Genomic DNA, 71,695 nt, shown 5'->3' with positions numbered 1-71,695 from the left:
CCTGGGTCCTCAGCGTCCCAGGTCGATGCTCTCTCCACTGTGTCACCACTTGGTCAGGCTGTTTTCTGAACTATTTTAAATATTTAAAAGGAAATTATATGTATACATCTCATGACATTTTGTCATTTTAATATGCATCTTTACAAAATAAGAACCTTTTTACATAACCCTGATACCATTAACTTACCTAATGATTAATAATAATTTTCTACTATGTATTATTTGATATCAATTCACATTCAAATATTCTAATTTGCCTCTAAATATCTCTTAAAGTTCATCTGCTCAAACCAGGATCCAATCAAGACCGTGTAGTACACTTAGACTTCTGCTCTTAAGGCAAAAAGCACTTGGGTTATTACTTTCTCTGTGGGACTCTGAAAGTAAGGACTTTATCTTTGTCACTCTGCACCCTTTTGGAGTTAGCAGGCGCCTAGTTAATATTTCTTGAATTGATGGTCTTTGCCCCTACTTCCAGCCCCTGACCATTGGAGGCCAGTGTTGTGTGTGTCTTCCAGAACATGCTAGAAAAAGCATCTTGAAAGAATTGTTGGGAGACAGGCTGCAGTACAGGACAAAGGCTGATAAGCCTTCAACCTGTTCTCCCTCTCTTTTTATTCCCTACTGATCTCATTCCTAAAGTTCTCTGGGCAGAAGGAACAAATGTGAATAAGCACACTGGGGCTAACTGGAAGATCTGACAAAAGGAAGGCTTTAATTTGGGCCCACCATTAATTGGAGTCTCCCATGATGAACAAGTAGGCAGTGCTGGTGAGAAAAAGTTGTAGTATCTCCCAACATGCCTCCTTTCTTTCCTTTTACCTATTTATTTATTTTTTATTATTTATTTATTTATTTGTATTTTTCTGAAGTTGAAAAAAGGGAGGCAGTCAGACAGACTCCCGCATGCGCCCGACCAGGATCCACCCGGCATGCCCACCAGGGGGCGATGCTCTGCCCATCTGAGGTGTTGCTCTGTTGCAACCAGAGCCATTCTAGTGCCTGAGGCAGAGGCCATGGAGCCATTCTCAGCGCCCGGGCCAACTTTGCTCCAATGGAGCCTTGGCTGTGGGAGGGGAAGAGAGAGACAGAGAGGAAGGAGTGAGAGAGGGGTGGAGAAGCAGATGGGCGCCTCTCCTGTGTGCCCTGGCCGGAAATCGAACCCGGGACTCCTGCACACCAGGCCGACACTCTACCACTGAGCCAACTGGCCAGGGCCTTTATTTATTATTTTTGTTTTACTTACTCATTTTTTGTTTTACTTATTCATTTTTAGAAAGAGAGGAGAGAGAGAGAGAGAAGGGGAGAGAAACAGGCAGCATCAACTCCTGACCAGGATGTGAGGTGATATCTCACTGTAGTTTTGAACTTGCTACATCAGTATCCCAGATAGACTCTTTATCCACTGGGCCACTACAGGTCAGGCTTTTCTTTTATTTAGAAAATTCAATTTAACAGGGTGACATTGAACAATAAGAGTACATAGGTTTCATGTAACCATTTTTGTAGCATTTGAACTGTTGATTTTGTTGTATACCCATCATCCAAAGTCAAATCACTCACTGTCACAGCATTCTTGTCCCTCTTTACTCCTCTCCCTTACTTCCCTCCTCCACAATACCCTTATCCTGGTAACCACCTCACTCTTATCTACAGCCATGAGTCTCAGTATTATATCTCACCTATGTGTGAAATTAAATAGTTCTCAGCTTTTTCTGATTTACTTATTTCACTCAATATAATGTTCTCAAGGTCCATCCATGTTATTGTAAATGGTCATGTGTCATCATTTCTCATGGCTGCATGGTATTTCATTGCATATATGTACCACATCTTCTTTATCCAATCCTCTATAAGGGACACTTGGGTTGTTTTTATGTCTTGGCCACCCACTGTAAATAATGCTGCGACGAACATGGGGGTGCATGAGTCTTTGCATATCAATGTTTTTGAGTTTTTGGAGTAGACACCCAGTAGAGGGATTGCTGGGTCATATGGTAGTTCTATTCTTAATATTTTGAGGAACAACCACAATTTCATCCATAATGGCTGCATCAGTTTACATTCCCACCAGCAGTGAATGAGGGTTCCTTTTTCTCCACAGCCTCTCCAACACTTGTTATTACCTGTCTTGTTGATAATAGCCAACCTAACAGGTGTGAGGTGGTATCTAATTGTAGTTTTGATTTGCATTTCCCTAATAGCTAATGAAGATGAGCATCTTTTCATATATCTGACAGCCATTTGTACGTCTTCTTCAGAGAAGTGTCTGTTCAGATCTTCTCCCATTTTGTAATTGAATTATTTGTTTCTTTGTTGCTGAGCTTAGTGAGTTCTTTATATATTTTGGATATTAACAAATCTTAATTGCAACCTTATCAGAGCTGGTTGCAAATATCATCTCCCATTAGGTTGGCTGCCTTTTTTGTTTTGTTATTGGTTTCTTTTGGTGTGCATAAGCTTTTTAGTTTGATATAGTCCCTTTCATTTATTGTTGCCTTTACTTCCCTGGCCTTTAGGGTCAAATTCATAAAATATTCTCTATGGCCAAGGTTCATGAGTTTAGTACCTATGTTTTCTTCTATGTAATTTATTGTTTCAGATCTTATATTTAGGTCTTTGATCTATTTTGAATTAATTTTTGTGTAAGGGAACAAACTGTATTCTAGTTTCATTTTTTTTGCATGTGGTTTTCTAATTTTCCCAGCATCATTTACTGAAGAGACAGTCTTTCCTCCACTGTATGTTTTTGTCTCCTTTCTTGAAGATGATTTGCCCATATATATGTGGTTTGATTTTTGGACTCTTGATTCTGTTCCATTGGTGTGGAAGTCTGTTTTTCTACCAGTACCATGCTGTTTTGATTGTTGTGGCTCTGTAGTATAATTTGAAGTCAGATAGTGTGATTTTTTTGGCTGTAATCTTTTTTCTCAGGATTGCTCTGGCTATTTGGGGTTTTTTATGGTTTCATACAAACTTGGTGATTTTTCTTTTTGTTCCATTTCTCTAAAAAATGACATTGAGATTTTAATGGAAATTATGTAAAATTGGTATTTTACTTTGAGTAATATGGCCATTTTAACTATGTTGACTCTTTTGATCTATGAATGTGGAATATTTTTGCATTTCATTGTGTCTTTTTCAATTTCTTTCAATAATGCTTTGTAGTTTTCAGTATATAGGTCTTTCACATAGTTCAGTTTACCCTTAGGTATTTTATATTTTGTTGCAATTGTAAAAGAAATTTTATTTATTTATTTACTTATTAGTTCATTTTCTGAAGTCTCATTGTTGGCTTATAGGAAAGGAATAGACTTTTGTTTTTTTTGTTTTGTTTTTTTTGTTTTGTTTTCATTTTTCTGAAGCTGGAAACAGGGAGAGACAGTCAGACAGACTCCCGCATGCGCCCGACCGGGATCCACCCGGCACGCCCACCAGGGGCGGTGCTCTGCCCCCCAGGGGGCGATGCTCTGCCCATCCTGGGCGTCGCCATATTGCGACCAGAGCCACTCTAGCGCCTGAGGCAGAGGCCACAGAGCCATCCCCAGCGCCGGGGCCATCTTTGCTCCAATGGAGCCTCAGCTGCGGGAGGGGAAGAGAGAGACAGAGAGGAAAGCGCGGCAGAGGGGTGGAGAAGCAAATGGGCACTTCTCCTATGTGCCCTAGCCGGGAATCGAACCTGGATCCTCCGCACGCTAGGCCGACGCTAGGAATAGACTTTTGTATATTGATTTTGTATCCTGAGACTTTCCTGAATTGATATATTGTTTCTAACAGCTTTTCAGTGGAGTGTTTGGCATTTTCTATATATATTCAGAATCATGTCATCTGCAGAAAGTGATACCTTTACTTCTTTCCCAGTATGGATGTCTTATATTTCTTTCTCTTGCCTGATTGCTCTGGCTAAAACTTCCAGAACTATGTTGAATAAGAGTGGACTGAGTGGGCAACCCTGTCTTGTTCCTGATTTTAGAGAAAAAGCCTTCACTTTTTCACCATTTAGTATGCTATTAGCTGATGGTTTGTCATATATGGCATTTATTATGTTTAGGTACTTTCTTTCTATTCCCATTTTGTTGAGTGTTTTTTAACATAAGGGGATGTTGTATCATATTGATTTCCTTTCCTTAATCTATTGATAATATCATATAATTGTTGTTCTTTGTTTTGTTGATGTGGTATATTACATTAAATGATTTCTGTATGTTGAACCATCCTTGTGCTCTTGGAATGAATCCCATTTGATCATGATGTATTTTTTTTAATGTGTTGCTGTATTTGATTTGTTTATGCTTTGTTTAGGATTTGTGTATCTCTATTCATTAGAGATACTGGTCTGCCGTTTTCTTTTTTTGTGTTGTCCTTGTCAGGTTTCAGCATCAGGTTTATGTTGGCCTCATAAATGCATTAGGGAGTATTTCTTTGTCTATTTTTTGGAGGACTTTGAGAATGATAGGTGCCAAATTCTCTTTGAATATTTGGTAATATTCACTAATGTAGCCATCTGTTCCTGGACTTTTATTTTTGGGGAAGTTTTTGATAGCTGCTTCTATTTCCTCTCTGCTTGTGGGTCTATTAGGTTTTCCACTTCTTCATGACTCAGTCTAGGAAGATTGTAGAGTTCTACGAATTTACCCATTTCTCTTAGATTGTGAAATTTGGTGGCGTATAATCTTTCACAGTATTCTACTATGATCCTTTGTATATCTATGATATCTGTGGTAATTTCTCCTCTTTCATTTTGGATTTTGCTTAAATGAACCTTTCTCTTTTTTTGTTTCAGAGTCTAGCCAGAGGTTTGTCAATTTTATTGACCTTTGCAAAGAACTAGCTCTTTGTTGTATTATTTTTTCTAAAGATTTTTTGTTCTCTATTTCATTTAGTTTTACTGTAATTTTAACTATCTCTTTTCTTTTGCTGAGCTTGTGTTACCTTTGTTCTTTTCTTTTTCAAGTTCTTTAAAATGTGATGTTAGGTTGTTTACTTGAAATCTCTCTTGTTTCTTGATATAAGACTGTATCATTACAGTCTTATATCAAGAAACTTTCCTCTTATTACTGCTTTCTCTGCATCCCAGAAAATTTTATGTTGTGCTGTCATTCTCATTTGTCTCTCTGTGTGTGTATATTATTGATTTAAATTTATTGTCTTTACATAGATTCAACTGTCCCACAGAATACATCCTCCCTCCCCTGTGCTCCCATCAACATCCCCCTTGCCTCCCTCCTCACAACGTCCTCCTCACTTCCCTCCAGGGTTTGTATTTCTGCTCTCTATAATGCTGTGTTATGTATATATAATTTCACCAATCTATTTCCCTTCTCTGACACAGCTTTTCATCCCCTTTCCCTCTGGCCCCTTTGAACCCTTTTCTGTCCCTATTCTATTCCTCAGTTCACATTGTTCATTGGATTCCTCAAATGAGTGAGGCCACATGATATTTTTCTTTCTCTGCCTGGCTTATTTCCCATAACATAATAGTTTCCAGGTCCATCCATGTCACAAAAGGTAAGATTTCCTTGTTTTTCATGGCCCCATAGTCTTCCATTGTGTATATGTAATACTGCTTTTTAATCCACTTGTCCACTGATGGACACTTGGGCTGTTTCCAGATCTTTGCTATTGTAAACAATTCTGCCATGAACATGGGGGTCCATTTCTTATTTTGAATGAGTGATTTGATGTTCTTGGGATATATTCCTAAAAGTGCGATGTCTGGGTCAAAAGGCAGTTCAGTTTTTAATTTTTTGAGGGATCTCCATACTGTTTTCCAGAGTGGCTGCACCAGTCCACATTCCCACCAGCAGTGCAGGAGGGTTCCCTTTTCTCCACATCCTTGCCAGCACTTATTATGTGTTGTTTTGTTAATGAGTGCCATTCTGACTGGTGTGCAGTGATATCTCATTGTGGTTTTAATTTGCATTTCTCAAATGATTAGTGATGTTGAACTTTTTTTCATCTGCCTATTGACCATCTGTATGTCCTCTTTGGAGAAGTGTCTATTCATTTCTTTTGCCCATTTTTTGATTGGATTGTTTATCTTCCTGGTGTTGAGATTTACAAGTTTTTTATAAATTTTGGTTCTTAACCCCTTATCAGACCTATTGTTAAATATGTTCTCCCATTGTGTGGTTTGTCTTTTTATATTGTTCATATTGTCTTTAGCTGAGCAAAAGCTTTTTAGTTTGATATAATCCCATTTGTTTGTCCTGTCCTTTATTTCACTTGCCCATGGAGATAAGTCAGCAAATATATTGCTGCAAGAGATGTCAGAGAGCTTTCTGCCTATGTTTTCTTCTATGATGGTTATGGTTTCATGACTTACATTTAAAATTTTTATCCATTTTGAGTTTATTTTTGTGAATGATGTAAGTTGGTGGTCTAGTTTCATTTTTTTTTTTTTTTGCAAGTAGCTGTTTAATTTTTTCTACACCATTTGTTAAAGAGACTGTCTTTACTCCATTGTATGCTCTTACCTCCTTTGTCAAATGTCAATTGTTCATAAAGGTGTGGGTTTCTTTCTGGGTTCTCTTTTTTTCCCCATTGGTCTGTATGCCTGTTCTTATGCCAGTACCAAGCTGTTTTGAGTACAATGGCCTTGTGGTATAACTTGATATCAGGAAGTGTGATACCTCCCACTTTATTCTTCTTTTTCAAGATTGCTGAGGCTATTTGTGTTCTGTTTTGGTTCCATATAAATTTTTGGAATATGTCTTCTATATCTTTGAAGTATGTCATTGGTATTTTAATGGGAACTGCATTGAATTTATAAATTGCTTTGGGTAATATAGACATTTTAATGATGTTTATTCTTTCTATCCATGAACACAGTATATGCTTCCCCTTGTTTGTATCTTCCTTGATTTCCTTTATCAATGTTTTAAAATTTTCTGAGTACCAGTCTTTAACCTCCTTGTTTAAATTTACTTCTAGTTACTTTAGTTTTTTTGTTGAAATAGTGAAAGGGATTGTTTTCTTAATTTCTCTTTCAGACAGTTCATTGTTGGTGTATAAAAATGCCTCTGATTTCTGAATATTAATTTTATATCCTGCTACCTTGCTGAATTCATTCATCAGGTCCAGTAGTTTTTTGACTGAGACTTTAGGGTTTTCTATGTACAGTATCATATCATCAGCAAAAAAACTGTTAGTTTTACTTCTTTTTCTCTAATTTGGATGCCTTTTATTGCATTTTCTTGTCTGATTGCTGTGGCTAGGACTTCCAGAACTATGTTGAATAAGAGTGGTGAAAGGGGACACCCCTGTCTTGTTCCTGATCTTAAGGAGATTGTTTTTCATTTTTGCCCATTGAGTATGATGTTGGCAGTGGGTTTGTCATAGATGGCCTTTATCATGTTGAGGTATGTTCCCTGTATTCCCACTTTGCTGAGTGTTTTGATCATAAATGGATGCTGAATTTTATTAAATGCTTTTTCTGCATCTATTGATATAATCATGTGATTTTTCTCCTTCCTTTTGTTTATGTGATGAATCACACTGATTGATTTGCGAATATTGTGCCAACCTTGCCTCCCCAGAATAAATCCCACTTGATCATGATGTATGAATTTTTTCATGTATTGCTGGATCCGGTTTGCTAATTTTTTTTTTTTTAATGGCAGAGACAGAGAGAGTCAGAGAGAGGGACAGATAAGGACAGACAGGAAGGAAGAAAGGTGAGAAACATTAGTTCTTCATTGCGGCTCCTTAGTTGTTCATTGGTTAATTTCTCATATGTGCCTTTACCCGGGGGCTACAGCAGATGGAGTGACCTCTTGCTCAAGCCAGCGAGCTTGGGCTCAAGCTGGTGAGCCTTGCTCAAACCAGATGAGCCCTTCCTCAAGCTAGCAACCTTGGGGTCTTGAAACTGCGTACTCCACATCCCATTTCGATGCTCTATGCACTGCGCCACTGCCTGGTCTGGCCAGTTTGCTAATATTTTGTGGAGAATTTTAGCATCTAAGTTCATCAGAGATATTGTCCTATAGTTTCTTTTCTTTGTATTGTCCTTGCTTGGTTTTGGAATCAGAATTATGTTCATCTCATAAAAGGAGTTTGGAAAGTCTTCTGTCTTCTTGAATTTTTGAAATAGCTTGAGAAGGATAGGAGTTAGTTCTCTTTGGATCTTTGGTAGAATTCACCTGTGAAGCCATCTGGCCCAGGGCTTTTGTTTGTTGGGATTTTTTGATAACTGTTTCAATCTCATTTGTTGTAATCTGTCTGTTTAGGTTTTCTGATTCTTCCAGATTGATATTTTTAAAAATTATATGTTTCAAGGAATTTGCTCATTTCACCTAGGTTGTCTATTTTTTTTTTTTTTTTGTATTTTTATGAAGCTGGAAACAGGGAGAGACAGTCAGACAGACTCCCGCATGCTCCCGACCAGGATCCACCCGGCATGCCCACCAGGGGCGACGCTCTGCCCACCAGGGGGCGATGCTCTGCCCCTCCGGGGCGTTGCTCTGCTGCGACCAGAGCCACTCTAGCGCCTGGGGCAGAGGCCAAGGAGGCATCCCCAGTGCCCGGGCCATCTTTGCTCCAATGGAGCCTTGGCTGCGGGAGGGGAAGAGAGAGACAGAGAGGAAGGAGGGGGGGTGGAGAAGCAAATGGGCGCTTCTCCTGTGTGCCCTGGCTGGGAATTGAACCCAGGTCCCCCACACGCCAGGCTGACACTCTACCACTGAGCCAACCAGCCAAGGCCGGTTGTCTAATTTTTTGGCGTACATTTCTTCATAGTATTTTCTTACAATCCTTTATATTTCTGCTGTGTCAGTTGTTAATTCTCCACTCTCATTTCTAATTTTATTTATTTGAGTCCTCTGTTGTTGTTTTTTTTCCTTGGTGAGTCTGGTTAAAGGTTCATCAATCTTGTTTACCTTTTTCAAAGAACCAGCTCTTGGTTTCATTGATCTTCTGTATTCTTTTTTTAGCCTCTATGTCATTTACTTCCACTCTGTTCTTTATTATTTCCTTCCTTCTACTTTCTCTGGGTTTTCCTAGCTGTTCTTTTTCTAGTTATTTTAGATGAAGGGTTAGGTTGTTTATTTGAGCTTTTTCTAGCTTCTTAAGGTATGTGTGTAAAGCTATGAACTTCCTTCTCAGGACTGCTTTTGCTGTGTCCCATAAATTTTGAGTTGTATGTTCATTTTCATTTGTTTCAAGGAAATTTTTTATTTCTTCCTTGATCATATTGTTAACTCATTCATTATTTAATAACATACTATTTAGTTTCCAAGTGTGAGTGTTTTTCAATTTTTCTTTTTTTAAATTTTTTTTTTATTTATTCATTTTAGAGAGGAGGGGGAGAGATAGAGAGAGGGGGGGAGGAGCAGGAAGCATCAACTCCCATATGTGCCTTGACCAGGCAAGCCAGGGTTCTGAACCGGCAACCTCAGTGTTTCCAGGTTGATGCTTTATCCACTGCGCCACCACAGGTCAGGCCATCAATTTTTCTATTGTAGTTGATTTCTAGTTTCATGCCATTGGGATCCGAGAAGATGCTTGATATGATTTCAGTCTTCTTAAATTTATTCGGACTCGTTTTGTGTCCTACCATGTGGTCTATCCTAGAGAATGTATCATAAGCACTTGAAAATAATGTATATTCTGCTACTTTAGGGTGAAAGGTTCTGAAGTTTTCTATTAAATCCAGTTGATCTAATGTGTCCTTGAAGTCTGCTGTTTCTTGTTAACTTTCTTCTTTCTTTCTTTCTTTCTTTCTTTCTTTCTTTCTTTCTTTCTTTCTTTCTTTCCAGAGACAGAGAGACTCAGAGAAAGGTATAGATAGGGATAGACAGACAGGAACGGAGAGAGATGAGAAGCATCAATCATCAGTTTTTTGTTGCAATACCCTAGTTGCTCATTGATTGCTTTCTCACATGTGCCCCAACTGTGGGCCTCCAGCAGGCCGAGTAACCTCTTACTCGAGCCAGCGACCTTGGGTCCAAGCTGGTGAGCTTTGCTCAAACCAAATGAGCCCGTGTTTAAGCTGGCAACCTCGGGGTATTGAACCTGGGTCTTCCGCATCCCAGTCCAATGCTCTATCCACTGTGCCACCACTTGATCAGGCTAATTCTTTTTCTTGAGGATCTATCCAGTGATGTTAGTGGGGTATTGAAATTCTCTGCTATTATAGTATTGCTATTGATCTCGCCGTTTATGTCCATCAAAATCTGCTTTATATATTTAGGTGTTCCTTTATATATTAGGTGCATAGATATTTATAATGATTATATCTTCCTGTTGGATTACTCCTTTTATTATTATGTAGTGACCTTCTTTATCACTTACTATATAGCCTTTGTTTTGAAATCTATTTTGTCAGATATAAGTATTGCTACCCTAGCTTTTTTTTTTCATTTCTATTTGCATGAAATATTTTTTTCCATCCTTTTACTTTCATTCTATGTGTATCTTTTGTTTTGAGGTGGGTCTCTTGTAGAGAGCATATGTATGGGTCTTGTTTTCTTATCCATGCAGCTACCCTATGTCTTTTTATTGAAACATTTAATTCATTTACATTTAAGGTTATTATTTATATGTAGTTGTCTATTGCCATTTTATTCTTTTAAATCTTCATTCCTCTTTTACTAGATCTCCCCCCCCCTTGTTCTCTTTACAACAGACTCCTTAACTTTTCTTGCAGCATTGGTTTGGTTGTAATGAATTCCTTGAGGTTTTTTGGTCTAGGAAGCTTTTTATTTCTCCTTCAATTTTAAACGATAGCCTTACTGGTTAAAGAAATCTTGGTTGTAGGCTCTTGTTCTGCATTACTTCGAATATTTCTTGCCATTCCCTTCTGGCCTCAAGTGTTTCTGTTGAGAAGTCAGTTGTCATCCTTATGGGGGCTCTTTTGTAGCTGATTGGCTACTTTTGTCTTGCACCTTTTAGTATTCTTTATCTCTTAGCTTTGGTATTTTAATTATGATGTGTCTTGGTGTAGGTCTCTTTGAGTTTCTCTTTAATGGGATTCTCTGAGCTTCTTAAACTTGTGTGACTTTTTGCTGCATCAATTTAGGGAAGTTTTCATCTGATTTCTTCAATCGAGTTCTCTATTCCTTGTTCTTTCTCTTCTCCTTCAAGAACCCCTATTATGAGGATGTTGTTTCTCTTTATGTTGTCACAGAGTTTTCTTAGAGTTTCTTGTAAGAGAGTTTCCTCTTAGACTTTATCTTCTTTTCTTTTTGCTGTTCTGCTTTTGTACTTTCGCTTATTTTGTCCTTTAAATTGCTGCTTCGATCCTCTGCTACATCCCACCTACTTTTAATTCTTTCTAGTGTAGTCTTCATTTCTGATATTGTGTTTGTCATTTCTGTCTGATTCTTTTTATGATTTCAATGTCCTTTTTGATGCCAGCTATCTCTGTTTAGGTACTCATTTCATCCATCTATTGTTACTCTAAGATCCTTGAGCATCCTAACAATCATTATTCTAAACTCTGCATCTGGTATCTTGGTTATTTCCATTTCATTTAGTTCTTTTTCTGGGGATATCTCTTGTTAATTCATTTGAATTGCACTTCTCTGTCTTCCCATTTTTGTCTCTGTATAGAGTGCTCCATTGGATGTGTTATTTGTGTAGCTAGCTGAGTATAGGGTTGGTGTTGTCTGCCTCTAGGTTTCAGTTGTTTTGTTTCTAAATCTTCTTGAGATGGCTTCAGCCGTTTGTAATCTGCTGTGGGCTATTTGTTCGCTGCTACTGCTCTTTTTGCTGTTTGAGACAGCATTTTCTATGTCTGTTGGGTCAGGTGTGAGAAGCCTTTCCTTAAGATACCACTTTAACTATGGTTGTTAGGTCCTGAGCTGATGCTCTCTGATCTGGCTGCTGGATGGACCTCCCTGCTTGGAACCTGGTACAGACAAATGGGCATCATTGCTTTTGAATGACCCTTAGCAACCTTCTTGGAGCTACAGGTGATCCAGAATTTGTGTCTGTCTCTGCTGGGCCCTGATGCCGTTGTAACTATCAGCTGCATGCCTAGCCTGGCTTCCATGCACTCTTGGCCAGTGTGTGTGACCTTTTTATTTCTGAAGTGAGGTTTTTTCCACTGGCTTCCCTCCGCCTCCTCCTCCTCAGGCACTCGGGCACCAGCACGAGCTCACAGAATGCAGCTTGGGCTCTTCAGTGGGCATGCAGGACTCTCCTCTTCCAGACTCTCCTCCTCGCTGGGTCCCACCCCTATGGGTGCGTGGGCTGCCTCTCCAATCTCTGCCCCACAGTCATGAGGGATACCTCTTTGGGCTCTACGTCTCTTCTTCACAGCATGGGCCACCCATCTCTGCCCTTCACAGGTGCGTGGGCTGCCTCTCTAGGTTCTTCCCCTTGCTGTTGCAGTGCGGGTGGCTTGGTCCTGCCCTCCGTGGGCAAACGGCAGCCCTTGCTGGGCTCTTGCCTCTGTGGGCGTGCAGGTCTGTCCTCACCCCTCAGGATTCTCCCCCCATGGGCATGCTTGAGGCCTCTCCAGGCTCTGCTCCCCACCACTGCTGTGTGGGCTGCATCGCTGGGCTCTGCTCCCATCTGCCATGCTGCAGCCAGGCCCTCCTGCCCTTCAGAGGTTACTCAGCCAGTTGGGGGGGCATGTAGCCCAGACCTCAGCACTCAAATCTGTGTCCCTGATGCACCTCTTGCTTCTAAGAGCCTCTGGTGGGTGGGTTAATTGCTTCCCTTTATTGCCTTGGTTCTCCCAGGAAGAATGGGCACTTTAGGTTTGGGGAGTGACCCAGTACAGTGGTCAGGGTGACTGTCCCCCACAGTCTTTCCCTGTACCCCCGAGATTACACTCTCCTCTTGCAACTCCAGTCGTCTTGGTGCTTCCTGCTCCCTGAACCCCGGGTAAGTGGCTGTAAATGAGATTTTCTGTGCAGTCCCTTTAAGATAGAGCCTAGGTCTGAGAGTTCTCTTTACCTCTTGCAAACAGTAACCTGGCTCTTCTTTCAGCTAACTACTGTCTGTATACCTCCTCTAGTCTCTGGGGCTCCAGGTGGGGGTTCTGGTCCTGGGGCTGAGGACCCACAACTCTCTGGGAAACTCACCCCACTGTGAGAGACCCTCTGAGCCACCTCTTGCTTCTGGGAGTGGGGCAGCCCTTTCCATGTCTTCACCTTTCCTACCAGCTCAGTGTGGTTCCTTCAGTGATGCTTGGTTATAGATTCCTCTTAGTTTGGCCCAAAGTTGGTTTTTCAAAATGATTGTTCCTAAGTTAAGTTGTAATCCACTTTGATTTTGGGAGGTAGGAGTTGTAACGTCAGCCTACTCCGTTGCCATTTTCCTTCTCTCTAATTTGGTATCTCTCTGGTTCCCCAGCTTCTCCTTCAGCACTCTGCCTTCTCTGTCTGCTCTCACTCTTCAAAAATGCTGTATATATATTTTTTATTTCTGCTTTTATTTCTTATTTGACCCAGTTACTTTTTAAAAGTATGTTATTTAGTTTCCACATTTTTGGTTTTTTTTTTTTTTTTTTTTTTTTTTTTTTTTTTTTTTTTTTTTTTTTTTTACTCTTTGCAGTTCAATTGTAATTTCAAAGTCTTATGTTCAGAAAAATATTTTTGGGCCTGACCTGTGGTGGCTCAGTGGATAAATCGTCGACCTGGAAATGCTGAGGTCGCCGGTTCGAAATCCTGGGCTTGCCTGGTCAAGGCACATATGGGAGTTGATGCTTCCAGCTCCTCCCCCTTCTCTCTCTCTGTCTCTCTCTCCCTCTCTGTCTCTCTCTCCCTCTCTCTCTCCTCTCTAAAAATGAATAAATAAAATAAAAATTTAAAAGAAAAAAAATATTTTTGGTATAATTTCAATCTTCCTGAATTTTTTGATGTTTGTTTTGTGGCCCAAAATATGGTCCATCCTTGAGAATGTTCCATGAACATTGGGAAAGAATGTATAACTTGATGTTCTGGGGAAAAAAATGTCTTGTAAATGTGTAGTATGTCCATTTGGGCTAGTGTATTGTTTAAGGCTGTTATTTCTTTATTGATTTTCTGTCTGGATGATCTATCTAAAGCTGTCAATGATGCATTGTGATCTCCAAGTATGACTGTGTTTTTGTCTGTTTCTAACTTTAGATCATTAGTAGCTGTCTTCTATATTTTGATGCATATATATTAAGAAGTGTTACCTAACCAGGAAGTGGCACAGTGGATAGAATGTCAAGCTGGGATGCTGAAGACCCAGGTTTGAAGCCACAAGGTTGTTGGTTTAAGCATGGGCTCATTCAGGTTGAGCGCGGGTCCATCAGCTTGAGCGCAGAATCACAGGTTTGAGCATGGGATCATAGACATGACTCCATATTCACTGGCTTGAGCCCAAGGGTTGTTGGTTTGAAGCCCAAGGTCGTTGGCTTGAGCCCAAGGTCTTGGGCTTGAGCAAGAGGTCACTGGCTTGGCTGGATCCCCTTAGTCAAAGCAATCAGTGAAAAATAAAGTACCTCAACTGTAAGTTGGTGCTTCTCATCTCTCTTATTTCCTGTCTGTCTATCCCTGTCTGTCTGTCTCACTAAATAATAATATCATAAAAAATGTTATATCTTTTTGTTATAATGTTCCCTTTATCATTATGAAATGTCCATTTTTGTCTCCTGTTACCTTTGTTGTTTTCAAGTCAGAATTTTCAGATATTAGTATGGCTATACCTGCTTTTCTTTGGGTATTATTTGCTTGGAGAATCCTTTTCCAATCCTTCACTTTGAGTCTACTTTTGTCCTAACAGCTTAGTTGTGTCTCCTGAAGGCAGCATACAGTTCTGTTTTGCTTTTTTATCCAGTCTGCTACTCTGTGTCTCTTTATTTATGAGTCCAGTCTATTTACATTTAGGGTAATTATTGATTCTTGAGGATTTCCTGCAGCCATTTTATGTTTTGTTTTCTGGTAGCTCTGTGTCTCATTTGGTTCTTCTCTTTTGTGTTTCTGTCAGTTGTTTTTGTTTGGTGGTATTCCATACTTCTTTCCCCCGTTTCTTCTTTTTTTAAACTGTGTGTTTCAGTAGTGGCATTTTCATGAGTGGTTACCATTAGGTTATTAAGAGAAAAATTGTCATATGTACAAGAGTCCTTTGTCTTATGAGTGCTCCTGCACTCCATCCTCCTTTGGTATTTCAGATCTTATCCTCTCCCTTTTTATGTTATTGTCATCACAGATTATCCTTGTTCTTACTGTGACCTGGTTGGGGCTTTTACTTGTAGTTTTTACTTTTGTGTGTGTGTGTCTGGTTGAATAATCCCTTTGAGTATTTCCTGCAGTGGGGATTTTCTGGTGATAAATTCCCTCAGCTTCTGTATGTCCAGAAAAGTTTTTATTTCTCCTACATATCTGAAGAATTACTTTGATGGCTCTAGTATTCTTGGCTAATAATTCTTCTCTTTCAGTACTTTGAATGTTTGGGTCCACTCTCCTATGGCTTGTAGAGTTTCTGCTGGGAAGTCTGATGATAACCTAATGGGCATTTATATGTAATTTTTTTTCCCTAGCTGCCTTGAGGATTCTCTTTGTTATTGATTTTTGACAATTTTATTATGATGTGCTTTGAAGGTCTGTTTGAGTTGAGGTAACTCCAGTGTTTAGTTTGCTTTATGGATTCAAGACGAACTCTTTCCATAGGCTTGAGAAATTCTTATCAATTATTTGTTTGAGTAGGCTCTCCATTCCCTGCTACCTCTTCTTCTTCTGATATACCTATTATTCTTATATTTCTCTTTCTGATGGAGACGGCTTTGAATATGACTTCAGTGACAGAGAAATGAATCAAAAGCCACTGGTCCTTGAGAAGTGTAGTAGCTAATAGGAGATCTGGGCAGCTAAGCCAATGATTAACTCATAAACGAGGAAGTGCCCAGGCTTTGTAGGAAGCCAGAAGAGTGAGACATTTTTGAGAGAAAACTGGGAGGAGGAAATGCTATTGAAGGTAAGATTTGAATGAAGAGGAGGCTATGGGTCTAGCAGATCCATAGGAAGAGGTTATAAACTAGCTTGCTGGGATTAGATAGAGAGAAGAAATGGCAAGGGAAGTCTCATCAAAAATGTATCTCTGCCCTGGGGAATTGCCACATGTAGAGGTCATGTAGGGGAGCAGTCAGACGCAGAGGCTAAAAGGGTGAGGTGGAAGGATAGGGGGAGCAGTCAGACGCAGGGGCTAAAAGGGCGAGGTGGAAGGATAGTAAGGAGTCTGTGATGCCACGGCATTCATGGTAAGAGTGTGTCTGGAAGCTAAGGGAGGGCAGCTGACTGGTGTTGCAAGTCTAGTAAATTGAGAACTCTGAAATTTTCCTTTGGATTTGCTAGCATGGCGGCATTGGACCCCCAGCATGAAAAGTTTATGTGGAAGGGTGGTGGCAGAGGCCACACTAAAGTGAGGCAAAGATGGATTTTTTTCTCCTTGCAGTATATTTATTGCTTTAGCTATATGTTCAAAACATCAATCCTTTATGAACACTTAATTATGCAATTAAATGGAAGTTTAATTCTACAGCACAATGTAAAAGGGACTAATTTGGTATCCTAGTTTCTTAGTTGTTTTAGTCAAATAAATTGTGTTTAGAAAATGCTTTGTGAAATTATTTTTAAGTCCGTGTATTTTCTCAGTAAGATTTTAAAAGATCATTTTACATCCTATTCCTGCCCCCATGCAGAAATAAACTGCATGATGCTTGATTCATAGTGCTTTAAAGGGCAAAGTCCTGAGTGAACTTTCTTGGGCAATTTAGAATGCTTCTACCTGGTATTGAGTCAAAGTATCCCCCTGGGCTAAAAGACCAGCATCTGTTCTTACACTTATTACAGAAGTCTAGATAATGGAAAGAAACCAGGGCAGTTCGTGCTCCTGTCACATCATTTCAGAATTCTGAACACACTATTTTATTGACCTAAATACATAGGTTGAAAAAAATGAAAAATTATTATGCCCTGGTCTTTCGTGTAGGAAGTGTTTGGTGAGTATGATGTGCTCTATTGCTTTGGTCAGTAATACTGAAAAGCACGAAGTAGCAGTGTGACTCCACTCTCCGGGAGAGTCATGGTCACACCTGGCCTTGGATCTGTGGGCTCCACAGTCGGGGGATGAAAGCAGTGATTTGTATATTACCTTGAGCCTAGGAAGTAGTGGATGCCCCAGGGATATTAAATATTGAATAACATTACACTGCTTTTGCTTTCTTTCTGAATCTCAGGCTCTTAAGAGAAATGATCTGTATTAAATTTCCTATTATTCAACTTAGAAATTTCTGCTGAGAATTGCAAGGTCAAATCTATAGTTTATTTTATACACACACACACACACACACACACACACACACACACACACACACACACTCTGGTGTCAGGGGAGTGTTAGCATCCTGCTTAATGGGAAGGTGGCACACATAAGGCTTTTAGTATTCTGTGGTTAATAGTTTTAGGAAAAAATTTGATTTTACAGCAGTCATATTTATAAAGTATTATGTATTATATATTAAAAATATATTACATTATAAAAAAAAGGCATTTCAGTTCTACAGAAGGGACAACTTTCTAACAGCAAGGGCTGTCTCACATACCAAGGAGAGAGGAAGACTAGAGCTACTTGTCAGTGGATAAAAATGCTCACTGGAGGTCCTCAACCATTTCCATTCTGTCAAGCCAGCCTTCATCTTGTTTGCAGTCCTTCTCTGTTTTAGAGTCACAGACTCCACAGATGGAACAGCTGGCCACAGGCACCCTTTGGTCCAGAAAAGCATGCAGATGGGGATGCTGAAAAGGCCTGGGGGCTGAAATCTGGCCTCTGCCCCTCAGTTTGTCTCTCCTGATCCCTCTCTCCAAACTGGGCTACTCCACAGTTTCTGTCCCCCCATCTTCCACCACTGGATCAAATTTTGACTGGGCCACAGTCATGTCTGAAAAACACATGACAGCTCCATGCCTTTTCCTGCCAAAAGACACAGACTCACAGGTGACCCAAAGGCTGCGTTCAATTTATGTGGTTCACAGACCTCCTAAACCACACATGAATGTCATGCCCAGATCCTCTGCTCCAACCAGTCCCACTGGCTGCTCCATATTCCAGTCCTTGGGTTGTTTCCTTTCGTTGCCACTGTTACTCTGGGATTCCAGGCCAGGAAGGTGGTTATCAATATTTACTGAGTGCCCACTCTGTGCTTTGGGGACACTGCTTGGCTCTGCCTCCAAAGAGTTCCTGGCCTGGTGCAGGTGGGGGAAAGCACACAGAAGGAATATACTAAGAAAGGCAAATATTGAGATCCCTAGGCTGGGAGCCCAAACAACAGACAGAGTTTCCAATTGGGAGGACCAAGGTAGGCTCTTTTGAGGAAAGGGAGCTGGCCATTCTGGACCTATACAGGGGAGAGGACATTGTAGGATGCCACGACAACCTGAGGAAGGGGATGTATAATAGGGCATGAGCAGATTGGCTGGAGCACAGCAGGCATGAAGCTCAATGGAATCTGTGAAGTTGGGCTGAGCACAGGCCATGATAGACTGGCTGTGTAATGTGTTCAGGAGAAAATTAGGACACATTGAAGTTTTTTTGGTAGAGGAGAGGGAGGATCAAGGCCTGTTTTAGGAAGGACTCCCTGGATGTGCAGAGGCTAGATTGGAAGAAGCAGACAGATCAGCTTGGCTGTCTTAGTACACCTGACCCAGGTGTGGATGGAGCCAGGTGCATCAGTGAGGAGGAAAGACCACTGAGAGATTCCCCCAGCGAACATGCAGGAATGGGCATGGACTTTCAGCTATCCTCTTTCCTTCAGCCCTGATTCTATAGAAGGATGTGCCATGGGAGAGGCACAGGCCTTGGTAGATTTTCCAGGAACTCATTTTAGGGAAGCGTGTGGCATAGCTATCAGACTTCAGGAAAGGAACAGGTTGGGGTGGCCCAGGGACTTTGGGCCTGTGAAGGGACAAGTTTAGTCTTGCAGGGACTGAGACGAGATTCTAGCTAGACTCAGTGACCTGGTGGGAGGCCACTTCCGTGGTTCAGAAACACTGGTAGGTCTTGGGAACACAATGTGCCAGGCCCAATCCCATAGTCTTGGTTTAGTAGGTGTGGGGTGGGGACCCAGAGTTTCTAACAAGCTCTTGCAGGAGGGGGTGGAGGATATGGTTTCCTGGCAGTCATACTTTCTTCAAACAGGTTGAGAGGGTGGTTTACATAGGTCTGGGTCAGGATAGCAGGGGAGAGAAAGGAATGGGGGCAAAAGCCCTTACTAGGAGGGGTGGGCAGCTCTTTGCCCACTGGGTGCTCCGGGTCTGTCTGGAGGGCTCCCCTAGTCACTTAATGATCTCAGTCTCCCATTTCTGATTTGCACAGATGCTGCTTCTTTAGGAAGCCTTTGATGGCCGTTTTGCCCCATTTCCATCTGGGCCAGGTTTACTTTCAGCCCACTCTCTCTCCCACACTTTTCCTTTTTGGAACTTTCAAGTTTACAATTATGTGTTGATTTGCATGACCCCAGTAGAATGTCAGCTGCAGGCTGTGTCTGTTTTATTCACCACTGAAGCCTGGGCAGCACCTAACAAACGTGGAAATATGTATAGTCCAGAGTTTGATGAGGGACATCTTTGGTCAAGGCAGCTGCTAGCATTTTCCCAGGGAGGCAGGGAGGACAAAATTGAGGGCACTTTGTCCCTTGATGCTCCTCAGTGAGGTATGCCAGCTTCAGTTTTCCAAGCAGAGACCCTCCTCCCAGCAGCTCTAAAAGCAGAATTTTCCCGAGAGAACTGGCTTCTTCCTTCCCTGTCTTCCCTCAGTAAATAGGCAGCAAGCTTTTTTTTTTTTTTAATTTAGACAATTAAATTTAACAGGGTGACATTGGTCAACTAGAGTACACAGATTTAGAGAAAATATCTCTACATCATTTGGACAGTTGATTATGCTGTATCCCCATCACCTGAAGTCAAATCATCTTCCTTGCACAAAAACTAATTCAAAATGGATCAAAACCCTAAATATAAGATCTGACACAATAAATTACATAGAAGAAAACATAGGTACTAAACTCATGGACCTTGGCCATAGATAATATTTTATGAATTTGACCCCAAAGGCAAGGGAAGTAAAGGCAAAGATAAATGAATGGGACTGCATCAGACTAAGAAGCTCTGCACAGCAAAAGAAACTGACAAGACAAATAGCCAACTAAATGGGAGATGATATTTTCAAACAACAGCTCAGATAAGGGCTTAATATCCAAAATATGTCAAGAACTCACAAAACTCAGCAACAAGCATGCAAACAATCCAATTAAAAAATGGGGAGAGGACATGAACAGACACTTCTATCAGGAAGAAATACAAATAGCCAACAGATAAATGAAAAGATGCTTATTTTCACTAGCTATTAGAGAAATGCAAATCAAAACTACAATGAAATACCACCTCACACCTGTTAGATTAGCTTTTATCAACAAGACAGGGAATAACAAGTGCTGGAGAGGCTACAACAGGGGTCCCCAAACTTTTTACACAGGGGGCCAGTTCACTGTCCGTCAGACTGTTGGAGGGCCGGACTATAAAAAAAAACAACTATGAACAAATCCCTATGCACACTGCACATATCTTATTTTAAAGTAAAAAAACAAGACGGGAACAAATACATATTTAAAATAAAGAACAAGTAAATTTAAATCAACAAACTGACCAGTATTTCAATGGGAACTATGCTCCTCTCACTGACCACCAATGAAAGAGGTGCCCCTTCCAGAAGTGCAGTGGGGGCCGGATTAATGGCCTCAGGGGGCCGCATGCGGCCCGCAGGCCGTAGTTTGGGGACCCCTGGGCTACAAGCTCTTTTCTCTAGGTGCTTTCACTAAGGCTTCATTTCTATTTCTAGGAACATATCAGTGATCACTTTTGTTACTTGCTATCTAGTCTCCTAGGTTCCAATAAGGTGGCTGAAATGAGTTTATTAATTTTTGCAAACTGTCCGTTTGCCTACAGTAGGGGTCCCCAAACTATGGCCCGTGGGCCACATGTGGCCCCCTGAGGCCATTTATCTACCCCCGCCGCACTTCCAGAAGGGGCACCTCTTTCATTGGTGGTCAGTGTGAGGAGCATAGTTCCCATTGAAATACTGGTCAGTTTGTTGATTTAAATTTACTTGTTCTTTATTTTAAATATTGTATTTGTTCCCGTCTTTTTTTACTTTAAAATTAAAGATATGTGCAGTGTGCATAGGGATTTGTTCATAGTATTTTTTATCGTCCGGCCCTCCAACGGTCTGAGGGACAGTGAACTGGCCCCTGTGTAAAAAGTTTGGGGACTCCTGGCCTACAGGGTAAAGTTCAGCCCCCCTTGGCTTGGCATTCAGGGGCTTGCCTACCTCTTCAGCCTAGCTGGTTTCTCACTGTTCCACACCTCTCACCTCAAGCCAGGCTGGTTACTTCTGTACTTCACTGAATCTGAAAAAGGTAACACACTACTAATGAAACTATGAATTCCTAGACTGTAAACTGATCTTTAGCCTGAAATGCCACCTAGGGACCTACACTATGGACTCTGTATCCATCCATCAAGGTCTGACTCAATGCTGTCACTTTGACAGTTTTTTTTTTTTTTTTAACAGAGACAGAGTCAGAGAGAGGGATAGCCAGACAGGTACGGAGAAAGATGAGAAGAATCAATCATCAGTTTTTCGTTGCGACACCTTAGTTGTTCATTGATTGCTTTCTCATATGTGCCTTGACTGCGGGCCTTCAGCAGACCGAGTAACCCCTTGCTCAAGCCAGCGACCTTGGGTCCAAACTGGTGAGCCTTGCTCAAACCAGATGAGCCCATGCTCAAGCTGGCGAGCTCAGTCTCGAACCTGGGTCCTCCGCATCCCAGTCCGATGCTCTATCCACTGCGCCACTGCCTGGTCAGGCCACAAAGGTCTTTTTGATGGTCTTGTCTCTTTCCTCTGAACTTACACCACCTTTTCTCAAGTGTGTGTATCATTTCTTGCCTGATATTACAGGGGACTGTGACCATATCTTAACCTCTCTATTCTAAGTGCCTTTGGGGCGACTGTCTTATTTCTGTTTATATCCCCTCAATCCCATCATCTTAGCGGTCTCCCCACAGGAGGGGCTCATGCTCGTATTACATGGGATGTACAATGTCTTTATTCCAGCCTTGCCAACTTAAGACAAAGGCAGAGAACAGAAGTTTTTAAGATTACATGTCAATTAGTCTAAGAAGAAATCAGGTTCTGTAAGCAGAATACCACCGGAAAATACAGAACACTGAATCATATGTGCTTGGTATTCTAGAAATTGGTGTAAGGGTTATGAGTATGAAGGGTTCTATGAGGGAAGTCAACCTTTCTGAACTACCTAATAGAATTTCTGCCCAAACTCCAAAGAGATAAAGCAGGCTCTCTTCTGTCCAACCTTCTTGATGTCTCAGTCAAGCAGCCAGATGCCCTGTATCAGGAGAGCAGCTAAACAGCTAAGTTAGCATGCCACAGGTGCAGCCCACCTCTGTGCCACTGAGGACAACACGTCCCTGTTGATAAAGAGATATGTGTCCATGACAGAGTATTTTATGAAATACCAATGCAGGCAGGCACTGCAGCTGGGCCTGAGAACTTGGAGGCATGTAGAGGAACCACCAGGGACTGGGGAGGAGGGTTATAGTTGTTTAGCTTTTTAAAAGTGTTTGCTCTAAACTCTGTATCTATTTAAAATATCCATTTGAAGTTTCACCATGTGTTTCTGACTTTTCTTCTGCAATGTTTGTACTGTGGCTCCTTGAATAGTCTGTGGCTTCTATTCTTGTAATGGTTTGCATGGAAATAAATCTAGTTCTCCATTCTCAATTAGCAAATGGGTTGTTTCTTGCCTACAGCTTCCTTCATTATGTACAAGGACAGTGGGATTGATAAGAAATGCAGGGGGGAGGGGGATGGGAAAAAGAGAACACAAAAACAGTAGAATGCAAAGCTGCCTGCTAAAAGAAGTCCAAATATGACCCTACAAAGAGAGAAATGTCTGCTGTTTTTGCCCTGCTTGTGGTCATGGAAAGGCTGACTGTGCTCCCATTTAACTGGCAGGAGAGACCCAAGATCTGAGGAAATTCATTCGAAGGAGGTTAGTTTATTGATCCACAGGGGCGAGCTACTGGCAGGAAAAAGCGGTGAGAAGGCCCACTTTTGGGGGCCTCACTTGACCCTCCGCAGGTGGTGGAAGCTCTGCACAGTTCTTTCCACAGCGTCACCCATATTGACTAGTGGCTGGTAGCCCAGGACCTTTTTGGCTTTCTCGCAGCTGTAGTAGTGGAATGTGCCAGCCAGTGCAACCCGCATTGGTGTGAAAGTGGGCTGCAGCTGGACGACAGGACTGATCACCATCACCAGGAAGGACAACAGGATGGCCAGGTAGTAGGCCACCCAGTAGGGGATGTGGTACTTGGGAGCTTCATAATTCAGGCCTGTCAGGATGCGGGACAGGAACGTCCAGAAAGGAATGGGTTCGTCATTGGTGATGTGGAATGCCTGGAAAGAGAACAAGAGATTAGAGATTGATTCTCAGCTGGAGGGATGAGCAGGCAATGCTCAGAACTCAGAGCTCAGCCACAGCTACTGGCCTAGCCCAGGACCAATGTTTTGGGAAACCAGTGGCTACTCATTGCCTGTCTGCCTGCTCCAGCCCTTTAGGGTAGCTCAAAAATGAGCAAGACATTAAGTCCATGCGATCACAGCATTTCTGTGGTTCTCTAATCTGCAAGTGTCAGCTGTTGGCAGAGACAACTTTTTGATTTACAGCTTTAAGTGTAGAGAAGGAAGGCAATGAAAATTTCATCTATATGCCATGGTTTTTTGTTGTTGTTGTTTTTTTTTACAGAGACAGAGAGTCAGAGAGAGGGACAGATAGACAAAAACGGAGATGAGAAGCATCAATTATCAGTTTTTTGTTGCAACACCTTAGTTGTTCATTGATTGCTTTCTCATATGTGCCTTGACCGTGGGCCTTCAGCAGACTGAGTAACCCCTTGCTCGAGCCAGTGACCTTAGGCTCAAGCTGGTGAGCTTTGCTCAAACCAGATGAGCCTGAACTCAGGCTGGTGACCTTGGGGTCTCGAACCTGGGTCCTCCGCATCCCAGTCCAATGCTCTATCCACTGTACCACCACCTGGTCAGGCTATATGCCAGGGTTTTAAGTGAAGGCAGTTTTTATTTAATTTAATAACTATGCTAATCATGGTAAAATTCATCTTTTTATCTTTAGATGCAATGAATGGGTCATAATATATTTCTTAAATGTGGTGTGCCTGGTCTAAACCAAAAGCTACACCCATCCTAAGAGTTATATAAGTGGGAAAGTGGCAGAAGTTCAGGAGAAAAATATGAAGCCCAAATAGGAGTGATTGCAAAGGCAGAAGTGTGAAACAAGGAAGACGGGGCCCTGGAATAAGAGGAAAGGATGAGGGGCTCTCCCATCTCTGGGTGAGTGCTCACCTCCCCCACATGCCCATCCTGCCCACGGGGTAGCAAATGCCAGGATATTCCGATACATCTGCCCCTCAGGAGTGGTGAGAAGTATAAGCATGGTGGGGAGATGGAAAAAAAAATAAAGATATCTAAAATGAGTGGAAGAAAGGGTGAATAGAAAACACTCTGTTCAGTATTCATGGGACCCTGCCTGCAGTAGCCATGTCCATGGCAGGCAGCCAGGTTAAATGCACAGAAAACCAGGTCCTGAATCTCTGTTCAATCCCAGCTCACTCCGCTGGATTTTGGCTGCCCTGTGTGATATGGTACTGCCATGACACCGTACTGCCGACCACAGTGGTTCAACCTTGACCCAACGAGATCCTAAAGCAAGTCTACTAGGATGCAGAATCATGGAGAGAATGTGTCAGTGAATCCAATCATACAGAGAAAAAAATCTGCAGATGGGAAAATGTGCAGGAGAAGGATGTGGTGGGCCAGCCACTGTCAAGCTGGGAGAAGCAGGTGCCTTACCTTCCCACACAAGGCTGTGTCTTGGGAGAGGTGCTCTGCAGCCAGAATGTGTCCGTGTACCACGTTCTCCACAAAGGTGAAGTCCACCAAGTTCTTCCCATTTCTGTGGGCATACAGACATGGTTCCACTGGACTGGGAGCACTCAGTTGCACATGAAAACCCTGCACGTGGACCCAGGGATGCTCCCAAGTCTCAGTGTTTAAAAGATTGCTATCTGCCTTGGCAGTGCCAGTTGCTGGCACACCTGGACATCTGTAATAGTTAAAGACATGCAAGGGGCCTTCAGAGGCAGTGAGGTATTTAAGGGACAACTAATAAATTTGAAAGCCTGGTCCTCTGTCTGCCCGATCCCAACATGGCCAACACTGATGCTATCTGCTCTGGGATCCAATTTGGACAGCAGCTCTTAACTCTTTCCAGGATACTCTGGGCTAATGCCTTACTCTGGCCTCAAGTGTTTCTACGAGCTCTGTATAATCCCTCAAAGCAATAGGTCAAGGTAGCAGGAGGCCAAGTGAGAGGCATGGAGGCAAGGTGACAAAAGAGAAGACAGGGCGAAAAGGGAAAAATGGAGGGAGAGTACATGTATAGGTGAGACAGCCACAAGGCCGCCTGTGCTTTCCTCAAGAAGGAATGTTAGCGCCTCCACCTATTTTCATAGATGCAAGGAGAGTTGAGGGCCTGGCCCCTGACCCTGGGTCAGTCTTTCTTCTCTGAGCCTGTTCCCGCAATTTCCAAACAGGGACACAAATATTCCCCAAGCCTGACTGAAAGAGTGTACTAGGTTGAGTGGTGTCCTCTACCAATTCCTGTCCCCCTGGAACTAGTGGATGTGTCCTAATTTGGAAATAGGGTCTTTGCAGATATAATGAATGTTAGGTGTGGTCAGACTGGAGTAGAATGGGCCCTAAATCCAATGGCTGCTGTCCTGATAAAACAAGGGAAATTTGGACATAGGCACACAGAAAAAAGAATGTCATGTGAAGATGGAGGTAGAGATTGGAGGCATCTACAAGCCAAATTCCAAGGGCTGCCGACCACCACCACAAGCTGGTGGCCTGGAAGAGATTCTCTCTCAGTATCTTCTGAAGGGACCAATTCTGCCCACAGCTGTATTTTAGACTTCTGGCCTCCAGAACTGGGAGAGAATTCATTTCTATGTCTTTAAGTCTCCCAGTATGGGTCATTTGTTGTGGCAGCCCCAGGAAACAAACACAGAGGGCAGTAGAGAAGGCCACATAAGAAGAGAGCTGGATGTGACCAATCCTTGTTACAGTGAGCTCAAGGGGTCTTGAAGAAGAGGAACTGCGGACCAACTTACCCAATCATGAACTTCATCTTGCCTTTTTTGGCTGCCTCAATGAGGATGGGGACCAGTTGGGGGTCCCTTGGACCAAAAATGCCATGGGGGCGGATGGCTGTGGTTAAGAAATTCTTCTCAGGATCATTGGCACCCAGGACTTCCTGTAGGAGAGCAGGAGTGTGTTCATGGTGGATGTGCTGCTCCAGCTAAGCAGCACCTCCCACAGGGGACACAGATGCCACCCACTGCCCTGGGTTGAAAACCTGCATCAGGGACCAGTATAAGTCTGGCTGCTTCTCTGCTCCACCCACCTCCACCCCCCAAATCAGAAAATGCAGGAGAGATAGTTGGGTCAAACCAGTAAGATCAAACAGAAAGGCCTAGGTTTGGGTTCAAGACTACAATGTACAAATGCAGCCACGGGAAGACAAGCCTTGGCAGTAGTTTGTGGAAACAAATCTGAGGGTTCTCGTGAGCCAGTTAGCCCACAAGGCTGCTGCCACCAAACAGGATCTTGCTTTAGGCTATATGTGCTGACTGCCTGTTTCCACTAGTCTTCGGCTCTTTGGTCAGTTCTGAGTACCACCTCGCAGGAAGAGACTCTGGTGAACCCATGTGGGCCAGAAAGAAGGGACTGAGAAGCTGAAGGGTCTGGGAGAAGCAAGGCACCCAATACAGGTAAAATCCTCAGAGCAGGGCCAGTATCTATTCAGTGCTCAAGAAGAGGGAGCCACTGTTCCCGCCATCCACTGTCAGTGAGAGATAAAAGCAGTATTTTGTGTGGCTTAATGGAAAAACAAACTTAAGGGCTTAAAGTATAGAGAAGCAGGTTTTGTCTCAAAAGTAACAAAATTTTCTGAATAATTTATGTTAGTTAAAAATGGGGACTATTATTGTCTACACTGACAAGGCTGTGTGTTGATTAAATAGGATGGCCCATGCCAATTATTTCAGTAAGTATACACTTGGTAAGTAAGTTATACCTCACCTAGGATTTCTACTTTATGATGACAAAATTTTTTATACCTATTTAGGTTCCAGAGAGTTTAAGTTATTTGTATTTTTTAATGTTGTACTTTTTTAAATTAATTGAATTTAATGGGATGACACTGATTCACAAACTTACTTGCTGATTGAGTTTACATAACCACTATAGCAACTCAACAGTGGAGAAGTGGCCTCGCAAGATTCCCAGAGCTGTCTCTCCTCTTTCTGTCAGGCCCTTGGTCCCTATGGCAATGGTAGAATGACTAAATAAGCCTTCCAATACCCACTACCAAGGCTCAACTCTGTTATTAAAAATAAGAGAGGTAGCCTGGCCTGTGGTGGCACAGTAGATAGAGCGTCAACTTGGAATGCTGAAGTTGCTGGTTTGAAACCCTGGGCTTAGGGTAAAGAAGAATACAACATATAAAGGAAGGGCCCTGGCCGGTTGGCTCAGCGGTAGAGCGTCGGCCTAGCGTGCGGAGGACCCGGGTTCGATTCCCAGCCAGGGCACACAGGAGAAGCACCCATTTGCTTCTCCACCCCTCCGCCGCGCTTTCCTCTCTGTCTCTCTCTTCCCCTCCCGCAGCCAAGGCTCCATTGGAGCAAAGATGGCCCGGGCACTGGGGATGGCTCTGTGGCCTCTGCCTCAGACGCTAGAGTGGCTCTGGTCGCAACATGGCGACGCCCAGGGTGGGCAGAGTGTCGTCCCCTGGTGGGCAGAGCGTCGCCCCTGGTGGGCATGCCGGGTGGATCCCGGTCGGGCGCATGCGGGAGTCTGTCTGACTATCTCTCCCTGTTTCCAGCTTCAGAAAAATGAAAAAAAATAAAATAAAATAAAGGAAGGCCCATTAGGCTATCATCAGATTTCTGAGCTGAAACTCTATAAGCCAGAAGAGAGTGGATCCTAATATTTGAAGTACTGAAAGAGAGGAACTTCCAGCCAAGAATACTATATCCATCAAAGCTATCCTTCAAATATAAAGGGGAAATAAAAAATTCAGATATAGAGAAGATGACAGAATTTATCACCAGAAAACCCCAACTTCAGGAAATACTAAAGGGGGTTATCTTACCAGATACAAAGAACAAAACAAAACAAAATCACAAATAAAAGCTCCAAAAAGATCACAATAAAAATATGAATAATCTGTGACAAAAACAAAAAAGGGGATAGGACAAAGATTAGCAGTAGCAAAGGAGGATGGAGTACAGAAGCACTCATGAGATAATGGACTACAATGAATATGATATATATTCTTTTAATAATCTAATGATAACCACCCCTGAAGATACCACTACTGAAACACATGGCTTAAAAAAAAAAGAAACAGAGGAAAGAAGTATGGAATACAACCAAACAAAAACAAATGAATGACAGAAAAACAAAAGAGAAGAACAAAATAAGAAACAGAGCTATCAAAAAGCAATATATAAAATGGCAACAGGAAACCCTCAAGTGTCAATAATTACATTAAATGTAAATGGATGGAACTCACCAATAAAAAAGACAGAGTAGCAGAGTGGATCAAAAAAGAAAATCCAACTGTATGCTGCCTTCAAGAAACACATCTAAGCTACAAGGATAAAAACAAATTCAAAGCAAAAGGTTGCAAAATGATTATCCAAGCAAATAATATCCAAAGAAAAGCAGGTATAGCCATAGTCATATCTAACAATGCTGACTACAAGATAATAAAGGTAATCAGAGACAAAGATGGTCATTCTATAATGATAAAGGTGACACTGAATCAAAAAGACATAACACTTCTTAATATATACACACCAAACCAAGGAGTACCAAAGCATATAAGACATCTACTAACTGATCTAAAAATAAAAACCGACAAAAATACCCTCATACTTGGAGACCTCAATACACCACTGACGGCTCTAGATAGTTTATCCAAACAGAAAATCAATAAAGAAATATCGGCCTTAAACGAAACACTAGAAAAACTGGATATGATAGACATCATAGGACATTTCATCGCAAAACGTCAGAATATACATCTTTCTCCAGTGTACCTGGAATATCCTTAAGAATTGACCATATGTTGGGCCACAGAACTAACATCAACAAATTCAGAAAGACTGAAATTATACCAAGCATGTTTTCTGACCCCAAAGCTTTGAAACTAGAATTCAATTGCAGAAAAGTAAACAAATCCCCAAAATGTGGATATTAAACAACATACTTCTAAAAAATGAGTGGGTCAAAGAAGAAACAAAAGCAGAGATCAAAAGATATATACAGACAAACGAAAACAACAACATTAACAGAATCTCTGGGATGCAGCAAAAGCAGTAATACGAGGGAAGTTCATATCACCACAGGCTTATATGAACAAACAAGAGAGAGCCCAAGTAAACAACATCACATCTTAAGGAACTAGAAAAAGAAGAACAAAGGCAACCCAAAACCAGCAGAAGAAAGGAAATAATAAAAATCAGAGCAGAAATAAATGAAATAGAGAACAGAAAAACTATAGAAAAAGAATCAATCAAACAAGGACCTGGTTCTTTAAAAAGATCAATAAAATTGAAAAATCCTTGTGGCAAGACTCACAAAAGAAAAAAGACTCATATAAACAAAATCCAAAATGAAAAAGGAGAAATTACCACAGATACTGCAGATATACAAAGAATTATTGTAGAATACTATGAAAAACTATATCCCACCAAATTTAACAATGTAGAGGAAATGGATATATTCCTAGAACAATACAATCTTTCTAGACTGAATCATGAAGAAATAGAAAGCCTAAACAGACTCATAAGCAGGGAGGAAACAGAAACAACTATCAAAAACCTCCCAAAAAATAAAAGTCCAGAGCCAGACGGCTACACTAGTGAATTCTATCAAACATTCAAAGATTTGGTTCTTATCCTACTCAAAGTCTTCCAAAAATTGAAGAAGAAGCAATACTTCCAAACACATTTTATGAGGCCAACATAACCCGTATACCAAAACCAGGCAAGGACAACACAAAAAAAGAAAACTACAGACCAATATCTCTAATGAATACTGATGCAAAAATCCTAAACAAAATACCAGCAAATTGAATATAACAACACATTAAAAAAATAATTCTGTGGGATTCATCCTAGAATCACAAGGATGGTTCAACATACGTAAAACAATTAACGTAATACATCATATCAACAAAACAAAGAACAGAAACCATATGATCCTATCAATAGATCACTGGTACTCAAAGTGTGCGCCAGGGCACACTGGTGTGCCCTAGAAGATTTCCAGGTGTGCCCTATGGTATTGCAGAGAAATATGTGTCTATTAGGGACCAAAAACCAACAGGGTTTTTGGAGTTTAGATTTTTGGGGGACAGAGTTGTGGGGAATTGGCTGTAAACTGACATTCTGCCCAACCCCCACCTCACTTGACTGATTAGGTTTCAAAAGGCTATTAAGCTGTGGTGCTGGATTGTTTACGATACCCCCCTCCCCATGTTCCCGGGAGAGACTGGAGGCAAGTTTCTTTTATCCTCTGTTTGGTGTAAAGTTAAGATACTATGTATGGGAGAGGGGTCAAGATGGCCACAGAGTTGGCAGATGCACCAACAAAGAACCCACACTGAGTTTGGTAGGAAAAGTGGAGACACAGAGAAGGCTGCCTTGCTCCTGGAAGCGGGGAGTGGTGCCCGGGAGGAACTTTCACAAAGGGGAGGGCTGTCCAGCGAGTTGCAGGTCCTTATCCCCAAAACCAGAATCCCAGCCTAGAGCCCTAGAAGGGGCTGATGAACAATATTTGGCTGAGAAAAAAGCCTAGACATGGTTTGAGAGAAGGCAGGACTCTCAGACCCAGGCTCCATATTAAAGGAATTGCATGGAGAGCCTCACTCACAGCCACTTTCCTGGAGCTCCAGGAGGACACGCTAGACCCTGGGCTGAGTCACTCCCCAAATTAAAAGTGAACCAGCATCACCAGCAAAAGAAAGAAAGTGCCCTGTCCACTAGACTAGAGGCTCCCCTACGCTAGCTAGAACAAAGGTGCTTAGAGCCAGGCGCCATGTTAGGGACACAAATAGGGAGTGCAGAGGTCTAAGCTACGTCAACCACTCCACTGCTGAATGCTTGCCTGGGCAGACAGTCTAGAGGCGGCAGGGCACGGATGCGGAGGTTTAAGCGAGCACACGCAAGCCGGCCCACTGAGCCAGAAACCATTGTTGCCACTGGTGAAGCCCAGGCTCATATACAGCCCTGCTGGCTGAGTGGCCCGCTCTGGGCAGTGATTCGAGCGGAGGCGGAGCCCTGAGTGGCAGCTGAGGTGGAAAGCGTGGGCACGCGCGAGCCTGCTAGCCACGGCAGAAGTCACACCAGCTACTGCAGGAATCCGAGCGGCGCGCAAACCGTTCAGGGTGCGGACATGCCCTCAGTGGTACAAGAGCACCGATGACTTTGACAGTGTCACCTCGGGGACAACCCCGAGGTGGCTGCTGACATCTGAGCGGACCAAGGCAGCCCTGGAAGCAGTCCAAATGAGTGTGCGGGCACGCGTTAGATAGACCAGGGCAGCAGTGGTCATGGAGGTGGGCTGGAGCCAGCAGCACCTGAGCCCAAAAGCCCTGGGCAGCAGCAGTGGTGGAGGCCTGGTAGACCACACAACAGGAGCTAAAATGTCTGGATAGAATGACACTTGAGGCTAAGAAGTAGGCCACATCTAATACCATACCTAATCACTGAATTATAGTACTGAGCCCAACAAGCAGCCATCAATAAAAAACAACAGAAAGTGGATTTTAGGGGAACTTGAAGTTTTAAGAACTTGAACTCAACAAATTTAAGAAGATTGAAATCATATCAAGCATTTTCTTTGATCACAATGGATTAAACTAGAAATCAACTACAACAGAAAAATGGAAAAATCCTCAAACACATGGAAACTAAATAGCATGTTATAAAGTAACAAATGGGTTAACAACGAGATTAAAAAAGAAATAAAAAAATTCTGAGAAATGAATGATAATGAGCACACAACAACTCAAAATTTATGGGACACAACAAAGGCAGTCCTGAGAGGAAAGTTCATAGCACTACAGGCATTCATAGGGAAGCTAAAAAAGCTCAAATAAACAACCTAACCCTGCATCTAAAAGAACTAGAAAAAGAACAGCAATCAAAGCCCAGAGCTAGTAAAAGGAAGGAAATAATAAAGATCAGAGTGAAAATAAATGACATAGAGCAGGGGTCTCAAACTCGCGGCCCACCGAACAATTTTGTGCGGCCCGCAGACTAATCCACGAAGTTCAAAATATTTTGGATAAAATTAAGTAAGCCTAGGGGATTAGTCTGCGGGCCGCACAAAATTGTTCGGCGGGCCGCGAGTTTGAGACCCCTGACATAGAGGCTAAAGAAACAATACAGAGGATCAATGAAACCAAGAGCTAGTTTTTTGACGATAAACAAGATCGATGAACCTTTAACCAGACTCACCAAGAAAAAAAGAGAGCACTCAAATAAATAAAATTAGAAATCAGAGTGGAGAAATAACAACTCACACAACAGAAACAAAATATTGTAAGAAAATACTATGAAGAACTGTACGCCAAAAATTAAATAACCTTGGTGAAATGGACAAATTCCTTGAAACAAATAATTTTTTAAAAATCAATCTGGAAGAATCAGAAAACCTAAACAGACTGATTACAGCAAATGAGATTGAAACAGTTATCAAAACTTCCCAAAAAACAAAAGCCCCGGGCCTGATGGCTTCACTGTTGAACTCTACCAAATACTCAAAGAAGAACTAATTTCTATCCTTCTCAAGTTATTTCAAAAAATCAAGAGGAAGAAACACTTCCAAGTTCCATTTATGAGGCGAGTATAATTCTGATTGAAAATCAGGCAAAGACAACAAAAAGAAAAAAAATTATAGGCCAATATCCCTGATGAATTTAGATGCTAAAATCCTCAACAAAATATTAGCAAACCGGATCCAACAATACATGAAAAAAATCATATATCATGATCAAGTGAGATTTATTCTGGGGAGACAAGGATGGTACAACATTCGTAAGTCAATCAATGTGATTCACCACATAAACAAAAGGAAGGAGAAAAACCACATGATATTTCAATAGATGCAGAAAAAGCATTTAATAAAATCCAGCACCCATTTATGATCAAAACTCTCAGCAAAGTGGGAATAGAGGGAACATATCTCAGCATGATAAAGGCCATCTATAACAGTCTCACAGCCAACATCATAATTAATGGACAAAAATTAAAAGCAATCTCCTTAAGATCAGGAACAAGGCAGGGGTGCCCCCTTTCACCACTCTTATTCAACATAGTTCTGGAAGTCCTAGCTACAGCAATCAGACAAGAAGAAGAAATAAAAAGCATCCAAATTGGGAAAGAAGAAGTAAAACTATCATTATTTGCAGATGATATGATACTGTATATAGAAAACCCTCAAGTCTCAGTCAAAAAACTACTGGACCTGATAAATGAATTCAGCAAGGTGGCAGGATATAAAATTAATATTCAGAAATCAGAGGCATTTTTATACACCAACAATGAAATGTCAGAAAGAGAAATTAAGGAAACAATCTCCTTCACTATTGCAACAACAAAAAAATAAAGTACCTAGGAGTGAATTTAACCGAGGAGGTTAAAGACTTGTACTTGGAAAATGATAAAACATTGATAAAAGAAATAAAGGAAGACACAAACAAGTGGAAGCATATACCGTGCTCATGGTTAGGAAGAATAGACATCATAAAAATGTCTATATTATCCAAAGCAATTTATAAATTCAATGCAATACCAATTAAAATACCAATGACATACTTCAAAGATATAGAACAAATATTCCAAAAATTTATAAGGAACCAAAACAGAACACGAATAGCCTCAGCAATCTTGAAAAAGAAGAATAAAGTGGGAGGTATCACACTTCCTGATATCAAGTTATACCACAAGGCCATTGTACTCAAAACAGCCTGGTACTGGCTTAAGAACAGGCATATAGATCAAAGGAGCAGAACAGAGAACCCAGAAATAAACCCACAGCTCTATGGTCAACTCATATTTGACAAAGGGGGAAGGAACATCCAATGGAGTAAAGACAGTTTCTTTAACAAATGGTGTTGGGAAAATTGGACAGCTATTTGCAAAAAAATTGAAACTAGACCACCAACTTTACAGCATTCAAAAAATAAACTCAAAATGGATAAAAGACTTAAATGTAAGTCGTGAAACCATAAGCATCTTAGAAGAAAACATAGGCAGTAAGCTCACTGACATCTCTCGCAGCAATATATTTGCTAATTTATATCCACGGGCAAGTGAAATAAAAGACAGGATAAACAAGTGGGACTATATCAAACTAAAAAGTTTTTGCACAGCTAAAGACAATATGAACAGAATACAAACACAAACCACACAATGGGAGAACATATTCGACAATAGAACTGATAAGAGGTTAATAACCAAAATTTATAAAGAACTTGTAAAACTCAATACCAGGAAGACAAACAATCCAATCAAAAAATGGGCAAAAGAAATGAATAGACACTTCTCCAAAAAGGACATACAGATGGCCAATAGGAAGATAAAAAAATGTTCAACATCAGTAATCATTAGAGAAATGCAAATTAAAACCACAATGAGATATCACCTCACACCAGTCAGAATGGTGCTCATCAACAAAACACAGAATAAGTGCTGGCGAGGATGTGGAGAAAAGGGAACCCTCCTGCACTGCTGGTGGGAATGCAGACTGGTGCAGCCTCTGCGGAAAACAGTATGGAGATTCCTCAAAAAATTGAAAATGGAACTGCCTTTTGACCCAGCCATTTTACTTATAGTAATATATTTTAAGGACACCATATCTCTGACTCAAAAAAAAGAAATGCACCCCCATGTTTATGGTAGCATTGTTCACAATAGTTAAGATCTGGAAACAGCCCAAGTGTCTGTCAGAGGACGAGTGGATTAAAAAGCTGTGGTACATATATACAATGGAATACTATGGGGCCATGAAAAAGAAGGAAATATTACCTTTTGCAACAACATGGATGAACCTGAAAACTATTATGTTGAGTGAAATAAGCCAGGCAGAGAAAGAAAAATATCATATGACCTCACTTATTTGAGGAATCCAAGGAACAATGTGAACTGAGGAATGGAAATAAACCTGAAGGAGAAGGGGGGAGGGATCTTTTGGGAGGGGGGTAAGATATTAAGGGCAATATGGGGGAGGGGTGATGCATTTGGGGAGACACTAGAATCTATGTAAACAAAATAAATAAATAAATTAAGAAAAAGATGATATGTATAGGGGGTGTTTTGGATTGATGATTAAACATAAGGAATTGTCTCTTGAAGCCTTTTGGATTTCTATAAAAGAAGAATATGTGGCAATATCTAAAAAAGCTTTGAACGTTTTACTATAATTTTCTTTTTTGGGGGGGTTTATCATGTTTTTTTTTTAAATAAATTTTTATTAATGTTAATGGGATGACATTAATAAATCAGGGTATATATATTCAAAGAAAACATGTCTAGGTTATCTTGTCATTAAATTATGTTGCATACCCCTCGGCCAGAGTCAGATTGTCCTCTATCACCCTCTATCTAGTTTTCTCTGTGCCACTCCCCCTCCCCCTAACTCTCTCTCTCCCTCCCTCCCTCCTGTGTCCTCCCTCCCCCCACCCCTGGTAACCACCACACTCTTGTCCATGTCTCTTAGTCTCGTTTTATGTTCCACCAATGTATGGAATCATGTAGTTCTTGTTTTTTTCTGATTTACTTATTTCACTCCGTATAATGTTATCAAGATCCCACCATTTTGCTGTAAATGATCTGATGTCATCATTTCTTATGGCTGAGTAGTATTCCATAGTGTATATATGTGCCACATCTTCTTTATCCAGTCTTCTATTGAAGGGCTTTTTGGTTGTTTCCATGTCTTGGCCACTGTGAACAGTGCTGCAATGAACATGGGGCTACATGTGTCTTTACGTATAAATGTTTCTGAGGTTTAAATTGGAAAGCCACATGCAAAAGAATGAAACTCGACTACAGCCTGTCCCCGTGTACTAAAATTAATTCAAAATGGATCAAAGACCTAAATATAAGACCTGAAACAATAAAGTACATAGAAGAAGACATAGGTACTAAACTCATGGACCTGGGTTTTAAAGAACATTTTATGAACTTGACTCCAATGGCAAGAGAAGTGAAGGCAAAGATAAATGAATGGGACTACATCAGAATAAAAAGTTTTTGCTCAGCAAGAGAAACTGATATCAAAATAAACAGACAGCCAACTAAATGGGAAATGTTATTTTCAAACAACAGCTCAGATAAGGGCCTAATATCCAAAATTTACAAAGAACTCATAAAACTCAACAACAAACAAACAATCCAATAAAAAAATGGGAAGAGGACATGAACAGACACTTCTCCCAGGAAGAAATACAAATGGCCAACAGATATATGAAAAGATGCTCAGCTTCATTAGTTATTAGAGAAATGCAAATCAAAACTACAATGAGATACCACCTCACCCCTGTTAGATTAGCTATTATCAACAAGACGGGTAATAGCAAATGTTGGAGAGGCTGCGGAGAAAAGGGAACTCTCATCCACTGTTGGTGGGACTGTAAAGTAGTACAACCATTATGGAGGAAAGTATGGTGGTTCCTCAAAAAACTGCAAATAGAACTACCTTATGACCCAGCAATCCCTCTACTGGGTATATACCCCAAAACCTCATTTTACTATAATTTTCAACATCTTATTTATGTGAATTAGGATTTTCTACCCTCAACACAATTAAGAGTAAAAAGAGAGGAATTCTTCAATGTATTGACAGGAAATGAGAGTTTGCCTCTCAAATATATGCCCAAACATTGAAGAAATTGCTAGGACACATCAGGCTCATGTTTCTCATAAACACAAGAATAAAAAAACTTAACACATTTGTGCCAGGACCTGCCGAATTTACTAAATCTTACTAAGAATGTATCTATATATATATAAAAAGATAACTTTTTTGTCATTTTTTATTTTTTAATTCCTTTTTTATGAATTCTAAAAAGCAAAACTAAATAAATGTAACATAAAAATGTTTATGAATGTCTGAATAAATTTAATTTTGTCATATTTATTTCATTTAATTTCCATAAAAGCATGCTTGGACTTTGTATTTTTTCTTTAATATTTGACTTAATTATCACATTTGTCAAAAATCTGTATATAGTGTGCCTACAATTTGTAAGATTTTAAATGCGCCCCAACTTCAAAAAGTTTCAGAACCACTGCAATAGATGTAGAAAAGGCATTCGATAAAATACATCATTTTATGTTTAAAACATTCAATAAAATGGTTATAGAAGGAAAATATCTCAACATAATAAAACCCATTTATGACAAACGATCAGCTAACATCATACTACATGGCCAAAAACTGAAAACATTTTCTCTAATATCAGGAACAAGACAAGGTTGCCCACTCTCTCCACTCCTATTCAACGTACTGCTGGAAGTTCTAGCCAGAGCAATCAGACAAGAAAAAGAAATAAAATGCATTGTTATTGGGAAAGAAGAAGTAAAGGTTTTACTTTGTGCAGATGACATGATTTTGTATATAGAAAACCCCAAAGACTCCACGGAAAGGCTATTAGAAACAATAAACGAATGCAGTGAGATTGCAGGAAACAAAATTAATATACAGATGTCTATTGCTTTCTGATATGCCAATAATGACACTTCAGAAAATGAACTAAAAAAAATAATCCCTTTTACGATCAAAACAACAACAAAAAATACCTAGGAATAAACATAACAAAGAATGTAAAGGACCTATATAATGAAAACTACAAAGCATTGTTAAAGGAAATCGAAAAAGACAAAATGAAATGAAGAAATATTCATTGTTCTGGAATAGGAAAAATAAATATAGTTAAAATGACCCTATTACCCAAAGAAATATACAAATTTAATACAATTCTCATCAAAATTTCAATGTCATTTTTTAAAGAAAAGGAACAAAAAATCAGGTTTATATAGAACCACAAAAAACCTGAATAGCCAAAGTAATCCTAAGGAAGAAAATGAAGCTGGGGGCATTCCAAACCTAACTTCAAATTTTCACTACAGAGCCACAATAATCAAAACAGCAAGGTATTGGCAGAAAAATAGACACTCAGACCAAAGGAACAGAATAGACCCCGGAAATAAAAGCACATTTTTGTGGTCAAATCATCTTTGATAAAGGAGCCAAAAACACACAATGGAGAAAAGAAAACCTCTTCAATAAATGGGGCTGGGCCCTGGCCGGTTGGCTCAGCGGTAGAGCGTCGGCCTGGCATGCGGGGAACCAGGGTTCGATTCCCGGCCAGGGCACATAGAAGAAGCACCCATTTGCTTCTCCACCCCCCCTCCTTCCTCTCTGTCTCTCTCTTCCCCTCCCATAGCCAAGGCTCCATTGGAGCAAAGATGGCCTGGGCACTGGGATGGCTCCTTGGCCTCTGCCCCAGGCGCTGGAGTGGCTCTGGTCGCAGCAGAGCGATGCCCCGGAGGGGCAGAGCATCGCCCCCTGGTGGGCAGAGCATCGCCCCTGGTGGGCGTGCCGGGTGGATCCCGGTCGGGTGCATGCGGGAGTCTGTCTGACTGTCTCTCCCCGTTTCCAGCTTCAGAAAAATACAAAAATAAATAAATAAATAAATAAATAAATAAATAGGGCTGGGCACGCTGAAAAGCCACATGCAAAAGAATGAAACTTGACTACAGTTTGTCTCCTTGCACAAAAATTAATTCAAAATGGATCAAAGACCTAAATATAAAATCTGAAACAATAAATTACATAGAAGAAAACATAGGTACTAAACTCATGGACCTTGGCCATAGAAAACATTTTATGAATTTGACTCCAAAGGCAAGGGAAGTAAAGGCAAAGATAAATGAATGGGACTGCATCAGACTAAGAAGCTTTTGCAAAGCAAGAGAAACTGACAACAAAACAGATAGCCAACTAAATGGGAAATGTTATTTTCAAACAAGAGCTCAGATAAGGGCCTAATATCCAAAATATACAAAGAACTCACAAAACTCAACAACAAACAAGCAAACAATCCAATAAAAAAATGGGAAGAGGACATGAAGACATTTCTCACAAGAAGAAATACAAATGGCCAATAGATATATAAAAATGCTCATTTTCGCTAGCTATTAGAGAAATGCAAATCAAAACTACAATGAGATACCACCTCACACCTGCTAGATTAGCTTGTGTCAATAAAACAGGTAATAAGTGTTGGAGAGGCTGTGGAGAAAAAGGAACCCTCATTCACTGTCGGTGGGAATGTAAAGTAGTACAACCATTAGGAAGAAAGTATGGTGGTTCCTCAAAAAATTAAGAATAGAACTACCATATTACCCAGCAATCCCTCTACTGGATATATACCCCCAAAACTCAAAAACATTGGCATGTAAAGACCCATGCAGCCTCATGTTTATTGCAGCACTGTTCACAGTGGCCAAGACATGGAAACAACCAAAAAGCCCTTCAATAGATGATTGGAAAAGGAAGATGCGGTACATATATACTATAGAATACTACTCAGCCATAAGAAATGATGACATAGGATCATTTACAACATGGATGGACCTTGATAACATTATACTGAGTGAAATAAGTAAATCAGAAAAAGTTGAGAACTGTATGATTCCATACATAGGTGGGACACAAAATTGAGACTCATGGACATAGATTAGAGTGTGAAAGTTACGGGGGGGGGGAGGGAGGAGAGAGAGGGGGTTGGGGGAGGCAAGGGGCATAAAGAAAATCAAATAAATGGTGACAGAGGATGATTTGACTTTGGGTGATGGGTATGGTATATAAGATAATCGAATGTCAAAATGATCTGGAGATGTTTTCTCTAAATCTGTGTACTCCAGTTGACCAATGTCACCCCGTTAAAATTAATTGTCTAAATAAAATTGTAAAATTAAAATAGAAAAAGAGAAGCCCTGGGCTTGCCCAGTCAAGGCACATATGAAAAAGCAATCAATCAATTAACTAAAGTGAAGCAACTATGAGTTGATACTTCTAGTTCCCTGTCCCTCTCTCTCTTCTCTCTTTAAAATCAATAAACAAAATCTTTTAAAAAAGATGAGAGGTGAAAAGGGCCTTAGATCAACACCACATTCCATTTTTTACGTTGGGAGGTCTGAAAGCCAACAGTGAGTTATTGTATGCCAACAGCAGATGACAGGAGGCTCCAGGGGTGTTATTGCTGGAGTCATTTATGGGCTTTGCTTTTTTCCAAGTGAGCACAAAAAGTCAATGCAAATGACACACTGATAGTCTGAGCCACAGCTGTCACTTGCAGCTCCTGAACACAAAGGGTGGGAGTTCTAGGCGTCTTGAGTGAGAGTGCACAGGGCCCAGTGGAAGCTTCAATGCTCTTTGAGTCAAATCCAAGCAGGTGGGAGCTCTGTAGACTCTCTGTTCCAAGAAGCAAGATGACAGATACAGAACACTAGCTTGCAAAATACTAGGCTTCTACCCCTAGATTGGGGAGGACCTTCTGACTCTCTGAAGATGAGTTCTAGGGCTTTTTTTTTCTTTTTTCATTTTTCTGAAGCTGGAAACAGGGAGAGACAGTCAGACAGACTCCCGCATGCGCCTGGCCGGGATCCACCCGGCACGCCCACCATGGGGCGACGCTCTGCCCACCAGGGGGCGATGCTCTGCCCATCCTGGGCGTTGCCATGTTGCAACCAGAGCCACTCTAGCGTCTGAGGCAGAGGCCACAGAGCCATCCCCAGCGCCCGGGCCATCTTTGCTCCAATGGAGCCTTGGCTGCGGGAGGGGAAGAGAGAGACAGAGAGGAAAGTGCAGCGGAGGGGTGGAGAAACAAATGGGCGCTTCTCCTGTGTGCCCTGGCCGGGAATCGAACCCGGGTCCTCCGCATGCTAGGCCGACGCTCTACCACTGAGCCAACCGGCCAGGGCGAGTTCTAGGACTTTTTGAGCTGGAGTAATAGCAAACAGACAGCAGGCTTTCAGGTAGTATGGTGGGACTATTACCAATTTGGCACTAAATTTTGGTTCCGTAAGTATTAGCTATGAGAGAACCCTCACTGGCTATTATGTGCTACAGACACCTGGGAGAGGTAAACTCCAAGCTGCCCATCTAAGTGAAGTTGTCTGTGGCCGATGAGCATTCATGGCCTTCAGCTGTAGCTATCTTCAGGGTAGTGTCCTTCCTGGACATTAATCCTGGAGCTGGCAGCTGTTAGGATCCCTGGAGCCCAGGAATCTGAAGGCTTGGTGTCTGTTATTCAACTCAGACTGCTGGTAAAACCAGATGCTCCCAGGAAAAGCCAGGTTGCCAAGTAGAAAACTACTTTTCTTTAAAATAAAGCAAGATCCTTCCACTGTTTAATTTTTAAAAAGGGAGGGGAACAAGAGTGCCACCAGGAAAACATTTTAAATGAAAACACACTCCTTGTGTGTTAAACCCAAGGTTTACCTGCACACTTTGAGGCATCATAAATTACCTGATTTCTATAGCAACTGAGTAACCCTGCACAGAGTGAGTTTGAGTGCAGGCTCTGGAGCTAAACTGCCTTGGTTCAGCCACCTACTAGCTGCATGGCCTCAGGAAGGCTCTGAATCTCTGGACATCAATTGTCCTCATCTGTAATATGGTGATGATAATAGTATCCACCTTAGGGGGTTATTCTGAAGTTTAAATGAGGCAGTTCCTGTAAAAGACTCAGAGAGGTATCTGGTCGTATTAAGCTATTTTGCTATGATTTAAATAAAATTTAATTTATTGATTTTAGAGAGAGAGAGGAAGGAAGGGAGAGAGAAAGGGAAGGAGGGAGGGAGGGGAGGGAGGGGAGGGAGGGAGAGAGAGAGAGATTTGTTGTTCCATTTATTTAAGCATCCACTGGTTGATTCTTGTATGTGTCCTGACTGGGGATCGAACCACAACCTTGGTGTATTGGGACAACATTGAAACAAACTGAGCTACCCAGACAGGGCTGTTAAGATTTTTTAAACTGTATTTCACCCACAAATAATACTTTAGATACTTAGGTCTCAAAATATTAACTTCATATATTCACAAATATTTTTCTTAAGAATCTAAGCCCTTCAGACATTCATGGAACTTGCTTGACACTCAACCAGTTCTCAGATACGTACTTTCTCCTGTAAGATCTTTGTCTCTGTGTAGTAGTCAATGGGTTTCATGGCATAAGGCAGGTCCTCAGTTCCATTCTTGATGTCAGTGCCCTCAAAGATGACACTAGCACTGCTGGTTAAAACAAGTTTCTGGCAGAAGAGAAAGGAAGATTAAAAAATTAGTCAAGAATGATCACTATTTACACCAGGGGTCAGGAACCTATGGCTCGCGAGCCAGATGTGGCTCTTTTGATGGCTGCATCTGGCTCGCAGACAAATCTTTAATTAAAAAAATAATGTTAAAAATATAAAACATTCTCATGTATTACAATCCATTCATTTCCTACCGCTCATGTTCATGGTTGCGGGTAGCTGGAGCCAATCACAGCTGTCCTCCAAGACAACACCAAATTTTTATTGGATAATGCGTAACGTACACGGGTTGTATGGCTCTCACGGAATTACATTTGAAAATATGTGGCGTTCATGGCTCTCTCAGCCAAAAAGGTTCCCAACCCCTGATTTAAACATCCCATTAATCAAGTATGAAAGAGAATCAAATGGTACTTGTTCATAACTCTCACATTCAAAGTACCATACAAATTATTTACTGCAATGCCTTCACTTTTCAGGTCTTCTTAAAATAATTCAAAGAATTATTTTTTGCAGCAATGTGGATTCTGGACACATCTTGGTATTACATTCTAAAACAGCAGATTTCACATTTTTCTCTCTCCTATCATAACTGAGGGTAGAACGGACTTCCATTATTCATTGTTTCTCACTATGGGAGTGATTCTCCACAGGGGAACAATAACTCACAGACTTTGATGGAGATGTCTGTCTGAAAAGACCTCTGCTGATTGACATCAAACTTGGCATGCCAGCACACGCAGGCACACGTCCATGTCAATTTGAGAAATATTATTCAAAAGGAAGATGCTCTCTTATGAGAGTCCCCAGTTCCCAGACCTCTGGTTAAAGGTACCTCATCTAACATTGAACATCATCAGCTTGTATTTTAACCACTTTTATTTAACACTGTCCTGGAGTCTCCAGTTAGAATGGGAGGATAAGACAAACAACAAAGTGTAATGATTTGGAATGAAGAATCAAAACTATTACCATTCACAGATACTGGAAATGTGTACACAGAAAATACTTTAAATATACAGAAAATATTAAAGTTAGAGTTCAGTAGAGTTGTTCAGTACACAGTCAATACACAAAAATTAACTGTTCCTACATACTAGCAATTGAAAATGTGATATGAAAAATATTTCAATAATCATAAATGAGGCACATAGGGATAAATTTGACACAAAATATGTAAAACCATTATGAAGTATAAAACTCTATTGAAAGGCATTAAAGAGAAAGACAAACAGAATTATGTATTTATGGACAGGAAGAGTCGATATTGGAAGGATGTCAGTTCTCTCACAAATTATGTTTAAGTTTGATGCAATCACCATAACAATTTCAGCAGTCTTTATCAACTCAACAAGCTGATCTTAAAAACTATATGGACAAGCAAAGAGCTAATGATAGCCAAGGGAATTTTATTTTTAATTTTTTTTATTTTGAACTTAATGGGGTGACATTGATCAATAAGAGTACATAGGTTTCAGGTGAATATCTCTCTAGTATTTGAAATGCTGATTGTATTGTGTGCCCATCACCAAAAGTCAAATCATTTTCCATCATGTATATTTGTCCTTCTTTACTCCCCTCCCCCACTAACCACTTCACTTTTATCTATGTCCATGAGTCTGAGTTTTATATTCCACCTATGTGGGATATATATTTGACCCCCTTTACACCCCTCACTCTTCCCTCCTTCCCTCTGGTAACCACTTCACTCTTATCTATGTCTATGAGTCTCAGCTTTATATCCCACCTACGTGTGAAATCATACAGTTCTGAGCGTTTTCTGATTTATTTATTTCACTCAGTATAATGTTCTCAAGGTCCATCCATGTTATTGTAAATGGCAATGTCATCATTTTTTATGGCTGAGTAGTATTCCATTGTACTTATGGACTACATCTTCTTTATCCAATACTCTATCGTGAAACACTTTGGTTGTTTCCATGTGTTGGCCACTGTTAACAATACTGCGATGAACATGGGGGTGCATGTGTCTTTATGTACCACTGTTCTCTAGGTTTTGGGTAGATACCCAGTAAAGGGATTGCTGGGTCACATGGTAGTTCTATTCTTAATTTTTTTAGGAACCACCATACTGTCTTCCATAATGGTTATACCAGTTTACATTCATTTGCACCAAAATTAGTGTAATATTGATTTGCATTTCTCGAATAGCTAGTGAAGACAAGCATCTTTTCATATATCTGTTGGCCATTTTGTTTATCTTCTTGGGAGAAGTGTATGTTCAGTTCTTCTCCCTATTTTTTGATTGGATTGTTTGCTTGTTTGTTGCTGAGTTTTGTGAGTTCCTTATATATTTTGAATATTAACCCCTTATTGGAACTGTTGTTTGTGGAATATCAACTCCCGTTTGGTTTAGCCAAACAAATTCTGAAGAAAATGGTTGGACGTGACCTGTTCTACCAGACACTGAGATTCATCCTTAGGATCACTGAATTAGGACAGAGCATAGTGGCCTAGGCATAGACAGAGGCCAAAGGAGTGCAAGAGAGAGCTGGGAACGGACCTATTCACAGTTCCAACATGTGAAGTGTGCTGGATGGGGTGCTAAAAGTGGGGAAAGGACGGACCACAAAAGAAATGGTGATGAAAAACAAAATATTGTGCTCTCTACCTCACACCATATATACACATAAGTTTCTGGTAGATTAAAGATTTAAATGTGGGAAGTAACACTTTAAATCTTCGAGGAAAAAAACCACATTAAACAATTTTTCGATTTCAGTGTTGTGAACTAACCCCTAAATACAAAATAAAAAAATGCTTTCCTGCACTGTTGCTCATTAAGCTATTTATTTCTGCCACTTTACTGAATATACTGGAGCTACATATATCAAGATGGATAAATCTCAAGAATGTAACATTAAGGAGAAAAAAAGCAAGTTACAGGAAGATCTATCCAATATACCATTTTATAGTTTTATAGCATGTTGGTTGGACATGGTAGTTCCCAACGACAATGGCATTGAGTAGGGGGACACACAGGGCTTCAACTCTACCAGTAATAGTGTTTCTCAAAGGCTGTGAGGAGTGCATGACTGCTATATTACTTTCGAATCATATTTGGATGCCTGAGATATTCTAATTAAAAGCAACAGCAGGCCCTGGCCAGTTGGCTCAGCGGTAGAGCGTCGGCCTGGCGTGCGGGGGACCCGGGTTCGATTCCCGGCCAGGGCACATAGGAGAAGCGCCCATTTGCTTCTCCACCCCTCTTCCTCTCTGTCTTTCTCTTCCCCTCCCGCAGCTGAGGCTCCAATGGAGCAAAGATGGCCCGGGCGCTGAGGATGGCTCCTTGGCCTCTGCCCCAGGCGCTAGAGTGGCTCTGGTTGCGGCAGAGCGTCGCCCCTGATGGGCGTGCCGGGTGGATCCCGGTCGGGCGCATGGGGGAGTCTGTCTGACTGTCTCTCCCCGTTTCCAGCTTCACAAAAATAAAAAAAAAAAAAAAAAAAAAAAAAAAAGCAACAGCAGTGTGTTTCACAGTGCTGTGTTACAAAAGCACAGGAGAGTAAGGGGTCTGGGCTCTGGCACTGGAGGATCTGATTTGAATTCCACTTTTTTTTTATTTACTGGCAGAGACAGCACCTAGTTCTCCCCATCTGCTTCCTGACCTGGTAAGTGACATTAATAGCCCCAGGTTACCTAATGAGGAGCAAATTAGGTGACAAGTGCCAGGCAAAGTTTCTTGTCATTTGCCAAGTGCAAGGGGTCACTATTACTCTAACTGATCCTTCCCAGGGTACAGAGCTCAGAAGAGCTGCTGTCCCTGCTGGGCCAGCTGATGGTGCTGGGGGCTGTATCAAGGACTGTTGGAAGAGCAACCCCTGGCTCACTTCAGCCCTTTTTTGCATTTACACAGCATCGATGTCATACCTCACTGTGACGGCGGGGTGCTTGGCTGACAGGGAGCTCTTCTGTCTGGTGGCTGGTACCCTGTAAGGTTATCTTGAGAACTAGACTTTATAATAATGTAACAAGCTCTGACATGGTAGAAATTCTTATTCTTTTGGGTCGGCATTTCAACAGGTTCCTACTAGGTGAAAGTCAATTATTCCTTCTTTGAAAACATAAGCAACATCTGGCAAATAGTATGGCAGTTCCTTAAAACAGTGGTCCCCAGCCCCCAGGCCACGGACTGGTACCGGTCCGTGGGCCATTTGGTACCGGTCTGCAGAGAAAGAATAAATAACTTACATTATTTCCGTTTTATTTATATTTGAGTCTGAACGATGTTTTATTTTTAAAAAATGACCAGATTCCCTCTGTTACACCCCTCTAAGACACTCTTGACCAGGGGCCCCCAAAACTTTTTACACAGGGGGCCAGTTCACTGTCCCTCAGATTGTTGGAGGGCCGGACTATAAAAAAAACTATGAACAAATCCCTATGCACACTGCACATATCTTATTTTAAAGTAAAAAAAACAAAATGGGAACAAATACAATATTTAAAATAAAGAACAAGTAAATTTAAATCAACAAACTGACCAGTATTTCAATGGGAACTATGCTCCTCTCACTGACCACCAATGAAAGAGGTGCCCCTTCTGGAAGTGCGGTGGGGGCCGGATAAATGGCCTCAGGGGGCCGCATGCGGCCCGCAGGCCGTAGTTTGGGGACCCCTGCTCTTGACGCTTGTCTCGGTCACATGATACATTTATCCGTCCCACCCTAAAGGCCGGTCCATGAAAATATTTTCTGACATTAAACCGGTCCATGGCCTAAAAAAGGTTGGGGACCACTGCCTTAAAAGTTTAAACATAGAATTATTGTATGATCCAGGAATTCCACTTCTGAGTCTTTACCCAAAAGAATGAATAGTAGAAACAGGAGTAGATATTTATATAGCCATGTTTACAGTAGCATAATTCAGAATAGTCAAAAGTTAGAAATAACCCATGTGCTCACTGTCCGGTGAATGGAGAAACAGAATGTGGTTTTGTTTACAATGGAACATTATTCAACCTTAAAAAAAAGGGGAAATTCTGACAAATGCTACAAATAGATGAACCTTGGAGACACTGGGCTAAGTGAAGTAAGCAAGACACATAAGGACAAGCAGTGTTTGATTCTACTTCTGTGAGGTCCCTCAAGTGGTCAAATGCAGAGACAGAGAGAAGAGTGTGTGCAGGGGGCCAGGAGAGGGGGAATAGAGAACTGTTGTTTAATGGGGACAGATTTTAGTTTGGAAAGATGAAAAACTTCAGGAGATGGATGGTGGGGATGGCTGCATAAGAATGTGACTGTGCTCAATGCCGCTGACGTGTACACTTAAAAATGGTTAAAATGGCCTGACCTGTGGTGGCGCAGTGGATAAAGTGTTGACCTGGGAATGCTGAGGTCACCGGTTCAAAACCCTGGGCTTGCCTGGTCAAGGCACATATGGGAGTTGATGCTTTCTGCTCCTCTCCCTCCTCTCTCTCTCTCAAAAAAACTGAATAAAGTTAAAAATAAAATAAAATAAAATATATCTTTAAAAAGTTTTTTAAAAATGGTTAAAATAGGCCCTGGGCGGTTGGCTCAGCGGTAGAGCGTCGGCCTGGTGTGCGGGGGACCCGGGTTCGATTCCCGGCCAGGACACATAGGAGAAGCGCCCATTTGCTTCTCCACCCCCCCCTTCCTCTCTGTCTCTCTCTTCCCCTCCCGCAGCGAGGCTCCATTGGAGCAAAGATGGCCCGGGCGCTGGGGATGGCTCCTTGGCCTCTGCCCCAGGCACTAAAGTGGCTCTGGTCCTGGCAGGGCGATGTCCCGGAAGGGCAGAGCGTCACCCCTGGTGGACATGCTGGGTGGATCCAGGTCGGGCACATGCGGGAGTCTGTCTGACAGTGTCCCCGTTTCCAGCTTCAGAAAAAATAAAAGGTTAAAATGGTGACTTTTATGTTATATATATAATTGCAATAAAAAATATAAGCAATGCCCTGGCCAGGTGGCTCAGTAAATAGAGCTTTGGCCCAGCATATGGACGTCCTGGGTTTGATTCCCAGTCAGGGCACAAAGGAGAAGTGACCCTCTGCTTCTGTTCCCCTCCCTCTCCCCTTTTCTCTCTCTTTCCCTTCGCAGCCAGTGGCTCGACTGGTTCAGTGTCGGCTCTGGGCCCTGAGGATAGCTCAGCTGATTCGAACATTGGCCCAAAACGGTGGTTGCTGGGTGGATCCTGGTTGGGGCGCATGCGGGAATCTGTCTCTCTATCTCCTCTCCTCTTACTTAAAAAAAGTAAGCAGTATCTATATTTTGTAGCTCTTTAACCAAAGACTAATAAACCTTAGGGGCCTCTGATGGTCTAGTCCAATGTAGTTAGAATATTATAGCTCAAACTGGCCCAGCCACTCCAGGGCTTTATTTCTAGGATTTTCCCAACACTTTCGGAAGCAAGCCTGGGTAGGCCCAGGGGGAGAGCAAGAATCCTGGCCCCCACACATTTAGAAATGTGTGACAGCACTCACTCTACAGTGAGTGTAAGGTCCGCTTACCTGAACACCAGCCTTTTTGCAAGTTTCAATGACATTCTTGGTGCCAATGTAATTCACTCTATAAAAGAGCTCCTTGTTGTTACTGGATGGTGGGGGTGATGCACAGTGGAAAACTGTGCTTACACCTTTCAGAGCTGGGTACAAGTCCTGGAAAGCAAACAAAGACAAAACACATCACTCCTTTCTTACACAAGTAAACAGCCTCCTCACATTTCCATTTTCAAATCTGTGGCACATAGGTGTCTTGCCCTTTTATAATTTCACCATTAACAAAGAAATATATTCTCATTGTAAAAGATTTAAAAAATACAGAAGTACATGGGAAAGAAACAATGTTGTCCCTTTAACTGCCCTCTCCCCATTAACTGGTCCCTAATAAAAACTAGTTTGGGGCATCCAGCTCTAGGTAATATCTGTGCCACTATGCCCCATGGGGTGGGGAACGATTCAGGACACCTAGGGTAAAATTCCTGGGGAAGATGAGCTCACAGACACAAATTATGACTTATATGAAAAAGTCCCACACTGCCTGACCAGTGGTGGTGCAGTGGATAGAACCAAGCTGACCTAGGATGCTGAGGTCCCAGAACCCCGAGAATGGGCTCATCTGGCTTGAGTGCAGGCTCACCAGCTTGAGTGTGGGGTTGCTGGCCTGAGCATGGGATCAGAGACATGATCCCATGGTCACTGGCTTGAGCCTAAGGTCCCTGGCTCAGCTGGAGCCCCTTGTTCAAGGCACATATGAGAAGCAATCAATGAACTAAAAGTGCTGCAACTATGAGTTGATGCTTCTCATCTTTCCTTTCCTGTCTGTTTCTTGAAAAAAATAAAAAAAGAAAGAAGAAAAGAAAAAGTCCTACACCATGAAAAAGTATAAATGGCCAATCCACAGGAATATACTCTTCTGTGAAAAAACACATATAACAACAACTGGAAAGGGATTGAAAATAGGTATATTTAATTTACTGCTAAGAGGAACCAGAGCTCCCCAGAGAAATGGCTGATTGCAGATCTGGGGCAGGAAATAGATGAGCCAGGAACACCTTGTTATACAAGAAAACAAGAAAGCTAGCCAAGGCTCCTGGGGTCCTGTTAAAAGAACTTAAGAACCAACTTATATAGGCTCCCATTGGCCAAAGAAGAGCCAATCTGATTACCAGTAAGAATAAGAATCCCTTCTACAAACTGGTAAATAAAGGGAAAGAGTCAAGCATTTAATCCACATAAGGTATAAAGATTTGAGATAAGAAACAAAGAAAGAATGAAAGTATGTCACCATCTGGCAAAGCCTTATTAAGTAATAAGATCTAGAAATGACCATCAATAGATGTTAACACTATCAAAAGACAGCCATGGATTATGTGCCTAAGTTCACTGATTATTATTATTTTGCTGCAATTCTCTCTATGAAGGTACACATAAACATGATTTTTTCCCCCCTGAAATCATTAGAGAGTAAGTTGCAGACATTGTGCCACTTTGCCTCTAAAGTCTTCATCTAGCATCTAAGAACAAAGCCATCCTCCTAAATAACTACAAAACAATGATCATATGTAGAAGTAAGATAGGACAGACACTCTTACCCAAAATCAGTCTACACCCAAATTTCCCCAATGGTCCCAATAATGTCCTGTATAGCCGTTTCTATATTTGGATGTAGGATCCAATCATGGACTGATCACATTGTATTTAGTCCTGGTACCTCTTCTGTATCTGAATCTGGAACCATCTCCCTTTTTTTTCCTTTTTCTTTTGGAACACTGCCACTTTTCAGATCAGTTTATTTCCTCATGATTAGATTCAGGCTCAATACACTCCTTTTGGCATATTGACTTCAATCACTTGGCTAAGGTGATAGCTGCCAGATTTTGGCCATCAAAAAGGTACCTTTCAATTTCTGTAATTAAAAAGTAATTTGTGGCCCTGGCCGGTTGGCTCAGCGGTAGAGCGTCAGCCTGGCGTGTGGGGGACCCGGGTTCGATTCCCGGCCAGGACACATAGGAGAAGCACCCATTTGCTTTTCCACCCCCCCCCCTTCCTCTCTGTCTCTCTCTTCCCCTCCCGCAGCCAAGGCTCCATTGGAGCAAAGATGGCCCAGGCGCTGGGGATGGCTCCTTGGCCTCTGCCCCAGGCGCTAGAGTGGCTCTGGTCGCGGCAGAGCGACGCCCCGGAGGGGCAGAGCATTGCCCCCTGGTGGGCAGAGCATCGCCCCTGGTGGGCGTGCCGGGTGGATCCCGGTCGGGCGCATGCGGGAGTCTGTCTGACTGTCTCTCCCCATTTCTAGCTTCAGAAAAATACCAAAAAAAAAATACAAAAAAAAAGTAATTTGTGGGGTGATCATTTGAGACTCTGCAAGTATCATCCTCCCCAGAAACGTTCTACCGATTTCAGCATTCAGTGATGATCTCATTCTTAGTCCCCAACAGGAAGGACATGTGACTCTAAGCACTGTGGAACAGAAACACCAAGACTATACCGAGTGCTAAAAGTCTAACTACACCAGGTGCTGGCAAGGACGTGGGGCAACGGGGGTACTACCACACTGCTGGGGGAACAAAAAACTGACAGAGCAGCTTTGTCGAGCAATTTGGCAGCATCAAATAAAATTCAAAATATTAACACTCTATGACATGGGTAAAGCTTGAAAACTTTATATTCAGTGAAAGAAGTTAGTCATAAAAGCATAAACTCTATATGATTAGACTTGCATGAAATGTCCAGAAGAGGCACATCCACAGACAGAGGAGATGGATGGCTGGGAGAGAGGAGAGAAAATGGGGAGCATCTACTAAGGGGCCTGGAGTTTTCTTTCGGAGTGATGAAAATGTTCGGGAATTAGTGGTGACGGCTGCACAGCTTTAATATACTAACCACCACTAAATGGTGCCCTTTAAAAACATGAAATTTATGAAATGTGAATTATATCTCAATAAAAAAGTAAAATAAACTCAGCAATTGTACTTTTGGGTACATACTCTGGAGTAGGAGCTGGTATACTACATACAGCCAATGGAAAACTTTGTAAATAAAGTTTAATTGGCACACAGCCCTACTCGTCCATTTATTGTATATATTGACCAGGCTGCTTTTGCACTTCCATGGCAGAATGAAGTAGTAGCAACAGAAATGACAGTTATTCATTCTGAGTAGGAAGCATGTGGCTGTGTGATAAATTCTTTCCTATAACTTTAATATTTTTCAAAATAGTTTTTTTTGAAACAATTTGGCTGGCTTCTGAGCAGGGAAAGTCCAATGGTTTCCATTTGGGGGCCTATGGGGCTTCAGTAAAGCTGGGGGGCTCATTACCTGTTGGCTGCAGAGGTCACCCAGAAAGAACTGCACCTGGGGGTTGTCGAAGCCCTGACGCATATCGAATACATTGACGGTGTAGCCTCTTGCCAGCAACTGCTCCACCATGTGCTGCCCCAGGAACCCAGAGCCTCCGATCACTGTGCACTTCTTGGACTGAGGAGAGAGAGGGATGGCAGGGACATGGGTGTTGTGAGAACTGGAGCCTATTAAGAGACTGTACGCACTCATGCATCATAAGCCACTGTGATGGCAGGTCCATCTCTTTGTTTGTAAGCCTTCTTGAGCCAACACAGGAGCTTTATACAATTCTTGTATTCTATCACCAGTGGCAAACCTCCTGTCCTGGGATCAGTAATGAGGTAAGGGAGAGAGAGAAAAGAAGACTGAGAAAGACTTTGGCTGTACTGGATGACCTAACATGTGGTGTGTTTAGTGAAAGGAACAGGAGGCACCTCTGAAATAACTTAAACCACCTATCAAAACTGACAATCTAAAAAAAACAAAACAAAAACAAAAGTGGTATCTTCTTGCTTCTGATAGCTGATCCCTGGGCACTTGTAAGGGAGAACGAACAAAAAATAGAAACAAAACACACTCACACTCAACTACAGTGTGCACTCAGAACATCAGAAAGATGGAAGCCCAGTCTCCACACTTGTAGGAGAAAGTCAGGCCCTTTTTCTCCCTGACCCTATTGGGCTGAGCTGGGTGGCGTTGGGCTCGTCATCTAACCCCTTCTTGCTTTATCCGAGACTGTTACCATCTGATGGGACCTGCTGGCGGGGTTGCAGTGAGGATGGGTGAGCTGTTAGCCAGTCCCCGGGCTTTGCTTTCCCTTTTCTGAGCTCACTAACTCACTTCCCTACTTCTTCCTTACATACCTATACAATTGAGAAATGTAAGAGACTCAAGGAGCGTCAGGGCCCCTTCCACAGGTCCACTCCTGCCACTCTGGTGTCCCATCTGGAATGACATTTTTACTGGAGACCACTGGTCAGCTGGAAACAGCTCTGGAGCTTTAGCATCATTTGTCCAGGCCTCACTATCCACTCAGCCCAAATGATCTTTTCCACCCATTCTTGTGTACACTGTTTGGATTATTCCCAGATATGTGTAACCATATCATGCTCAATAATTTGCACCTTGACTGAAATTTCTAAGATATCCCCAGGGCATAGGCAAGTTAAACACAAAAATCCCTTTTTGTCCCTTCTTCCAAGTTAGTTGTACAGGCAAATTCGTTTGTGTTTTTTTTCTTCAAATAACTCCGAGCCTCTCTGCTTCCCAAACTGATTTTTCTTGGTTTCCATAAAGTCTGCCTGGGCCTTAAGAGGGACTAATGTCTTTAATCACATCTATAATGCTACATGGTTAGAGATCCTAGAAATAACTACTTTTCATGGCCATGAAAGACGATACAGGGGAAGTGGGCACAACGGATACGGAACATGTATTAGAATAAAACTCCAGACTGGAAACAGGTAATGAAACTCAAGAATGGGTTACTGAGGGGAGCTATAAAAATCAACATCTTAGAGAGTGTTCTTTTTTTTTTTTCCTGATTCACTGTGAAATTTATTCTCAAACATTTTTCCTACATTCTTGAAAAATATAAGCAAGTCCAGGTATATATCTTTTAAGTTTATAAAAAGACTAAATGTAATAAGGCAAATCAATAAGTTACCAATTTTATATATGTACCACATCTTCTTTACCAATTCATCTATCGATGGATACTTAGTTTGCTTCCGTATCTTGTCTATTATAGATAGTGCCGGGTATAGCACAGGGAATACAGTCAACACATTGCAATAACTATGCATGGTGCCAGCAGACTTATTGGGGTGATCACCTCACAAGTCATACAAATGTCCAATCACCATGCTATATACCTGAAATCAACAGAATATGGCATATTAACTATAATTGAAAAAAAGGGACCAATTTTTACTTATCTATTTATCCATCTGTATATTTATCTACTATTCCCAACTATTTTAATGTAATTTTTTCACATTTCAAAAGATATTCCTATCCTAAAGCTATATTATCTTGTTCTGGATCACAAAATTGATTTAAGGATTTCCAATTTGTATTTCAGAAACAAAACTCTTGCTCCAGAGAGAGTTTAAAGAATTGGCAAGAAAGTCATCTAGATAATTTATTTTAACTGCAGTATAATCTTGAAATAAAAGAATGATCTAGAGACCACTGGGTTACTACCAACATTTGTTTTCCCTTTTTTCCAGAGAAGTCTCATACCTTTACATGTTAATATGAAGATATTCTTTTGATTTTAGTACTTAAATGTATAACTTTTAATTTCTATAAAGTGAATCAGTGAGAAAGAACAACTTTTGATACAACCATTGGAATGTAGATACATCTTTCTGCTTGCTTTTTTGGTTGCCAACTATCAGTAGAATCCTAATTTATGCAAATAAGGAACTCCAGCTGGCAAGTGGCTCTGCTAGTTTGTCTGAACACCAGAATATTAGATTAACCTCAACTACGGGGGCACAGAGGAGGCTTTACACTGAGTTGTACACCCGAACCAGGCTGATGTGGTAGCCCCCGGGACCGTCCTGGGGAGTTCTCCTTTATTAATATTTGATATAAACACATTTTATCTTTGCATTATTACATTTCTGAAGCATTAGCATTCATTAAAAATGAATCAAAAAATCTTTAGGCCTTGCTATAGGGAGTAAGCCCAGGGGAGACCATACACTAACCCCACAGCTGGGCCTAGCCCACATCACAGATTTGTGAACAAAGAAATAATGGTCGTTTTAAACCACTACATTCTAACATTATCACATAGCAGTAACTGATACCTTAAATAAAGATATATCTTATATAGAAAAACAAAAAACATTCAACATCAATTGATTTAATAAATGTACCAAATATAATGTTTAACACAGCTAACTATCAATGGCTTGCTGGTATATAGGTATTCAACTTTCCCCTTATCTGATTTTGGCTAACCTTTGATGTGTCAGTACTCACTTTTGGAATGTCCTCTGTCAAATATGTCCCTGTGACCTGGTCTCTCATTGGTTCGCAAACAGCTTGTTCTATTTCAGCTCCAGATATGGTCCTGTTCGTGATCAGGGGATCCCCTTTTTTTGAGAGGGGAGGAAGAGGGAGAGAGAGACATCAACTTGTTGCTCCACTTAGTTGTATACTGATTGCTTCTTGTACTGCCTTGACCGGGATCAGACTGGCGACCCTTGGCTCAAGCCAAGCCAAAACCCCTTGCTCAAGCTGGTGACCTCATGATTGTGTTGATGATCCTGTACTCAAGCCGGCAACCTTGGGTTTCAAACCGGAGACCTAGCGTTTTGGGTGGGCACTCTACCCACTGTGCCACTACCAGCCAGGCAATCCTTCTTTTCTTTTTTCTTTTTTTCCCAAAGTTGGAAGCAGGGAGGCAGTCAGACAGACTACTGCATGCTCCCCACTGGGATCCACCCAGCACACCCACCAGGGGGCGATGCTCTGCCCATCTGGGGCATTGCTTCGTTTCCTCTGGAGCCATTCTAGCACCTGAGGCAAAGGCCATGGAGCCATCCTCAGCGCCTGGGCCAACTTTGCTCCAAAGGAGCCTTGGTTGTGGGAGGGAGAGAGAGAGATAGGAAGGAGAGGGGGAAGGGTGGAGAAGCAGATGGGTGCTTCTCCTGTGTGCCCTGACGGGAATCGAACCTGGGACTTCCACATCCAGGCTGACGCTCTACCACTGAGCAACTGCCCAGGGCTAACCCTTCTTAAAGACATGTTTAGAAACATTATTTTGTATAAATCAAAACATGTTTTAGAGCTTAGTATTTTTTGTGGATGTCAACACCCTGTAGAGTTTTCACAAGAGCTGAACTTTAACTGTAGCTGTTGGCTGGAGCCCTTTGCCACCATTCCTGTGATGCAGGCTGCTTTCTTAGAGAAGGCCACTTCTCTATCCCGTTAACTCACTGTATAGCTGGACTAGGGGCAGACTGGGAGGCCAGTTAAATAATCTCATTCATCAGTTACAACAAAAATAACACCTTTGGCATTGTAGCTTTTCCCATGGCACTAATGTGCTTCAATTACTATTTCTCCTGTGTTGATCATTAGACTAAGGCAGTGCAGTGGGAAAATACACAGACCTAGGGAGCCCTGGGGTCCAGTCCTGGCCTTATCAAAAACTGTAAATCTGCTCAAGTCATGTCTCTTTGATGCAACTCAGATTCTCCACCAATCAAATGGACTAGATGCTCATCGTGGAGATGCCAGGGCCTGGGATGCTGGGAGGGGGAAGAGTGTGACAGGATGTGGACCTTTCCTTCTTGGTGAAATTAAAGCCACCCTGACTGTGTGGAAGAACTCAAAGTATCTGGGGCAATCGGAAATCTTGGGAGAAAGTAGTGAAGCATACCAGTTGAAAGAGTCCCACAATGATACTAAACAGATGAAGAGTTATCACAGATCCCCTAACATCTGGAGACAGCAAAATCCATGACAAGGAAAAGTTGAACTGCTCAGAGAAGGCTAGATTCAGAGAACACTCTGAGGAGGAGGTGGCAGGCAGGAAGCCAGCACTGAGGTCTCAAATACCATGACTGCTCTGCTCTCATCTAATTCCAAACCTTCACACACACACGTTATGGTCATGTGTTCCTTTAGGAACTGTGGGTAGCTAAAATGGTTTTGAAATAGATGTTAGGATCCGCAATGCCTGATGGGGCCAGCTGCAGAAATATAATTCTGAAAATTATGAGGAAAATATATGAAAATTATCAGGAAAATACAGTGTGTCCATAAAGTCATGATGCACTTTTGACCGGTCACAGGAAAGCAACAAAAGACAATAGAAATGTGAAATCTGCACCAAATAAAAGGAAAAACCCTCCAAGTTTCTGTAGGATGATGTGGCAGCATGCGCTGATGATGACGTAACACCGTGTATACAGCGGAGCAGCCCACAGCCATGCCAGTCGAGATGTGGACGGTACAGAAGAAAGTTCAGTGTGTTCTGTGGCTCGCTAAATTCGAATCCATGACCAAAGTGCAATGTGAATATTGGCACCTTTATAATGAAGCACCACCACATAGGAATAACATTACTCGGTGGGATAAGCAGTTGAAGAAAACCGGCAGTTTGGTGGAGAAACCCTGTTCTGGTAGGCCATCAGTCAGTGATGAGTCTGTAGACACTATACAGGATTCCTACCTAAGGAGCCCTAAAAAACCTGTGCATGAGCCCACATCGAACTGCACTGAATAGGTATGAAACTGGGAGAGTTTTCCTTTCATTTGGTGCAGATTTCACATTTCTATCGTCTTTTGTTGCTTTCTTGTGACCAGTCAAAAGTGCACCATGACTTTACGGACACACTGTATATTGCAAAACTTCACTTTTTATAGACCTTTTCAGAATGTGCAAGTTGACTTGCAAGTTCTATGTCTATCCCATCCCTCTTGTTATCCCATAATCCTCTTTGTGTTGGCAGGGTCCCTGTTATTTGTCCATCCTTACCAGATGTGGCTGGTGAGCTTTGACTTATTTGGTTCAACGTGTATCAGCTGGGGAAATGAGCATTTGGGCACTTGCACCAAGGCCTAGAACAGGGGTCCCCAAACTTTTTACACAGGGGGCCAGTTCACTGTCCCTCAGACCATTGGAGGGCCGGACTATAAAAAAAAACTATGAACAAATCCCTATGCACACTGCACATATCTTATTTTAAAGTTAAAAAAAAAAAACAGGAACAAATACAATATTTAAAATAAAGAACAAGTAAATTTAAATCAACAAGCTGACCAGTATTTCAATGGGAACTATGGGCCTGCTTTTGGCTAATGAGATGGTCAATATCCAGTTCCATATTTGTCACTGCTAGCCATAAAAAGTGATATGTGCTCCTCTCACTGACCACCAATGAAAGAGGTGCCCCTTCCGGAAGTGCAGCGGGGGCCAAATAAATGACCTCAGGGGGCCGCATGTGGCCTGCGGGCCATAGTTTGGGGACCCCTGGCCTAGAAGCATGTGCTAGGAGTTCTGTCTTGCTCATTGCAATATCAGCATGAAGTGCGGTGCCTGACACCAAGCATGCACTCACATATCCACTGGACCCATGAGTACACAGTGTGTACACACCCATGCAGACCTCCTTCTGCTTTCCATCGCATACACACAGACACTCAACAAAGATGCAAGAGCATTATGGCAGCAAACAGGTTTGCCATTTTTCTGTTGGTACTATACTCAGAAACACCCACTGCTGGCTTCTTTCTCAATTTCCCCAGATACTCAGGGAAGCAGGAGGAAATGACATGACAGAAGGCATTTGCAGTGATGCAGTCAAAGCCAAGGAATGCCTGGGGCTACCAGAAGCTGGAAGAGGAAGGAAGAACCCTCCCCTAGAGCCCCCAGAGGGAGCACAGCCCTCCTCACTCCTTGATTTCAGGCCTCTAGCACTGGCAGAGAAGAAATGTCAGTTGTTTTAAGCCTCCTCCTCTGGGTGTGATCATTTGTTGCAGCAGCCCCAGTATCAACACAAGTATTCTTCACAGTAATGAAATTCAAATAGCACAACTGCCAATTCCACAGCCCATCTGCTCTCCTAGAAAAGCAAGAAGCTTTAGAGCCTGTTTCCTCTCAATCTCTAGGGGAGGATCTGGGAGGTCCTGGCCCCATGGATGCATACTATTCACACAAGGCTCATGCAGTCCTCAGTAAACCCGCCTCTTTTGAAAACAAAAACAAAATAAAACTATATACTAATTATTTTAAAGACTAAATACTATAAGCCAGGTAAGAATTTTGGTGATACTTTGGTCGTCTCTAGGGAGTGGGTACCCAAGACTATCCAGGGGAATGAGTCAGATCCCACTGGCAACCAACCCAACCTAAATCCCCCATGTGATAATATGCTTAGGTTAAAATGAACACCAAGAATATCTCTGATTGAAGAGACATTTCTCCACAAGAGACAGATTTTACAGATGGCCAATGATCACATGAAAAGAGGCTCAACATCACTAATCATTAGAGAAATGCGAACAAAAACCACAATGAAGGTCCTGGCCGGTTGGCTCAGTGGTAGAGCGTCAGCCTGGCGTGCAGAAGTCCCGGGTTCGATTCCCGGCCAGGGCACACAGGAGAACCGCCCATCTGCTTCTCCACCCCTCCCCCTCTCCTTCCTCTCTGTCTCTCTCTTCCCCTCCCGCAGCCGAGGCTCCATTGGAGCAAAGATGGCCTGGGCGCTGGGGATGGCTCCTTGGCCTCTGCCCCAGGCGCTAGAGTGGCTCTGGTTGCAACAGAGCAACGCCCAGGAGGGGCAGAGCATAGCCCCCTGGTGGGCGTGCCGGGTGGATCCCGGTCAGACGCATGCGGGAGTCTGTCTGACTGTCTCTCCCCATTTCCAGCTTCAGAAAAATAAAAATTTAAAATTAAAAAAAATTAAAAAAACACAATGAGATACTATTTCACACACACTGGAATGGTTATTATGAAAATATAAAAACCAACTCAAATAACAAGTGTTGATAGGAATGTCGAAAAACTGGAACCTTTGTGCACTAGTGGTGGGAATCAGTATAGGGGTTCCTCAAAAAGTTAAAAATAGAATTATCATATGATCCTACAATTTCACTACTGTGTATACACCCAAAAGATATGAACCCAAGAGCTCGAAGACATATGAGCACTCCTAAGCTTATTGCAGCATTACTCACAATAGCCAAGATGGAAACAACCTAAATATCATTGACACATAAATGGCTGAAGAAAATGTGGAATATACATACATACCCTGGCATATTTTTCAGCCTTAAAAAAGAAGGTAATTCTTCAATGTATGATAGCATGGGTGGACTTTGAGGATATTATGCTAAGTGAAATAAGCCAGCCACCGAAAGACAAGTACTGTATGATTTTACTTGTATAAGGTATCTAAAACAGTCAAATTCATAGAATAAAAGAATGGAATGCTGGTTACCAGGGGCCAGGGGAGGAGGAATGGGGAGTTGTTAATTAATGGTCAGAAAGTTTTAGTTGAGCAAGATGAATAAGCTCTAGAAATCTGCTGCACACCATTGTGCCAATAATATTGTATTACACACCTATATATTGTTAAAAAGGTAGATCTCATGTGGAGATCTCAGTGTTAAAAAGGTAGATCTCATTGTTCTTACCACAATAAAAAAAATTCAAAAAAGGAGAAATTCTGATGTAGACTACAATATAGATGAACCTTGAGGACATACATTAAGGGAAATGAGAAACTTGGGGACATTATGCTAAGTGAACAAGCCAGACACAGAAGGCCAAATTAGTATCATTTGATTTCTATGAGGTCTCTAGAGTAGTCAAGTTCATAGGCGCAGAAAGCAGAATGGTGGGTGCCGGTGCCAGTGCCAGGGGAGGACAGATTGCTGAGTGACCCCTTAGCAGGCACAGAGTTTCACTTCTACAAGGGGAAGAGTTCCGCGAGATGGATGCTGGGGAAGGTTGCACAACAATGTGAATCTACTTCATGCCGCTGAACTGTACACTTGAAAATGGTTAACATGGTAAAATTTCAGCATTATTTTACTACACATTCACTCAGAAGAAAAGCTCTGAATGGGAAAATAAGACCCTAAAGAGCCACATACTAGGGGCTGTGGTTGTTTTTTTTGTTTTTTTTTTTTTTGTATTTTTCTGAAGCTGGAAACGGGGAGAGACAGTCAGACAGACTCCCGCATGCGCCCGACGGGGATCCACCCAGCACGCCCACCAGGGGCGAAGCTCTGCCCCTCCGAGGCGTCGCTCTGCCATGACCAGAGCCACTCTAGCACCTGGGGCAGAGGCCAAGGAGCCATCCCCAGCGCCCGGGCCATCTTTGCTCCAATGGAGCCTTGGCTGCGGGAGGGGAAGAGAGAGACAGAGAGGAAGGAGGGGGGGTGGAGAAGCAAATGGGCGCTTCTCCTATGTGCCCTGGCCGGGAATCGAACCCGGGTCCCCCACACGCCAGGCCTACGCTGTACCGCTGAGCCAACCGGCCAGGGCCGGCTGTGATTGTTAAGCTTCACAAATCAGAAGCCTGAAGTCTTTCTCCTTTAAAATGGTAGGTCTTTGAATCCATTAAAAACCACTATGTATGTCTCCTTATACACACTGGGACAAAGTCTTGGGATAAAAAGAATCTAGGAAAAGAGAGCCACCTTCTACTGGTGAAATCCAAGTGCCTCACTCAACCCCTCGGCAAGAGGAGGAGGGCTGCTGAAAGGATTCAAAGAAAAGAGGAGCGAGTAAACTTAATTTCCTCCTTCCTGCTGGGGAAAGTTCCACACTACTGAGTCCTGGAGAGAAAAGGAAGGGGCAGCCTGTCCAACCAGATACAGAAATAGGAGTGGCTCCTTGTCCTTTCACAGACTAGAGGTATCTGTATGTTTCTGTAAGTTGTTTGTCTCTCCACTTGTCTATTTACTCTTAGGAAACAGAAAAGCCTTGGCTTTGAATTTGTGGTGGCCACTGAGAAACCCATTAGCATGCCTGTGAGCTTTAGTGTATGCTGTTCCCTCTCTGCTCCATGGTGAGTTCCTCCTCATCCTTCAAGGCCTATTTCAACTCATCTCTGTGAAGCCCTTTCCCCCTCGCCAAGAAAGGTTAGTTGCTTCCTCGGAACCTAGGTCTGCTCCTATTCTATCACTTTGCACACTGGTTTATACTTTCTCCTCCACATCTCTCTTGGCCCAATAGACTGTGAGCTCCTGGAGGACCAGCAAAGAGCCTGGAATGGAGTCCGGCTGAACTGGGCTGCTGTGGCTGTCTCATCTGTAGGGAAGCAATCTCTCCTGCTGACCTCAGAGCTGCTGTGGGGCCCAAACAAGCCCCAGGGGTAAAAAGGGAGCTATACCTCATAAAAGAGCACCCAATTGTGTCAGCTCACTCATTCCTACATTCTTTCATTCAAAAGGCACCACGTGCCAGCCACTGCCAAGCAGAACCTGCATAAGACAAGGAGCCAACCACCTAACATGAGAGAGAGACCTAGGAGATCACTCGAGAATGTCTTTGAGTACTGCTGAGGGCAGGGGTCCCCAAACTACGGCCCGCTGAGGCCATTTATCAGGCCCTGCCGCACTTCTGGAAGGGGCACCACCATCTCATTAGCCAAAAGCAGGCCCATAGTTTCCATTGAAATACTGGTCAGTTTGTTGATTTAAATTTACTTGTTTTTTATTTTAAATATTGTATTTGTTCCTGTTTTGTTTTTTTACTTTAAAATAAGATATGTGCAGTGTACATAGGGATTTGTTCATAGGTTTTTTTTTATAGTCCGGCCCTCCAATGGTCTGAGGGACAGTGAACTGGCCCCCTGTGTAAAAAGTTTGGGGACCCCTGGCTGAGGGTAAACCCAGAGCAGGGAGCTTGGCCCAGGAAGCAATTCCTCCGAGCTCTCAAGGCCCTGGAGGAGTGAACCAAGCAGAGAGGGCACATGTCCTAAAAGACAGCTGATGGCCCAGGGTGGGAATGACAAGGTGATGTCACACAGCCAGCATGCCTTGGCAACTATGATAGGTTGTGTCACAATGAGTGTGATGCAAGGCTGGGGGCAAAGTTGAGAACGTGCAGGGGATGTTTATCAAACTATGGAGTTACTTGAGGAGGAGATGAGGAGCTGCAGGAAGTTGTAAGCAGGGGTGAGTGTTATGATTAAAAAGAGCACTCTGGCTGCAGTGTGGAGAAGGGATCTCAGCCAAGTTTAAGGCCCAGGCATGCTAGGTAGGTGGAATGACAACAGCAAAGCAGAGAAAAGAACTAATGTTGCCTGAAACCCTGCTAAATGTTAGGCCCTTTTACTGTATTATACCAATACAATCCGAAAAGCATCCAGTTAAGGAGATAGTACTGGGCTCATTCAACAGATGAGAAACTGAGGCTCAGAGAGGTCAAGAGACTCGCCTGAAGTCACACAGCTGGTACATGGTCAAGGCAGAACTTGTAGTTGTTCCTTCTACTCTGCCAGGCTGCTACCTACAGACTGACTGGGAAGTAGGGCATGTAGGGACATGAAGTAAGAAAGACTAAGAGGGGCAAAACTGGGCAGAAGTCTTGGATGCCAGGCTGAGTTTGGACTTTACTCTGTAGTCATGAGAACCACTGAAGGTTTAAAAGCATGGGGGTGATTTGGCCAGAGCTGTTCGCTGGGAAGATTAACCTGGTTGAACAAGGTGGACTATATCAGTAAGAAGCAGGGAATGGGGATTACTCACCAGTCTTTCAACTAAGATTTATTGAGCACCTATGTGTCCCTCACTGTTGCAGGTACTAGAGTAGCCGCTGTGAACAAAACAAAGATTCCTGCCCTCATAGAGTTAATCTTCTGCTGGAAGGGCCATAAAGAACAAAATAAATAAGTAAAATATACCATAGGTTAGAAGGTGAAGAGTACTATAGGAAAAAAAAAGTAGAGCAAGGTGTAGGGCTTGGGTGTGCTGGGGGCTACAGTGCTAAATAGGGTGCTTAGGGTGGCTCACTGAGAAGGTAATAGTGAAGCAAAGACCAGGAGGTGGAAAAGAAGTGGACCAAGCAGGCAGAAGGAACAGCTGTAGTAAAAGTTCTAAGATAGGAGGGTGCCTGTGTTTTTGAGGCCCAGCAAGGAAGCCAGTGTCCCAGGTCTGGAGGGGCCAGGGAGAGGAGAGGACATGTCAAACCAGGCCTTGCAGGCCAAGGTGAAAACTTGGGCTTGGACTAGTTGGGAGGCTGATGATAAAGGCCCACATTGGGAGTTGAGCAGCAGAGGTGGAAAAGAATAAAAGAAATGGCACTAAAGGAGGAGAACTGATAGAACTTGGAGGCTGGTTAATAAGGGGGAGACAAAAAATATATATATGACTGAGGTTTGGACCTGGCTCATGCTCAAATATCAAGCAAGCAAAGGGCAGAAGGTGGGTGACCAGTTTATTAGCATAAGGAATGCTAATAAACTTTAGGCCTTTCTCAGGCTGAGAAACTTCTGCTCTTTCCCCTAGCTCCCTAAATACTGCCCCAATGCCCACAGGGGAAGGAGGTAAGGATGGAGAGCCACTTAGAGCTTTTACACGGAGCTGGTTGAGGAGGAGGATCCTGGACTTCTAGCTCCACTGCTGCAACTCCGTTTCAGCCCAAACCCTTGCAAACGACCCCTTATAATTATCCAAACTTGTCTCACACTTCCAAAACTCCTCTGCGACTTTACTTATGAGTGCCTAGGCCTGGAATGCTCCTCCCTATTCGCCTTTGAGTGTTTGGGTATCAAAGAGTGTAACTGTGGTGACCTCTCCCTTCCATACTCGCTCTTATCTCCTTTACTCCCTTCAAAGTCCGTTCCCAGGCCCCCAGCCACATTCTTGTGCTGCTTTTAGCCAGGGGACAACTTCAGCGACTCTCTCTGGGCTGGGGGGATGCTCTCAAAAGAGACACCTTCAAAGAAAGCCTCAGCTGGATTCAGCTTCTAATTCCCAGCTGTCTGAACCTGTGCGACAATGCACGACACACAGCCTTCCCTTCTTTGGGTCGTAACACCAAGGAAGTAGTCTCTGTTTCAACAGTAAGTTCTCTGACACGTCTGAGGCCCTCCGACCCACACTCAGTCTTAGGCCAGACCAGAAAGTCCCAACCTGGACTGCCCCACCCAGCCCCTTGCCTTCTCGCGCAGTCGCCAACACAAAGCAGCCTCCAAGGGAGAGATCGCGACTCTTACCCATCCTTAGTGGTCTCCCTTGTCGGTTTCAGCACGACTGCAGCCCGCAACGACCCAACTCTGGTCACTGGCCGCCACACTTTTCCTGCCGTCCGCGTGGGCCCACGATCGGTATAGGCTCCTTTAACATCCCTTACTGGCTTGGCTTGGCGCAGGTTCAACCAATCGCGCTCGCGGGTGATATTGTCCAATGAGGCGGGGCTCTGTCACAAGCGTACCACTTCCCGCCTTGGGCTGGATCTTTCTTGGGTTAGTCCCACCCATTCCATCCCTGCACCAATGGCAAGCGTCGGCGGCAAGCGGATGATCTATGGGCAGCGGCGCTGCCCGCGCGAGACTATGGAAACTGCGCCGAATCTCTGTGTACGTGGGTTGCCGTAACAACGGATGGTGGAGTCTGTTGGTGATGGTGAGTGTCTGCCCTCCTGTCGCGCCCCTTGCCCAGTGTCTGAGCTCTTCTTAGACCTCGGCCACACTTCTGGTGTTACTTCGCTGTTCTTGGCTTTGGCACGCCTCTCTTTCCTCGTGTATCTTTCTCGAATGGGCGAGGAAGAGACACCAGACACCCTGCTGGGCCTGTGAGACGCCGCTGGCTCCCCTTAACATACAGCTCCTCCCCTTAACCCACCCGCCCCTCAGGCTTCCCTGGCCTTCCTGGCCCAGTGGGCGACCTGTTGCAAAGCAAAGAAGACTCAGATTCCCCAAAGGCCTTCAGCCCACTCAGACCCTGGCCTCCTGACCGCCTCGCATTATCAAAGTTTCCGTACAGTGCTGGGGAAAGTTTATGATATTTGTTAACGCGCATTTTAAAATTTAAATATAGGGCCATTTGGGAAATGCTTTGAGCTTTTGGGGAAGGCACCGATAGATGTGCTGAGTGGGTTGGGTTTTAGAGTTTGTTATTGACAGTCTATACATATTAAGAACTTATTAGTATTTGGCCAAATCTAGAAGTAATCAGAAAGAGTACTTGGAAGGGGAGTACAGCAAGTGGGCATCGTAAAGACATTTCTAGAATAAGGATCCCCAGATTCAGGGACAGCTTATTATCTGTACAGTTATCCACACTCTGCTTCTTAGCTAGCTCTCTTTTGGGATGATTTTCAAGAAGGGATGTCCAAAAGAACGAGAAATCTTCTTACTTCTAGAAACCATAGTAAAAAGGGAGGGATAGAGGTGCATGGAAAAAATTCTTCTTCCCAGTAAACCCTATTATCTCTCCAGTTAAGCAAAGCTTTGGGATTGGTTGGTATAAAGTATTTTAAAAACAGATATGGTTGTCTTTCTTTATTTTATATAAAATTTGGACTATGTTACATAATATTGTGCTTATGTGTTTGTAAAACATCTAAAGGCTTCTAACTTTAAGAAGGTAAACATGGCATCAACTTCTCAGCGAAAAAGGATGAGTCCTAAGCCAGAGCTTACTGCAGAGCAGATCCAGGAAATCCGGCAAGCTTTTGATCTCTTTGATACTGATGCCACTGGGACTATTGATGTTAAGGAACTTAAGGCAAGTCCTGTACATTCCTGCTTAGCTGCCATGCCTTTCCTCTGCCTCTATGTCCTCTTTCCCTTTCACCCCTTTACTCCTTTTGTCCTCCCTGAAGAAAGTAACAAGGGAAGAGTGCACTGAGTGGGTTTCCTATCTTTACTTACCCCAAGTGTTATTAAATAAATGATGTCAAATATCAATTTGCCTGATGTTATAGTGTTTCCCAATCATTTTAACATGATTGTGTCTGATGCTGGCTTAATGCTCTCAACAATGTAATTTTTGCTGTTGCTATATTTAGATGTGTATATTGAGATCATCCTGTTTTTATTGTAGGTGGCAATGAGGGCGCTGGGGTTTGAACCCAAGAAAGAAGAGATTAAGAAAATGATAAGTGAAATTGATAAGGAAGGGACAGGAAAAATGAACTTTAATGACTTTTTGACTGTGATGACTCAGAAAATGGTAAGTTAGCTAAGCTAATCAGCATATTTTCGTCCCATAATAAACAAATTTGAATCTAGGAATAAAGATGTCTTTATTGAAGAAAAGTTAAGACAAAATGGAGAGTTCAGTTGATAAAGAATAGGATTTATGACTGAGAATTAGGATGCTTAAGTTTTACTTGGCTTTCTTCAAGGCCACAGTCACAAGAAGAGTCATTTTACTGGCTGTAAAGTAATGAAAGTACTATTGCTGTCACTTTTTTGCAATTATCATTCTCTAACTGCTATGTCAATGTGACAACCACAGGCAGTAAAACCTATAAACACCAACGGTATTGTCTTGCTGCATTTTGACTGATGAAGTCCCTATACTTTAAAGTTTGACATTCTTCTCTCCCCAGTTGTTATTCTGGGCAGCATTAGCCTGAGGGTCTTTTGCTTCAGCAGCTGTGTTTTTTCTCTGCACTGAGGATTTGGCCTTTCTTTAGTTTCTTAGGTGTCACTCTTTTAAAAGGTCCAAAGGGTCAAGTTAGAGTATTATATGTCATGTGACCTCACTCCCCTGAGTGTCATCCCACCCAGGAAGTATGTTCCCATTGGGCCATTGCTCTTTCTTTGGCCTCAGCTCCTCCTTAGTGTGGCTCATCTGTGCTGTAGTGATCTGTGAAAAAGTAACTCCGGTCAGTATCTCAGGTGTGTTTTCCAGGGCACAGGTCTGTTCCTACTCTGATAATTCTGTTGCTTTGAAATAATTGGTCCTATATTTTTCTTCATGGACTTACACCAGCTTAAGCAGCATATTTTCCCTAATTTTAACTCCACCTCTATATTTAAAAAAACAAGTCACCTTCTCTTTGATTGGTACAGAAAGTATAGTTTAAGTGTAGTAGTTTATCAAGTTCCTTTTTAGCCTCTGGGAATAATAATGTGATTGAGTTTGTCTTCTTCTACTCTGGATGTTGTTTGATATCCTGTGACCTAAGACCTAGGTAACTAAGGCTGTCACTTAGTCCATGTAATGATATAGGGGCAGGGCAAAGGGGGCAGGCAGTAGTAGGGCTGCAGGACATGAGTAACTGCAGTGCTTCCCTGCTCTTATGTTTCATGTTCTACTTGTTAAGTCTGAGAAAGATACCAAAGAAGAAATCCTGAAGGCTTTCAAGCTCTTTGATGATGATGAAACTGGGACAATATCGTTCAGCAATTTAAAACGTGTAGCCAAGGAGTTGGGCGAGAATCTCACTGACGAGGAGCTTCAGGTTTGTAATGCATCACACTGGAACCCAGAATTCCTGCTTGGAGCCCTGGGTGACTTTTCTGACTTACATTTTCTCTGATGTGAGCACCACTTTGAAGGAAAACTGGTGCTTTTTTGTCCCTCTGCTGGCCATTTCATTTCTCTTTTGATAATTAATTTCTCGTAGTGTGACAAACCTATGAACCCTGCTTCCAGAAAAATACAGACATGGACAGTTTTACTTACAATTTTAGGTTTTAGAAATCCCCCTTCAAGCTCCCTTCTAGGTGATATGTGTGACAAAGGATGACTTAGATTTCAGATAACTTTTCAGGAGTCAAGCTATTATAAACAGCATATTTTCATTGGGTGGACTACAATTGTCTATCTAGCATTAAAAAATAAATCTGTTTATTGCTCACATTTTGGTTTAGTTATGAATTAATCTAACCTGAATCCTTGCTGTCATGCAGGAAATGATTGATGAAGCTGATCGAGATGGAGACGGAGAAGTCAATGAGCAAGAGTTTCTGCGCATCATGAAAAAGACCAGCCTTTATTAAGATTCCTCTCTTCTTTTCTGTTGCAAGCATACATAACTAGATTTAGTGCCTGCCATTGTTTTGAACCTGGTTTTTAAGAACACAAACTGTTTTTTCCCCACTGACCTCCCTGTATAACTAGTAACAACCTCACATCTATTTTAGACTTTTGCAAGTGTTCCTTGACTCCTTGACATTAAAGTTCTTTGTGAGGTGACCTGCTGCTTGCTTTAATTTCACAAAGCAGAGCAAGAGTACATTGGAGTAGAGAAAAGGGTCTTAAAGCTTTCACCCACCTGCTGTTCTGCCTTCTGTTGCTTCACTTTTGTCATGTATTCCCACATTTATGCCACCACAAAAGGACTTATTAGACAAGCACCTGTTGTACCTGTATCACCATAAGCAACAGGCATCTCTTTGATGGTTCCGGTTTTAACTGACACCTGTGCACAGCTTTCTCTAATAACAAAACAAACAAACAAAAAAACCCAGCGAACTCTCTCACTTGCATTTCGATCTGTTTTTGCTATTTGTTTTGTCTTAAAAATAAAACCTTTCTTATTCTGAGCTTTTGTTCTCAGATGAATTCTTTAGTCTTGACTATGAGTTATTCTTCTAATCTAAACCATTGTGTTGAAGGCAGCCTAGTACATCCCAAACTCCTTACCAGCCTGTGGGCAGAAAATGAAATAATCCTTTGCTATTGGCATGAATTGTTTTTTTGCCTTGGGAACCTGTCTGTGTAAAACTAAAAGAATCCATTTCATATAAGCCTGAATGATGCCCCCCAAATAATTTTGACAAAGTGCAAGGCCAAAAAAGAGTTATTGGTAATCTTTGGACAGATTTGGGAAAGCCAGGTTATTATGTTGGTAGGTTTAGTTCAGGCAACCTCTGGTCAGTTTATCTGCTCGATATTGTCTCAGAATATTGGCATTGGGCCCTGGCCGGTTGGCTCAGCGGTAGAGCGTCGGCCTGGCGTGCGGGGGACCCGGGTTCGATTCCCAGCCAGGGCACACAGGAGAAGCGCCCATTTACTTCTCCACCCCCCCTCCTTCCTCTCTGTCTCTCTCTTCCCCTCCCGCAGTGAGGCTCCATTGGAGCAAAGATGGCCCGGGCACTGGGGATGGCTCTTTGGCCTCTGCCCCAGGCACTAGAGTGGCTCAGGTCGCGGCAGAGCGATGCCCCGGAGGGGCAGAGCATCGCCCCCTGGTGGGCAGAGCATCGCCCCTGGTGGGTGTGCCGGGTGGATCCTGGTCGGGCGCATGCAGGAGTCTGTCTGACTGTCTCTCCCCGTTTCCAGCTTCATTATATATATATTGGCATTGGCTTGGGCTGGGTGATCTTATTCAGCTTCCTTCTGGTCCAACAAGGGATGATGGCATTAAGGTCTCTGCCCCAGACTGAGGGTAGGAACCCTGAAGGGGTAGGGGGGATGGAAACAAGGATGTAATGCTCCTTCATCTATAAAGGATGAGGAGAGGGTTTAAAATTGCTGGGAGCATTTTTCATTTTTGATCTGAAATTCCACTTTACCTGGGTGTCCTGTATTTCAACTAGCAACCCTAGGTGGGGAGCACGTTAAAAAGGTGTAACCCTGGGCCTCAGTCCCTGGAACTGGGAAGACTTGCTAGCCCCCATTAATCTGCAGAGGGACTACTCCTTGAGGAGCACTGGGGCATGTGGGGGAGCCCAGAGTAGCCTTGGTTCTCACACAGGTTCGACCACTTCCTGGCTGGGTAATTTGGGGTAAGCTATCTCTGAGTGGCTCCGGTTCCTTGTCTGTGCAATAAAGACAAGAGTTGGGCTTAACTCAGAATCATTGGGGGGGGGGTATCCAATGAAAATATACATAAAGAACCTGGCTTCAATGTCCAAGAAGGAGTCATTTCAGAAGTGTTCTTACTCTCATTCCTTTGATATTGTCATGTAAGCTTTGTTGTTAAAGGTGGGTCCATGAAGCTTTTACGATGACTATCCACAAAGTTCAATTGACAAAATTTCTTGGGAGGATTTCACCTCTGCCATATTGCTGTTTTCATATAAGAGGTATATGATGTGATAAAAGACATACAATATTGGAAAGAATGGATCCTACTCCCGTTTTGCTATTGACTGTCACCTTGGAAATACATCTCCTGGTTAATGTTTTCATAAATGAAACAAAGTCAGAAATCTTTTGCGGGAAGGGAGAGTGGCAAGTCACATCTTATCCTTGAGAGAAAAAATTAACATAAGGTGCTGGCCATTTCCACAACCAGCAGCCATTCTAAAATAGGTTGGCAGTTGCTCAGTGGAGGAGATGGGGACAGAGAATCAGTGGATGAGGAACTGGAGCAGAGTCTCAGGGTGTTTAGGAAGATGGAGACAGAGAGGGAGCTGGGATCAGTTCATGTGGAGGCAGAAAAGAGCAGCAAAGGGGTGGGAGTGTGTGAGTGGAGAGAGGACTGGGGTGAGTTTGTGTGGGACTGGACCAGATAGATAAGGGGGATGACAGGAATGGGGAAGGGATAGCAGGAGATGTCAGTGCATGTGTAGATGATGCAGAAAATTGGAGAGTGAGTGGAGGGCGATGGGGAGGGAGGGAAGCAGAGGTCATCTTATGTGGGGCTGGGCCAAGAGTTGTAGGGGAGATAGGGGACAGATAAATAGAAGAGGTTAGTTTCTTTGGGGCTGGACCAGGGAGATGTATCAGGAGTGGTTGTGTAAAATCTGGAGGACATAGGGGTGGGTAGGGAGGGAAAGGCAGGGTAGGTTAGCTCATGGGGATTGTTTACAGAGCTGGAGGGGGTGGATGGGATGGGCAGGCAGATAAGGAACAGGGGTCAGCACTTGTGGGTGCACCAGAGAGGTGTAGGGGGTGTAGGGTGGGTTGGGGTGGAGAGGTAACAGAATTCAGTTCAATTAATGATGGACACATTAGGGAGTGAGATGGGAGT

At 42.4% G+C, this 71,695-nt stretch overlaps 2 protein-coding genes and 1 non-coding gene across 4 annotated transcripts; 1 reads left to right on the top strand and 2 right to left on the bottom strand.

Moving 5' to 3' along the window:
- Positions 1–21,620: 21,620 nt before the first annotated feature.
- NSDHL (NAD(P) dependent steroid dehydrogenase-like) lies at positions 21,621–65,188 on the bottom strand. Its single transcript, XM_066249347.1, has 8 exons — positions 65,037–65,188; positions 55,336–55,448; positions 52,318–52,476; positions 49,012–49,158; positions 42,396–42,524; positions 26,241–26,383; positions 24,919–25,021; positions 21,621–23,448 (listed from the first exon to the last, which is right to left on the bottom strand). Exons 1-8 carry the CDS (start codon positions 65,038–65,040, stop codon positions 23,116–23,118), a joined length of 1,131 nt encoding a protein of 376 aa, XP_066105444.1. The 5' UTR covers positions 65,041–65,188; the 3' UTR covers positions 21,621–23,115.
- TRNAA-AGC (transfer RNA alanine (anticodon AGC)) lies at positions 41,120–41,195 on the bottom strand. The gene has a single exon. It is a non-coding gene; the product is annotated as a tRNA-Ala (tRNA).
- A 155-nt stretch (positions 65,189–65,343) lies between the features above and the next one.
- CETN2 (centrin 2) lies at positions 65,344–69,323 on the top strand. 2 transcript variants are annotated; one of them, XM_066248941.1, is made up of 5 exons: positions 65,344–65,445; positions 66,406–66,549; positions 66,868–66,996; positions 68,099–68,236; positions 68,688–69,323. In XM_066248941.1, the coding sequence occupies exons 1-5, from the start codon at positions 65,347–65,349 to the stop codon at positions 68,775–68,777; spliced, it is 600 nt and encodes a 199-aa protein (XP_066105038.1). In that variant the 5' UTR covers positions 65,344–65,346; the 3' UTR covers positions 68,778–69,323. The 2 variants fall into 2 exon arrangements, with proteins under 2 accessions (XP_066105038.1, XP_066105037.1); XM_066248940.1 differs by having other exon boundaries at positions 66,391–66,549.
- The last annotated feature ends 2,372 nt before the right edge of the window (positions 69,324–71,695 follow it).

Source organism: Saccopteryx bilineata, chromosome X (genome assembly GCF_036850765.1).
Source record: "Saccopteryx bilineata isolate mSacBil1 chromosome X, mSacBil1_pri_phased_curated, whole genome shotgun sequence".
Classification (NCBI taxonomy): Eukaryota; Metazoa; Chordata; class Mammalia; order Chiroptera; family Emballonuridae; genus Saccopteryx; species Saccopteryx bilineata.
This window is presented reverse-complemented; position numbering and strand designations above follow the sequence as displayed.

Bases quoted from the DNA above. Each gene is read 5' to 3' on its own strand.
- NSDHL (XM_066249347.1), bottom strand. The intron at 25,022-26,240 runs GTAAGTTGGTCC...GTATGCCCACAG, and splicing joins AAGATGAAGTTCATGATTGG to AAATGGGAAGAACTTGGTGG. The intron at 23,449-24,918 runs GTAAGGCACCTG...TTCTCTTTCCAG, and splicing joins ACACAGCCTTGTGTGGGAAG to GCATTCCACATCACCAATGA.
- CETN2 (XM_066248940.1), top strand. From the start codon at position 65,347: ATGGGCAGCGGCGCTGCCCGCGCGAGACTATGGAAACTGCGCCGAATC. The intron at 65,446-66,390 runs GTGAGTGTCTGC...AAACATCTAAAG, and splicing joins GGTGGAGTCTGTTGGTGATG to GCTTCTAACTTTAAGAAGGT. The intron at 66,550-66,867 runs GCAAGTCCTGTA...TTTTTATTGTAG, and splicing joins TTGATGTTAAGGAACTTAAG to GTGGCAATGAGGGCGCTGGG.